Consider the following 72089-nt stretch of genomic DNA (forward strand, 5'->3'; position numbering starts at 1 on the left):
AATATTAGACAACCATCCTCTTTTCCTATAAGTGTTCTTGCCAAGAGTGAATCTTTGAACTGGCCTTCTAGAGGCCTTTTTGCTTGCATCATGCTCATAATTAAGTCCTCCAAAACCTTTTTTTTAATGTCTCAAAACCTCCATTAGCAAGTCAGAGTTTACAGAAGATTCTTCTAGTAAGGAAGAGAGCAAAATAAGTTGATAATTACAGTGCAGTGTAATAAATTCCACTTCGTAGGTATACCCCGTGTGCCATGAGGATGGAGCAAAACTGTTGAAAGCAGACTGGGACCAGCTTACCACAAGAGAAATTAAAGGTAGGAGAATTTTTGTGAAGATTTTATGAACAAGTTTTCATTCAATGTGTTTATTTTGTTTAATTATTAGTTTTAAGACAGCTACCATTTCCTATCTGTTTTTGCTAAAAGTACATTGCTTTATCCACATTACAGCTCAAACAAGTTTTATTGGAATAGCTGGGAATTTAACCACCATGGTAATATCATTACTAGGGGAAAATAGGTTACAAATTCTAACCAAAAAAATCCCAAATTGACATATGATACACAACCAATTGGTAAATCAAGATTTCTTGATCATCTATATGGGTGAATACAAAAAGATGAAATAATTCTTAGGTAAGTTCAGCTTGACTTAGCTCTCTGCAAGATCATTCTCAGAAAGCTCTTTTCTGATTATTGAGTTGGAGTCCCAGATATCTTGATAATAGGAAGAAAAATTTCAGCTGGTGGATATGATGATAACATTAGTCACAGCAGTTAAATCTTCTGTTACAAATCAATCCCTTGGCCTTCTGGGGTATGAATTAGTCTTTTGTTAGAAAAGTGTACATCAATGCTAAAGTTGAGTCCATGTAAATATACACATGGTAACAGAATCAATCCAACTGCTCTAACTATATATTGACTCTGTCCTTGGTGCTGGCTGGTTAATATTTATATGCTTCATTGTTTATTGTTAATGACTTGGATAAAGTTATACCCCCAAAATTTCCAGATGACACTGTTGACAAAATCAAAACTAAAAAATATCTCCATGTACTAAGATGAACCAAAAATACACCAATAAGAAATTAACTAAGGATGACTGTAAGAAACAATTGCACAAATATAGGAAGATGTGACTTGGCAGCAGGTATAATAATAAATTTTTTAAAATCAGAAGGGCTTTTTATTGACAGTAAGCTTAGTGTGGGTTAAAAGTGGTCCAAAAAACTAATATGAACACAACCTATTTTCAAATGCAATTAACATTCAGTCAGTTCTTATTTTTCACTATGTTTGGGTCGGCCATATCATCATTAAAGATTTATAATGAGAGAGGGGATCAATAAGGTTTATTCTGTGAAGGATGGACCCCATCTGGAGAACAGTGCTGTTTAGAACAAAAGGGAACAGTTTTGTATGTTGGAGTTGCATGTTTGGGCTTGCAAGTTTTTAGTGAAATAAATTTTCCACAGAAAATTTTTAACAGAGTATATATTATAGAAAGTTTTTAATAGAGAATTTCATATTTACCATTTGTTTTGAATTCTAAAATGTGAAATTGTAATATAAAGGGAAGAACTCATATGGAACATTGTTCAATTTTTACCGTCTGAAGAGTGCTCTTGAAAAGTATCTCTTAATCTCGGTCACTTCAGCCTGGCAGTCTAATGACTGGATCAACAATCTCTGATATTAGCTAATAACTAATTCTTGTCTGCATCATATCTCTGTGAAAAAACATTCACTTCATCCCATAGAGACATCATCTTAAAGTAAAACAGAATGAGAATCACCTAATTAAATCAATGTGCAAAATGCAGTCTTGGGCAAAACCAATCTCAGCACAGCAGTGAAAGTTTTTCCATCAGAGAGAAGGACTTTCATTCTACCGTGAATTTAGGACAAACTCTACAGTGCATGGAATTCCATGAACTATTAATTTAACAGATAAGAACTAACTCCCAGATGTTTCATGCTGTTTAAAGTGAAAGATTCATTTGCCTCTGAGCTACACTCAGAAAACTTCAGATAGTAAAAGGCTCCTCAACCAAAATGAGCTAAGAAAATTACGTGAAAGTCAATTTGCTTTCCTACTTGGAAACTTCTGATTTCTGAGATAAAGAAAATGAGTATAATTTTCTATAAATTTATGGATTCAACTCTATGAATGCAAGCACCAATAATACATCTTAATGGAAACATGGGAAGTTATTGCTGGCATCCTCCACTTCCCCATTAGAAAACCAAAAGTCTCCTCCTGCTATCCCATATTTCATGAAGCAGACTACTTGGTCTCTGTGGCCTATATTTAAAACAAGAGTAATACATGCAATCTGGGATGGGTTGAACAATTTAAAGGAGACATTGGGATTTTGATCCTATCTTTGGACTCAGGCAAAGAGTTGTTTTATTTCCCTTTCTTAGGAAGGACCTGCAGGATGCAGCAGAGACCACTGGCAAAACTAAATTTCCAAAAGTGAAGTAAGTTATTAGCTGACAGTTGAACCCATGGGCTAGGGAGTCAGACCTCTGTTCAAAGAGTGTGTCTGCCACTTACTAGCAGGTACTAAATCTCCCTAAGTCTTAGTTTCTCCATCTGTGAAATGGGATAAAAAATATTACCTATAGCATAATAAATAATATATATGCAAATATAATATTTATTTCTAGAAACTAAATGGTACCATGTCTAGTTTCACTCACCGCCTATCAAAATGCCTTTAATATAGCAAATGCTCAAGAAATAGCAGTGATTATCAATATCATTATTATAATTATTGGCAAGAATTACCAACATTAGCCCAGCAGTTAAAAGTACAGTCTACATGGGACTTCCCTGGTGCAGCAGTGGTTAAGAATCCGCCTGCCAGTGCGGGGGACACAGGTTCAATCCCTGGTCCAGGAAGATCCCACATGCTGTGGAGCAACTAAACCCATGCGCCACAACTACTGAAGCCCGCGCACCTAGAGCCCGTGTTCCACAACGAGACAAGCCACCGCAATGAGAAGCCCACGCACTGCAATGAAGAGTAGCCCCCGCTCACTGCAACTAGAGAAAGCCCACCTGCAGCAACGAAGACCCACGGCAGCCATAAAAAAAAAAAATACAATCTTCAAGGCTAGACTTTCAGGGTTTAAATATAACTTCTGGGACTTCCCTGAAGGTCCAGCGGTTAAGACTCTGCACTCCCAATGCAGGGGGACCAGGTTCAATCCCTGGTCAGGGAACTAGATACCCCATGCCACAACTGAGAGCCCACGTGCCGCAACGAAGATCCTGCACGTGTTAACGAAGATCCCGCGTGCTGCAACTAAGACGTGGCGCAGCCAAGTGAATAAATAAATAAAATTTTTTTAATAAATAAATAAGTATATATATAAATAAATAAATATAAATTCTACCCTTTCCTAGTGATCTGGGATATTACTAAGCCTCTCTGCTGTCAATTTTCACCATTCAACAAATGGTGCTGGAACAACTGGATACTGTATCCACATGCCAAAAAAAAAAGTTAAGTTAGACACAGACCTCACACTCTGCACAAAAATTAACTCAAAATGGATCACAGGGCTTCCCTGGTGGCGCAGTGGTTGAGAGCCTGCCAATGCAGGGGACACGGGTTCGTGCCCCGGTCCGGGAAGATCCCACATGCCGCGGAACAGCTGGGCCCGTGAGCCATGGCCTCTGAGCCTGTGCATCCGGAGCTCACAGACTTAAATGCAAAACACAAAACTATGAAACTCCTGGAAGATAACATAGAAGAAAATTAAATGACCTTAGGTTTGGTGGTGACTTTTTAAAGATTTATTTATTGTTTTATTTAGTTAGTTAGTTTTTAAATTTTGGGCTGCGTCGGGTCTTAGTTGTGGCACACCAGATCTTCGTTGAGGCATGTGGGATCTTTCTTTGCAGTGCACAGGCTTCTCTCTAGTTGTGGCATGTGGGTTTTCTCTTCTCTATCTGTGGCGCGCAGGTGCCAGGGCGCATGGGCTCTGTAGTTGTGGCGCTCGGGTTCCAGAGCGCGTGGGCTCTGTAGTTTGTGGCACGTGGGTTCTAGTTGAGGCGCACGAGCTCAATAGTTGTGGCGCGTGGGCTTAGTTGCCCCGTGGCATGTGGGATCTTAGTTCCCCAACCAGGGATCAAACCTGTGTCCCCTGCATTCTAAGGCAGATTCTTCACCACTGGACCACCAGGGGAGTCCTGGTGATGACTTTTTAGATAAAGCAACAAAGCACAATCCATGAAAGAAATAATCGATCAGCTGGACTTCATTAAAATTAAAGATTTCTGCTCTGCAAAAGATATTATTAAGAAAATTAAAAAGACTAGGAGAAAATGCTTGCAAAATACATGTCTGATAAAGGGCTTTTATCCAAAATATACAAAGAACTTTAAACTCAACAATAAGAAGACTACTCAATTAGAAAATGAGCCAAAGACCTTAACAGATACTTCACCAAAGAAGATATATAGATGGCAAATAAGCATATGAAAAAATGCTCCACGTCATATGTCATCAGGAAAATGCAAATTAAAACACCAGTGAGACACCACTACATGCCTATTAGAATGGCCAAAATCTACAACATTGACCTCACCAAATGCTGGTGAGGATGTGGAGCAACAGGAACTTTCATTGCTGATAGGAATGCAAAATGGTACACCCACTTTGGAAGACAGTTTGGCGACTTCTTACAAAACTAAACACATTCTACCATATGATCCAGAAATCCTACTCCCCTGGTATTTACTCAAAAGAGTTAAAAACTTTTGTCTACACAAAAACTTATACACATGTTAAACTAATGATTATTACCAATAATTATTTAACTGGAGTTGCAAATCGTACTAAAATTGCCTCTAAGATTTAATTTTAAATTCTTTAGGTCTCCGTTCACTGAGTCCTTTTGTTCCCAGATCCGTAGGTGGAGCTGTTTCTTCCAGATTTCAAGCTCAGATCAGTTTTTTAAGTTGTTTCACTCTTCTGATTCTAAGTCAGTGGTCATCAATCTGGAGACGTTTTGGGTTGTAACATAAGGAGGAGGAGGAAGATGTTACTAGTAGACAGAGGCCAGAGATGCTGCTAAATATCCTGGATACCGGACAGCTGCCACAAATGGCACAATGATAATTATGCCAAGTTTGAGAAACCATGCTCTAACACCTTCTGTCTCTTAGACGTCTTTTGTGTAGTTTTCTCCTCAGCCCACCTTCCATGTGTTCCTCTAAATCCCTAGGGTAACACATGATTATAATGGCAGTGCAATGGTTTTTACAATAAGATCAGTTGTGTCTCAGACAAAAACCAGTATTCTTAGAATATGCAAATTACTTGTGAGGGTAAAGTATTTTGTCAAAGGAAGGTAAATGTAAGTTGCTATCTCCCACAGAAATGAGTTTATTTTGTTCACTTTTAGCCTTCCATTGAAAAGAAGTATTTGTCAAAGCCAGCCTACTCATTATTCTCCATCCTTAAGATGTGTTTCAGTGATGCATCTGACAACTTATACTCAGATTTTCTTTTGGATGTAATAGTTGTACTATAATAAAGATGAAGCCTATTGTAAGAATCTTCCAAAATGTAGAATTCAATCATGTAACTCATTAATTCTTCACACAAACATGTTGCATCAAAGACAGATATGTGTTTTTAAATTTTTTATGATGATAAAAATCTAAAAAATGTAAGGAAACAATGCCAAACTAGATATGACATCTTTAATAGCACAGAATATTATTTGAAAGCAGTAGCTTCAAATATATTAGTATTAATAGATCTAGTCTTTCATTTCAAGAAGCATGTATTAGTTTAAATTCTATTCAAGTCTTTGAATATCCTAGTTCAAAATATATACATGGGGCTTCCCTGGTGGCGCAGTGGTTGAGAGTCCGCCTGCCGATGCAGGGGACACGGGTTCGTGCCCCGGTCCGGGAAGATCCCACATGCCGCGGAGCAGCTGGGCCCATGAGCCATGGCCGCTGAGCCTGCGCGTCCGGAGCCTGTGCTCCGCAACGGGAGAGGCCACAACAGTGAGAGGCCCACGTACCGCAAAACAAACAAACCAAAATATATACATGGTCTATATAGCAAACCAAGCAATAAATTACTTAAGAAACCTCTTAAGAAATTTGTACTTTGGAATAAGTGTAATCTCTGATAGAGGGCTCATCCCCTAACTGACTCCACTTCAGCCAAGCAGATCTCCTTTCTGTTCCTTGAAACTTCCAGGGAACTTCTTGTCTCAGAGCCTTTGTACTTTCTGTTCCCTCTCGCAGACACTTCTTCCCTAGAGACTCACAGGGCTCATCAGATTTTCACTTAAATATCATTTTCTCAGGGAGACTTCCTTCACCCCCTCAATACTCTCTACTCCCATCCTGTACACTAATTTTCTCCATGGCAGTTGTCACCTTCTAATGTACTATATATTTTACTCATTTGTTGTAATAAGTACTCAGCAAATATGTGTTGTGTTCATTTAGTAAATAAAAGGAAGGAAAGGTGGGGATGCCAATAACATGGTTTTGGTGGAGTGGGTTTAGTAGGCATGGTCTGTCTCTGGAGCTCTAATGCTGGTGGAAGCTTCTAACACTGGTCCATAGCTAAGGTAGTGTGATTCTGGAACAAAGTGTACCAACAATGCCTTCCTGATTCCCCAGCTTCCTGACAGTTGCAGAGGTAGCCCTTTCTTTAGAAGGTGGCTCTCAGTTGATATTCTGGGAGTCTCTCCTGGAGACCCAGAGAGAGTCAGCTCTTCTTCACAATCCATCTCATCCATCTTAGTTGACCCAAATGTTTCCTATTATCTACAACTGAGCCCTGACTTTACCCCCATTTTACATCAAGAAAACTGACCATCAGGAACACTAAATGACAGCAGTAAGTCAAGCCTGAGTTTATATGATCCCACAAACTAAGTGAACAGTTCTAGATTCCTCTTCCAATGACTCAGAAACACCTACACATTTCTAGAAATTTCTCCTCCTAATCCCTCAGAAAGATAGATTTCTGGAACTGATGAAAAAAATATATTCTTTCCAGCCCAACCCTCTGCCTGGAATAGTTTGCACCTGGTACGGATGACTGTTAAGACTGCTCCCAAGAGGCAAGAAAATCTTGCATCTCAGTATTTGAGCATTTTGCATAATATATTCTGTATGATATTTTTGTGCAATTTTCAAGATGTGTTGTACCGGGAAACTCAAATTAAGTCACAAAAATCGGCTGTTTGGTTATAAACCATCCATTGTGGGCTTACAGTGCATATTATGGATTCAAATCTTCTTCCAACTAAAAATGGCTTGTTTTCCTTTTCTGATTACTCAGTTGATGACTTGTGTGATTTGGGACAGTCAGAGCCTGAGGACCTGGCTGTTGCTTCCTGTCTTTTGCACATTCTGTTGAAGCAGCTAAACTCTGTGTCTAGTTGGTTTTTTGGGGGGTTTTTTTTTGTACATCTGTGGAGTTTGTTTTTGAAACTGAAAACATTTTTCAAAGAGAAAACCATCTCAGAAAAACATCATAGAGGGAAAATCCTCTTCATTATTTGTATAATATTATATAGGCAAGCCAAGGACAGGCTACTCCTCTGAAAAGACAAACCTGGTAAGAGGAGATTCCATAATATAGAAAGCAGATGAAGCTGAAGGGATCAGAGGGTGAAAAGGACCAACATATTTTCAGGGGTATGAAAGTTAGTAATACAAAGCTATTAAATAACCTGTGAGTTAATTATATTGCACTTTTTTTTCCTTTATGTATTGCACTTTTAACACACTATGGTTTTTTTCCATTTATTTAAAGAGTTATTCCATGAGTTTTTAAGAATTGGTTCATTGGTTCCCAGGGAATTCCTGGGTGGTCCAGTGGTTAGGACTAGGTGCTTTCACTGCCAAGGGCCCAGGTTCAATCCCTGGTTGGGGAACTAAGAACCCACAAGCCACGTGGTGTGGCCAAAAAAAAAAAAAAAAAAGAATTGGGTCCCAAAACATACAGAAGGAACTGTCCCTTCCAAAGTTGTAAGTTTGATCATGAGAAATTGTCAATATTATTGAAAGTTATTTTTAAAAAGAGAGTTTCTCTCTTGGTTGTTGAAGTCAATACATTTCCCACTACTCAGATGGAAATCAGACCTTTACCACAAAGAGAATGCTCCTTAAAAATGGCGGTCTCGGGGCTTCCCTGGTGGCGCAGTGGTTGCGCGTCCGCCTGCCGATGCTACCACAAGGAGAATGCTCCTTAAAAATGGCGGTCTCATGGCATCTAACATAATAGCTTGTTAGGTTTAAAAGAGAGAAGAAGAGAGAAAGAGGGAAAGAGAGAATAAATACCTTGGCTACCATCAATAAAAATTATATCTTTAAAAAAGGTTTTATATTAGAGAGTTCTGTCACAAAACACCGTTAGATAAAATATTATCCTAAACATGTGATATTGTAAGTATAAATAAATGGGGTAACTCCCAGAATGTACCAGGTGGACTCAGGGCAGAGGAACTACGGCGAGTGTGCAGGGGTTGGAGAAAGATTCCCCTTTGTGCAGAGTCAGGCATGAGCATTATGGAAAAGGAAACCCTAGGAAGGAGAAGTCTCATATTTGAGCCTGTAGGATTTGCTAAAGGGCCCGGAATATACATTTTTTAAATTAATCATTAAATTCCACAGCCTGACACATTGCCACACACATGATGGTTCAATAAATATCTGTCAAGCAGTTTGATACCAATGATGTCTGTTGAGCACGTACGTAAGATGTCAACTCCTTTCTTGCTTCTTCTTGTCTTAAATGGTGAAATGATACCTAGAGCAACAGGCATCATGTTCCAACCATGAAGCCAGTATTCCAAGGATGATAGGGCAGGAAGATGTAAAAAATGTTGGTCTTTGAGGTTATCAAGGAGCTGTTTCCTCCAGATGTTTTATTATGTGAGTACTTAAATGTTTTATTCCCCTTTATTTTTTTCCTTTGGAGTGCAAATTTATATTTGGGGTTTTTTTCCTCTTTTTTATTGAAGTATAGTTGCTGTACAATATTACATGTTACAGGCGTACGATATAGTGATTCACAAATTTTAAGGGTTATACTTCCTTTATAGTTATTATAGTTTTATAATATATTATAAAATATTGACTCTATTCCCTATGTTGTACAATATATCCTTGTAGCTTATTTTATACCTAACAGTTTGTGCCCCTTAATTCCCTACCCCTATATTGCCCCTCCCCTCTTCCCTCTCCCCATTGGTAAGCACTAGTTTGTTCTCTATATTTGTGAGTCTGCTTCTTTTTTGTTATATTCACTATTTTGTTGTATTTTTTAGATTTCACATGTAAGTGATATCACACAGTATTTATCTTTCTCTGAGTTATTTCACTTAGCATAAAGTTCATCCATGTTGCTGCAAATGGCAAAATTACATTCTTTTTTATGGCTGAGTAGTATTCCAGTGTGTGTGTGTGTGTGTGTGTGTGTGTGTGTGTGTGTGTGTGAGACATCTTTTTTATCCATTCATCTGTTGATGGACACTTAGGTTGCTTCCATATCTTGGCAATTATAAATAGTGCTGCTATGAACATTGGGGTGCATGTATCTTTTTGAAATACTGTTTTTGTTTTTTTTGGATGTATACCCAGGAGTGGAATTGCTGGGTCATATGGTAGTTCTATTTTTAGTCTTTTAAGAAACCTCCATACTGTTTTTCACAGTGGCTGCACCAATTTACATTCCTACCAACATCATACAAGTTTTCCCTTTTCTCCACATTCTCACCAACATTTGTTATTTGTAGACTTTTTTATGATAGCCATTCTGACAGGGATGATTTGATATCTCATTGTGATTTTGATTTGCATTTCCCTGCTAATTAGCGATGCTGAGCACCTTTTCATGTGCCTGTTAGCCATCTACATTTCTTCTTTGGAAAAATATCTATTCAGTTCTTCTGCCCATTTTTTAATTGGGTTGTTTGTTTTTTTGATGTTGAGCTGTATGAGCTGTGGAGGTAAAAGACCTGTACTCAGAAAACTGTAAGACACTGATGAAAGAAATTGAAGATGATACAAATAGATGGAAAGATATACCATGCTCTTGCCCTGGAAGAATCAGTATTATTCAAATGACCATACTACCCAAGGCAATCTACAGATTCAGTGCAATCCCTATCAAAATACCAATGGCATTTTTCACAGAACTAGAACAAATAATTTTAAAATTTGTATGGAAACACAAAAGACCCCAAATAGCCAAAACAATCTTGAGAAAGCAGAACAGATCTGAAGCAATCACACTTCCTGGCTTCAGACTATACTACAAAACTACAGCAATCAAAACAGTATGGTACTGGAACAAAAACTAACACATAGATCAATGGAACAGGATAGAGAGCCCCCAAAAATAAACCCACACACTTATGGTCAATTAATCTATGACGAAGGAGGCAAGAATACACAATGGAGAAAAGACAGATTCTTCAACAAGTGATGCTGGGAAAATGGGACAGCTACATGTAAAAGAATGAAATTAGAACATTCTATACCACCATATACCAAAATAAATTCAAAATGGATTGAAGACCTAAATGTAAGACCAGATACTATAAAACTCCTAGAGGAAAACATAGGCAGAACACTCTTTGAGATAAATTGTAGCAATATTTTTTTGGATCCATCTCCTAAAGCAAAGGAAATAAAAACAAAAATAAACAAATGGGACCTAATTAAACTTAAAAGCTTTTATGCAACAAAAGAAACCATCAGCAAAATGAAAAGACAAACTACTGAATGGGAGAAAATATTTGCAAATGATATGACCCATAAGGGATTAATATCCAACATAAATGTTTTATTCTTTGTCCCTGAAACCACTATTATTTATTACTCGTAGGAAAAAAAAAAGGTTATTTATTACTTGCAGAAAAAAGCATTCTTCATTGATACACCCCTAATAGGAAAACTGTATCTTTTTTCCAGGTTCTGAAAAATAGGCCTGGTCTGATTTCACAGCAGCACCCCCAGATAAACAAACAAATAAACAAAATCATCTGTTTGCTGATGTCTGCAATTCTTCATGCAACAGAACACTTTATCTAGAACATGTGATATTGACTCATACTTAATTGTTTAGCACCTGCTTTTGGCATTATCTTTGGGTCTGCTCCAAGAGAGAATTTCCTGTTTTAGGAACTTCTGGGCTCACAAATTCAGATAACCCTCAACATATCTATTTTTCAGTTATTACAGGTTTCCTGGTTCAGCCTTGCTAAGGTTTTGTTCTCAAACTGATCACTCTGCTTCTTTGTATTACATAAATAACCACCTCTAAAACTTTTCCTCATACACCATAAACCTGGGTTCTTCCCTCAAATAGTCATAGATCACCATCTGTGCCAGTTATCAATTTATTGTCTCTGAGCTCCAAGTTCACCTTTGTTTTGCTTTGTGATACAGGAGCTAGACCATGCAAATATTTCCCCTTGTCAATGAGTGCAATGTTAGGCTTTGTCAGCAGGGGGCGTGGAACAGAAAGCAGCATATGGGACACCCAGTGGCACTCATGCACCAACAAGTTTAGCCAGCACCATGCAGAATCTCACTAGCAGCTCAGAAAGTGACTTCCCAGTGAGCTTCACCAGCATCGCAGAGGGCTGATTCCCAACTAGTTTTACTAGGGCCCCAACAGCTGGTTTCCAGCCAGACCTGGCTGGTGGCACTTCAGCAAATTCTCTGTTATTAAGTAGGCCACAGCCACACCCTCTCCAAAAGGGTCTGGATATCAGTGTTGGCCTCCTTCCATGGGTATTAGACTCAGCCGTAGAAGTAGTAGCTCCTCCCTACCTCTGTTATTCTTGAGTTCTGTTGAGTTCACTTTATTGCTAAGCTGTAATCTCCTGTTATTTAGTTAACTATTAATTATTTATCCCTTAGTAGTTACTCCCTGCTATTAGTTCATTATTAGATAATAATTCTTTATATTGAAATGTTCCACTCAATTTACTGAGCGATTTCTGTCTCCTGGCTAGACCCTGACTGACACATCTTCTAATTTACTGAGCGATTTCTGTCTCCTGGCTAGACCCTGACTGACACATCTTCTTTAGGTCATTCATAGGAATTCTTCATGGGCTATCTTTATTTTACAAAAATGTCAGGAGTCTACTGACTTCCAAAATAAATCAACCTGTCAGTTGTAATGTTAAACATGTAAGGCCAAGTTTCCAAGCCTGGTAATCCAGTACATTAAAATTAAATAATATATATTATTTTGCAAAGGTCCAGCAATCAGGAAAGATTCAAAGACATTGAATTTCTGTTGTGGTAGCCTTCCTTAAACATTAACATTTATTTTAATTGTGATTCAAGGTAATATTTCAAATAGTCTGAGAACAAAATTGCACATGTAAATACTTCAGTGTTTAGGGAAGTATTTGGGTATTAGAAATGGACTCTAGTATTGCCTACAATTCAAGGATTTGAAATTTTTTATCTCTACTAATAATGAGCCTATAGACAAACTAAATTTTTTAAAAGCTATACTTTCAACCCACACAATTGAATATCAGAACATTTGAGATTTTTAGGTTTTGTGCTATCCTTTGTCAAGAATGACCCAAGTAGAGAAAATATTTACAAATAATATACCTGATAAGAGTCGTGTCCATAATATATTAAGAATTCATACACTTCAACAACAAAAGGTAAACAACCCAATTAAAAGTGGACAAAGTATTTGAATAGACATTCTCCAAAGAGGAGACATAAATGGCCAACAGGCATATGAAAAAATGCTCAATGCCATTAAAGAAATACAAATCAAAATCACAATGAGATACCATTTCACACCCACTTGGATGGATAGAATTAAGAAATAATAATGACAGAAAATAACTAGTTGTGGTGAGGATCTAGAGAACTTGGAACCCTCATACATTGCTGGTAGGAATACAAAATAGCACAGACACTGGATAAAGAGTTTGGCTATTACTCAGTAATTACCATATGACTCAGTAATTGCACTCCTAGGTATAAACCCCAAAGAATTGAAAACAGGTGTTCAAACAAATACCTGTATGCAGATGTCATAGCAACACTATTCACAATAGCCAAAAGGTGGAAACAACCCAAATGTCCATCAACTGATGAACAGTTAATCAAAATGTGGTATATCCATACAATGGAATATTATATATCCAGAAAAAGGAATGAAGTACAGCTATACACTACAATGTGGATGAATCTAGAAAACATTATGCTAAGTTAAAGAATTAGGCACAAAAGGTCACATATTGTATAATTCCAGTTATATAAAATATCCAGAAGAGGAAAATCTAGAGATGAGTGGTGTCCAGGGGCTGGAGGGAGGATGGAATAGGGAGAGATAGCTGAATGGGTATAAGTTTTCCTTTTTGGGTGATAAGAATGTTTTAGAATTAGATAGTAGTGATAGTTGCACAACATTGTAAATATACTAAATGCCACTGAACTGTATACTTTAAAGTGGTTAAAATGGTGAATTCTGTATAATATATGTTTTACTGCAATGAAAAGATTATGGAAGGGAGGGAACTGGAGGTAGAAAACATGAACAATTCTTTAAAGAAATTTTGCTGTAAAGGGTAGTTGAGAAGTGGTGCCGTAGCTGGAAGTGGATGTAGAGTGAAAGGAAAGTTTTTAAAATGTTGAAAATAGTGTTATATAATAATTATCAAATAGGTCCTTGGTGAATGGTAATGTGGTGTATGGTTACCAGACCGACATAGAGGGTGGCAGCATTGGATTAATAGCCATTGATCTGTTATAACCTAAACAGAAGATACCATGACCCACCTTTGCCTCTGATACTCATGGTCTCACTGTGCGAAAGAAATGAATGATGATAGTCAGGAAGCAAGATAAAATATGGAGACCATAGAGACTAACCGATGTGTTGCTTAAAATATTAATTAGATTTCACCTCAGTTTGTCTTTCCAGGTGAGGTAGTGGATAAAGCTCACTGATTTTGTGCTACCAGTAAGATGTATGAATGAGAAATCCCATTTCCAATTGATTAATCATTGCCAAATAGAACAGATGAATAACTTGGAGAATTGGATGGTTACATATAAATATACTTCATAAATTCCAAATGTTCTAGAATAAATGCTGGTTAAAAAACGTTCTGTGAATCTTTGGAAATTTGCTTATTTAAGATTAAAATTATTCTTCATGTCTTGATTTCATTTAAAAATTTTTTTAAATGTTTTGTTTTGGAAAATTTCAAACATATGCAGAGGTAGAGAGAGTGATTTCCTCGTGTACCCTTCACCCACCTTCAACAGTTGTCAACTCACTGCTAATCCTGTTTCTATCCCCTCACCCACTCCTCTTTCCACTTCTTAAGGATTATTTATAATACATCCTAAACATCTTATGATTTAACCTGTGAATATTTTAGTATGAATCTCTAAAGGATAATGGCACTCTTTTAAAATATAACCACAATACCATTTCACACCTAAAATAAACAATTCCTTGGTATCATCTTTTTGAACCCTACCTTCCATTAGCTAGAGGATAAAGAGTTTGTCCAGTTGGAAAACGCTGCTCTTTTTAAGAAATCTAGGAATGCCCACATAACACTGAGCAAGACGTATTAACCTGGCCACACCTAGATGCATAGGAGGTTGGTAAATGTAATCTTTTAGCTGGGTGCCATATGCCAATCTAAAGAAAAAGGGAAAGATATTGGGAAGTAATACACAGTTTTTGTCATGGAACTCAATATAGAATAAAGATCAACAGTGAAGGAGAAAATCAGATCTCAGGAGAAATGCATGGTGAATGTGTTGAGGAAAATAAGTATGTCATTTAGATATCCAAATATCACTAATAGTAACTACAATAATATTAAAAGAATAACTACTACTTACTGAGCTCAAACAATGTGCCAAGCACCATTCTAGATACTCTAGATATGTCATCTCATGTAATGAACACCACAGCTGTGAAGGTGTAGATATAAGTAGCCTGATTTTACAGATGAAAAAAACTGAGCCTCATGAAGTTAAGCAACTTGCTCAAGGTCGCACAGCCACTAAATGGGAAGAGCCATGATGCAAACCCAGGTCTACCTGGTTCCAAAGTCTGTTCTCTAAAACTCCTTTCCGCTTGGTGTGGTCCACGTACCAACAGCTTCTGAATTACCTGGAAGCTTGCTAAAGGAAGGAAAAAAAAAAAGCAAAATCTTGGGCCCCATCCCAAGCAGCTGAATGCAAATCTGCAATTTAACAGAATACAGAGATGAGTTTTAAACCCATTAAAATTGGAAAATCACTCTCTTCCACCCTACTATGAATATACCAGGCCTCACTGATAATAAAACATCAACTCTAGTCTTAGGGAAAGAATTTTGATCTATTTTGTTACAGTGTGAGTTTCTATAATAATATTAATTCCTCACTTACAATTAGCAGATAGGGGAATGATTTCCAAATGACACGGAAGTTACATTAGTCCAGATGTGATTTCTTTTTTCCCTAACACATTAAATTTTTGCCCCCATCAAGTTAATGCAAAGCCCATTAACACAGGACTGTACGTGATGCCCATTTCCTTCCACTCGGCTCTTGGCTCCGTTGAGCCCCGCACTGTGTCTTTCAAGTGCTTTTACTGCAGGAGTTTCCCGTATCTCATAACCTAGCAGCTTCTACCTTTCTTTACACCTTTTCCATCAAGCTACTTTCACCTACTTTTTTTTTTTTTTTTTTTTTTGGCACGCGGGCCTCTCACCATTGTGGCCTCTCCCGTTGCGGAGCACAGGCTCCGGACGCGCAGGCTCAGCGGCCATGGCTCACGGGCCCAGCCGCTCCGCGGCATATGGGATCTTCCCGGACCGGGGCACGAACCCGTGTCCCTTGCATCGGCAGGCGGACTCTCAACCACTGCACCACCAGGGAAGCCCTCACCTACTTTTTAAATACTGTATCTGCTATATTACTTCCTTGATTAGTGGTAATTTAACATCTTTGAAGTTTGCAAGGATTTTTTATTAAGATGTTACAATTTTTGTTCTCTGCATTGGTTTTAAGAGCTCTACCCCAGCCCTGTTTTCCTGCAGTTTGCCCTACTATTTTTAGTAAGCAATTTGCAGGATGAAAAGAACAATGTATATTATGTTATAACAAAACACCTGCATTCTGGAATGACTGGAGGGGTTCAGAGGAAACACTATCCATCTGCTTTTGGGTAAGCACCCAATATTGTCAAAGATGCCTCATTATTACAGAAGAGATCATGGGCTTGAAAGTAGAGGAAATGCATCAAAATCGTCAATGACAAAAACGTCCAGCTAAAGAGTTAAAAGTGCTCCCAGCATGGAAATGTTGTTAGCATAATGAAATTTTCTGAGAAAAGTCAAAGTGATTATCATAGACCCTGACCCAGCGTCTGCCTCTGCAGCTTCCACTGGCCTCAACCTCAGTCGTTGACAAATTCACATTCCCATCAGGCCCAGAGAACTGCTGCATCCCTGAGGCCACTCCTGGCCTCTGGTGATTTTCCTTTGCTGACACCTACCTGTCTGAACAGACCGTAAGTGCAGCCTTGACAGGGATGTTTGCAGCCCCTCTCCAGAGCAGAATCCTGATTCAAAATGACATGCCTGAAGCTGAGCATGTGACTATGAATGAAATCTACCATTTCTATGATTTATAAAACCCTCTCTCACACATGCTGTTATCACTAACTTATTTAATATCTAGAATATTAAGAATTGAATACCAATGTTTTGTCCTTAATCCCGCCGCTTCTTAAATATAATGCATCTGATTATAACATTTTTGACTATGACTGTTGTCCTTAAAATGTGTTCCCTTTTTGATCAAAATATTACCATCCTTTTTAGGGATAAAAAAAATATTGTTGACAGTAGAAGAAAAGCAAGAATCTACAATTTTTTTCAGTCATTTTCTGTCCATTTTTCTCTATTTAGCTCAAAATCTGAAAGGGGCTAGTCACTCTTTCTGGACTTTTCTTTAATGAACTTTAGAAACCACACGCAACAAATATTTTATACTTTGATTTGTCTTTATTTAAATAATTTTTAAATTCTGGTGCAACATACTTAATACTCATCCATTATTAATATTGAAATATTCCTGAAAATCTATCTATTTGCCTTATTCCTCTCTTAATCTAACCCCTCCTACTTACAATATATTTTTTATGTCATAGAGCATTATGTTTTGAAAGTTTAGCAATTCAGAGAAACAAATCTATGAAATTGTGTTTAAATCTTAAACAACTCTGTTACTATGTGTTGATCATCTATTTCTGTAACAGTTTTTATCTCATGAAAAGTCTCAGTTGTGTGAATGTGTGTGAATGTTCCTGAAATAATAAGACATAGAAAGAACACAGCTGCTTTATAAACATGCTTAAGACAGAGGCAGCATCCAGTTCTTCAGACAGTGATTATCCCAAATCATACAAGTCATCAACTGAGGAAGCAATAAAGAAAAGCAGAGTATTCCAACTGGAGGAGGATTCGATCTGCAATTTAAATCTGTCCTGCCACGGTTTTAGTCAAACAAATTCACAATTATTAAAATTGCAGGGCTTCCCTGGTGGCGCAGTGGTTGAGAATCTGCCTGCCTCTGCAGGGAACACGGGTTGGTGCCCCGGTCCGGGAAGATCCCACATGCCGCGGAGCGGCTGGGCCCGTGAGCCATGGCTGCTGAGCCTGCACGTCCGGAGCCTGTGCTCTGCAACGGGAGAGGCCACAACGGTGAGAGGCCCAGGTACCGCCAAAAAAAAAAAAAAAATTGCAAATTTTCATTGCAAAATTGCACACTCACCAAATAAGTATTTCCTGGTAAAGGAGATATTAACTGCAGCTAACTTCTGTAGCAAGAAAAATTAACTAGCTCAACGTTGTGTATAAGGAAATGAATGAATGTGTTGATAGGATGGGACTTCAAGCCAGAACAGAACATATACCTTGTTCAAAAGAATCAAATCCACAGATTTAGGGAATTAGGGTTGTATGTGAAGAAAATATTAAAGAAATCCATGAAAGGGAAAGTGGGCTTCAGTGGAGAGCTACTGGGTAAGAATAAATGGTTCAAGAGAAAAGAAGTGATAGTACCTTGGGAGTTCAGTACTGGAGAGAGAGAGAGAGATTACAATTGTAATCAAATAAGGATTACAAAATGGGCATAGAGCAAAATATAGTTAAAAGAGGGGCATTTAGATTATGCAGGTATTTACTGATGTTCTTAAAAGCTGAATATTTGATAAATATTTGCCATACCTTGCCAGCTATTTCATTACTCATAAGCTAGAAGGTTCAAGAGTAATAGTCACAATTTATTGAGTAATTACTCAGTTTCAGCCACTATGCTAAGTATTTCATACATATGATCTTATTTAATTCTTTCATCAGTCATAAAGAGTATGGCCTCCATTTTTGTAGATAAAGAAATCAAAACCCAGAAAAGTATAATAAATTGCATATGGGAGGTAGAAGAGACAGATTTGAACACAAAGCCCATATTCATAACCATCCTTCAAAGATAGAGGGGAAAAAAGCCTTAGATAAAAAAGTAAGCTGTTGATTTAAATGTTAGATTTGTAATTAGAAATTAGTAAAACAATTGTTTTTTGTTTTGTTTTGTTTTGTTTTTTGCGGTACGCGGGCCTCTCACTGTTGTGGCCTCTCCCGTTGCCTAGCACAGGCTCCGGACGCGCTGGCTCAGCAGCCATGGCTCACGGGCCTAGTCGCTCCGCGGCATGTGGGATCTTCCGGGACCGGGGCACGAACCCGTGTAGGCGGACTTGCAACCACTGCGCCACCAGGGAAGCCCAAAACAATTGTTTTTATTCAAATTGAGGAAATGTATGTGGTCCCACTGACAAAAACTCTAAAAACTAATGTAATATAAGAAAGACAGGAAGTGGCAATGCATATTCATCTGACCATATTTTGAAATGGAGACAGATTTAAACTGAAATGTAATATTAACAATGAAGAAGGATTCACCATGTAATGTAGTCTTATCCATGTAATCCTTAACCTGGCTCAAGACTCTCCCCAGACGATTAGTTTTAGATCACTTTGTAGCTGATACGCTTAAATTATTAAGAAGTGTTGAATTAAATCATTCACTGGCAGAAATTGAATTTTTCTATTGTAAAGAGTTTGTTAATGAACGAGTGTGTGTTTTTGTTTGTTTGGTTGGTTGGGTTTTTGTTTTTGTTTTTTTGGAGATGATGACACAATTGCCAGAGTTGAGTTTATGAAAAGCCATACCAGCAGGAAGGATTTAAATGTTTTAAACATTTAATCTGTATTGGTTGAGGGAAATCACAATGAAAATCATAAAAGTGCTTGCACCCCTTCCCTACTTAGCTTGGGATTTCAACAACTTTCCTTAATGGCAGCCTCTTAAAGTCTCCGTTAAAAGAACAAAAGAACAAATAAACAAACAAAAAATTGCCCAACTAAAATAGGATAGTCACTTGATGAAGCTTTGAGTTCCAGCTGCCATGACCACTTGGCTAATGGACTCCAGCCTGTGAGTTGAACCCTGCCCAAGCAAAAATCAGGTGACCCAGAATAAGTGGAGCACAAGGCTGCCCACTTTCTTATCCACCTGTTGCTACAACATAAGAAGGTTAAAAGTGAGTTGTGTTGTATAGTGTTAAAACCCTCGAAGGGTCCAGGGCAGTTGAAAAAATAGCATACAATTGGACTGGATTAAAACTGCTAGGTGTGGGGCTTCCCTGGTGGCGCAGTGGTTTAGAGTCCACCTGCCAGTGCGGGGGACGTGGGTTCAGGCCCTGGGCCGGGAGGATCCCGCATCCCACATGACGCAGAGCACCTGGGCCTGTGCACCACAACTGCTAAGCCTGTACTCTAGAGCCCATGAGCCGCAGCTGCTGAGGCCTGGGTGCCCAGAGCCCGTGCTACACAATAGGAGAGGCCACCGCAGTGAGAGGCCTGCGTGCTGCAACCAAGCGTAGCCCCTGCTCACCACAGCCAGAGAAAGCCCGTGCACATCAACGAAGACCCAATGCAGCCAAAAATAAATAAATAAATAAAATAAATTTATTAAAAATAAATAAAATGTGAGCCAGCATAGAATGAGTCAGTGATTTAAGTACTTTAAAAAAAACAAACTGCTAGGTGTCCACGTCAAACAGTGGTAATCTTATCCTCTCCTCTGGCTAGGAGTATTTTGTCTAGCTCAGGGTGCCATTCTTTAGGGAAAAAACAAAATTTATAGGGGAGAATAATTGTGATAATGACAATGAAGATAGTAATAAAAATAACTTAGATTACTTGTAACATGCCATGCACCATTCCAAATGCTTCTACACGAAATAAAATGTGAGCCAGCATAGAATGAGTCAGTGATTTAAGTACTTTAAAAAAAACAAACTGCTAGGTGTCCACGTCAAACAGTGGTAATCTTATCCTCTCCTCTGGCTAGGAGTATTTTGTCTAGCTCAGGGTGCCATTCTTTAGGGAAAAAACAAAATTTATAGGGGAGAATAATTGTGATAATGACAATGAAGATAGTAATAAAAATAACTTAGATTACTTGTAACATGCCATGCACCATTCCAAATGCTTCTACACGTATTAATTCATGAATCCTCGCAACAATCCTCAGGTGAGAAACCGAAAGCACAGAGAGGCTGTTACTCATGGTCATACAGGAAGAAATTGGCAGGGCCGTTTTGTAAAGCCCTTAAGTTGGGGCGGGATGGGGACCTTTTTTTTTACATTAGTAGTGTTATCCTAAATATCAATAATACAGAGGATCAGGGAAGACTCTCTTGTGGAAGTGACTTTTGAGCTAAGAGTGTAAGATTAAGAATTAGACAAAAGGAGAAGGGATGGAAATGCAAGACTATTCGAAGCATAGAGAGTGGGTGCAAAACTCTTGAGCTCTCTTGGTGCGTTTGATGACTGGGGCGGCACAGTGAGGAAGACAGGGGCAGGAGAGGGAGCAGGAGACGGGCTGGATCATTGTATCATCTTAAGTACTTTGGGTAATAGCACATAGGCAGATACTGTCTCACTATATCGTCATCATATCCCAGACCCTAGCTATCATAGTATGTGGTTCAGAGAAGACCGTCTGTAAATATAGGTTGACTGAATGAATGAACCCCTACATTTTAGAGAACTTATTTAAGGGCTTTATGTTACATTCGTTGCTACAGAACCATTTAAATGAATTTTTATGTAAGGGGCACACAAAACTACACAAAGACAGGTTTTTTTCCTTTAAAACAAGCCCAAGAATAAAGTTACATCCAATCAGCGCTTCCTTGGCAAGCACTGCGCGCGCGCCGCTTGCCAGTTCCGCGACGCTAGAAGACCCTCTAGCAAGAGAATCACCTTTGCGCTTGCTCAGTTCAGCAGCTTGCTTTGGGCTGCTCAACCAGAGGGCGGGTTCCAAAGTAAAGGAAATGGTCGCTGCGCCTGCATCGCTTCTTCTGGGTTTTAGGCTGGCTGCGCAGGCGCACAGTTACCATTTTGACCGTAAACATCCTGCCGATTTGAACCGAGAATTTGGGCGGCAGGAAGAGCCGCGGCGTAACGGCAGCCATCTTGTTTGTTTGAGTGAATCGGGAAGGAGGCGGCGGCCCTGGCGGCGGCGGGAGCTGCTCCGAAGCTACAGCTCACAAGGGCTCCCCCCTTTCCCCGCCCCCTCCCCCGACCCTTTTCCCCTCCCCAGGCCACCCAGCCCGCCCAACTCCCGGCGGAGAACAAGGTAAGATAGTTGGCCGACCCCTTCTTTTCCTCCGGCTCTCTTCCCCCCACCCGTTCCCCGCCGTCTTGCCGTCGGGGAGCCGGACTCCGGGGTGGGGGGGGGCGGGAGGGCGAGGGAGACGTCGGCACTGCCTGCGCCCCGGGTCGGGGCAGTGCTGCCACCCTCCGAGCTCCCGAACCGCAGCGCCGCTCGCCCAGGCCCCTTACCCAGGTGCCTGCCCTCGGCCGGGACCCGCGTAGCCTGGGCCCGCATCATCGTCTATTGGGTAACAAATGGTTCAGGTCTATTCCAAGGCCAAAGAAGCAGTTACTCGGTCGTTCTCTCGGGGAGACGCGGCTCCCCGAGGAGGCAGAAGAAACCCCGGGCCGCGGAGGGCGAGGATGAGGTTTGAACGAGCCCGCTCTGGGCACCGTGCCGCCTACTCTTCGGGTGAAAATGGCTGTGTGGGAAGACGCGGGATTCGGGGCGGGAGACGGCGGCGGGCTGGCCGCCCGCGACGCCAGCTCCGAGGGGCCGCAGCCGTCCGCCGAGCGTGGGTGCGGGGGTAGGAGACACGCGGGCCCTGCCATCGCGGCCACGGTGGGGCCGGAGGACGGGGCGGGCCCCTCGCCAGGGACCGGTGTTTCTCTCCCTTCCCTTTTTTTTTTTTTTTTTTTTTTTAAAGGAAGATGGTTACGCTGGAGATATCAAATATTGGCTAGATCCATAGAAAACGAGACCAAGGGAAGTTGCCTCTGATTCTTAGGAAATTAGCATAATTGGTTTTCCTCCCTGGCTTTCCTAGCGATTGAGGATATTGAGTGTTGTATTGGGGGGGGGAGGGGGCGTTTCTGACAAATGCCTGGTGTCTCTTTCCTCGCTGAGAAAGGCTTTGAGAATGATCTACTGTGATAGTGTGGGGTGACACTGTCGAGCTGTGCTGCTGCCAGACTTAGCGGCCTTTGAAATTTGAAAGAGGGGAACGCTGGAGGGTTTGGCCACCTTACGATTTGTTAGGCTTTCAGTGTTCAAAAGCGCGCTTGAGTTTTTAAGGGTTTCTGGTAAAGGCTACTGTTCATCGGCTTCCCTTTGCAAACGAAAGTTAACATCTGCTCTCCGTATATTGTTTAGGATGATCATTGAATTCCAGAAACAAATTCCCATTTTCTTCCAACGAATGTAAATGCCAGGGAGCTGTGTGGTTGTGCGGAATGTTGAAGACAGGCTGGAGAAGCTTTCCTAAATTGTAGAGTCATTAAATTTCTTTGTTTCATGTTGGAAGCAACTAATCAATTACTTCTAAAAGGGCATTGATGAGGACGTATGCCATACCCAATGATTAAATTATTACCAGTTTGCAGATGAGGTGACAGCAGTGCATAACTCAGTGGACATAGTGGCTTTTTATATACAAGTCAGAATTACATTGATAGAGCATAGCTTTTACCTTTTTTGTGTTTATAGAGGCAACACATTAGTACAATCTAGGATTAACTTTTCTTAAGGATGAGAATTTCTTTCCTGGTGAGTTCCTATTTATTGGAACATAAAGATTCTGAGAAGTTTTATCTTTTATAGTTTGGTACAGATGGGAAATTTCTAATATCAGAAATGAAGATTTTGTGTTTTTTGTTTATATGCTGTGATGTCAGAATTCAGAATTGTTAGGCATGATCATGATAGCTGGTATGTGCTCTGTGGGAGATTTTTTTTTCCAAAGTAACTATTTGTGTCTATAGTGGCATTGTGTTGGGTATGATGTTCTGTTTAATTCTCATAATACTGTTCGGGAAACATCCCCGTTTTATAGATGAGAAGGCTAAGACTCAGATGTTAATTCACTTTTAACCCTTACAAAACAACTGTAGAGGGAGCTGAGTTTGAACCTAGGACTGTCTGATTGTAAAACTCTCCTTCAAAGAACATTAGTATCAAAAGGGGGGGAGCTCTAGGGTGCAGGGTTGGAAATACCTTCCGTCCCTGAGACACTCCCCAAGCACCCCCAAAGAGATGGTTCCATTCTTATCTGAGTTCGATGTTGATGTTTTCTAAGGTTAATAATCACTGAATTTCCACCTTCCAGTTTTTTATAGTTAGGAAAAGTGAACTACACAGATTAAGCAACTTAACATTCTAGTTACTGGCAAAGCACTCCCAAAATAATTGTTTTTATTTTGAATAGATGACGTTTGTGTATGCCATAAGTTAAAAAAAAAAGAAGAAGAAGAAAAGAAAAAAAGTCCAACAGTACAGAAGGGTAGTCCTCACGTTCTCACTGGACCCAGGTTCCAAAGGTGACCGGTGTCATCAGTTTTATTTGCACTCCATAGATATTTTTTTGCTCATGCAAGTGCATGTTTGTATACATGTATAGAGAGAGCTCTCTTTTATCATTGTTTAAGAGTGCATGGGAATTCTATTGTATGATTGTATTAATTTGCTAAAAGTCACTTATTAAGGGCTAGGTAGGTTATTTCTAATACTTTGCTATTAAAAGTCATGCTGGCAAGGCAACATAGTGTTTAGTTAGACTTGTGGGCTCTGAAGTTCAAGTTACACTTGCATTAAATACTGGTGAGCTTTGCCACATTCCTTATCCTCTCCTTTTCTCTTTTTCCTGGTCTGTAAAATGGGCCAGTATTTATCTTCTAAGACTATCACAAAGAGGATGGACACATAAAATACTTAGAGCTTAGTAAGTTTTTTTTTAATTGTTATTATTATACATCCTCAAGTATATTTTTGGTTTATTACTGGAAGTGCAGTTTCTTGCTGGAAAGTATGAGATGTTGCCACATTGCCCTTCAAAGAGGTCATACCAATTTATGCAACCAGTATCCTGCCCTGCTTTTTAACAGATGAGTGAAATATTATAATGATTTAACATCATTGTAGAAACATGAACTGTAATTCGACTTTGGTTTTTTAGAAACATCTTAAAGAAATTGTCATTTTTGCGTTCCTGAATATGTTCTAAATTATCAGTATGTCATCTCACATCAGATTTAAATTACTTTTTAGGATCAATTTTTTAAAGTTGTTTGCTGCTTTAGAAAAAAATTGAGCAATCATGAAATTAAGCTATGCTTTTTGACCAAATGCAGACTTTCTGCTAAGATTTTTTGTAAAGAGTTAGCAAAATTTAGAATCTTTAAAACTTTCAACCAATCTTCTTTAAAGATTGGTTAAAGATTTGGTATTACTAAGGGAAAAAAAATGGTTTAAAAGGCAACAATGATTACACTTTATTCTTATTTAGGTACAAGCCAATAGTTGATCCACTGCTGTACATCAGGCTTCCTTTAGTTATTAAGGTGATTTCCTCTTGCTAATTGTTTCCCAGATTAATTTTAGCACCACTCTGCTTTAGTTACTCCCCATCCAATGCCAAGAAAGCGTCCGTTTAGGAATCTCTGCCTGGGCATAGCTGGGATATTTTAGGCATGGTACTCTTGACTAGCAGCTGAAGTGCTGGCCATGAACTGCTGACACCTGTTGAGACGTGCCAGTTTCAATTTCTAAAATTTCCAGAATTTTTTACATGTATCAATTATGAGATCACTTGGTGTATTTCATTTCCTTATTCATTAAGCACTTATTTAGTAGTTGACACGCAGCAGGGAGTATTCTAGGAGCTAAATAGTAAGAGTTTTTTTTTACTTATTTTGGAACATGACTGTCTTCTATAGTGATACTTGGAGCTTATTGTGTATGACAGTGATTGTATTTCTGAGAACACACAGCTATATTGGATTTCTACAAAATCCTGTAGATTATATTTATAATGCTGTAGAGGCAGCTTAATTTTTATGCTAACAAACTTTAAGGCTTGAAGTAGAAGCACTGCAACACAGGAGTCTCGCTTTGATTATGGGAAGCAAATTTTGATCTGCTAAGTGGAATAGAAGGTGCACTTGAGGTGTTGTTATTTAATGCTTTTACCTTAGAGCATTTGATCCGAATTCTTCCTAGTTTAGTATTCCTTAGTTCTTTTCTTAACTCCACATTTGAGAGAAAAAGTTCACATCATTAGGCAGTTGATGAAGCCTATTTTATTTTTTTCTTTAGAGAAAATTTTCCTAGTGTGAATTAATGATCCCCTGGAAGCATCTGGTTCAGAGATTGAAAATTCCATTAAGTGATGGAAACTGGAGATGAGGCAAACCTGACTGAATTACTCTTGCACCCTCCCAAACATTTTTGACAGGCATAAAATCTCTTGCCTGAGATACAGCAACTAATATGTATGTATTTTCTGTACCTAATTGGAAAGAATGAGCATAGTTTTTAATTGAAAGTACAATAAGCAAACTTCTTGTTTAAAATTTACAGTCCCTTTGTAAAACCATGAAAATTCGAGTTAACTTACTCTGGATCTTTTTTCTTAAGTTAATTCAAAAGAAATTTTGCATTCCCAATAGCCCTGTGTGAGAAATGCAGCGTGTCTGTATCCCCACCAGCATTTGCTTCCTGTTGCCATTATTTTTTAGTTTAGCTCCTATAAGAGGTGTGCAGTGATATCTTATTGGGTCTTAATTTGCATTTTCCTAATGACTAGTGATGCTGAGCATCTTTCTTGTTTTTAATTTGCCATTGGTATATTCTCTTCCTTGAAATGTCCTTTTTTTTTTTTTTTTTGCCCATTTCTAGTTGGATTTTTTTTTTTTTAACTCTTTAGTTTTGAGAGTTCTTTATATATTCTGGATCCAGGTCCTTTTCAGATATGTGCTTTGCAAATATTTTTTCCCATCTTCTGTCTTGTCTTTGCATCCTCAATGGGTTCCTTCATGTTAGGTTCTTTTCCTTTATAGGACATGTTTTTGGTACAATGTCTAAAAATTCTTACCAAGCTTTTCAAAGGTATTCCCTTGTGGTTTTCTCCTTAAAATGTTATAGGTTTACATTTAAGTCTGTGATTTATTTTGACTTAATTTTTATATAATGTGTGAGGTTTGGGTTGAGGTCTGTTTTTTTTGTTTGTTTGTTTTTTTGCCTATGGGTGATGTCTAATCGCTCAAGCGCCATTTGTCAAAGACTAAGAGACTACCTTCCTCCTTTGAATTGCTTCTGCATCTTTGTGAAAAATCAGTTGGACTTAATTGTGTGGATCTATTTCTGGGTTCTCTGCTCTGTTCCATTGATCTGTGTGTCTTTCTCTTCACACAGTATTGACTGTTGTAGCTACATAGTAAGTCTTAAAATTGGGTAGACTGATTCTTCCCACTTTATTTTTCTTTTTCAAAATACTTTTAGCTCTTCTAGGTCTTTTGCCTTCCCTTATGAGTTTTAGAAAAATCTTGTCAGCTATTAAAAAACCTCATTAGAGTTTTGATAGGAGCAGTGTTAAGGTTTCTTTAAAAGCAAAAGGAACACTTATCATGCTGTCCAATAACACTGCAGAACATTTGCTTGGAAAAATGAAAAATTAACATTCACCAAAAGTCTGTATACACTGATATTTACAGCAGCTTTATTTGAAATAGCGAAAAACTGGAAATAACCCAATGTCCTTCAGTAGGTAAATGGCTAAGCAAATTGTGGTACTATAACCACCCCCATGGAATGCTACTCAGCAATGAAAGGGAACATACTGTTAAGACATGCAACAAACACCTGGATGAATTTGTAGCATGATACTGAATCCAAGAAGCTGTTCCAAAAAGTCACATACTGTATGATTCCATTTATATAACATTCTTAAAATGATAAAATTTGAATAAAGAACAGAGCGGTGGTTGCCAGGACTTAGGAATGGTAGGGAGCAAGGGATAGGTGTGACATAAGTTTTAAAATTTTAATTAGTTTTCATGTGTTTTGGGTGTGCTTGAGTTTCTTTCTGTAAAAGCATGACTTACCTTTTTTTAGTGTTACGGACATTTTAGAAAAAATTCCTTTGGCAAAATAGATTTTGTAAAGTTTTCTGTGGAAAGGGGAAAATACATGATATAAGGGAAATTATCTTTTTACACAGTTCACATGCTCTCCAAGCTGGAGTTTTTCAGGCTGCCTTTTTTTTTCTTAGGTATTAATACATTAGCTTACTAGAAGGAACATTAAAGAATAACATACTTGTGTTTCTACTAAGACTATTTCAGTCATGAGATAAATTGTATAGTGTATCATTGTCCTGAATTTAGTAATCAAGTGCTTTTCAGATTCCTGAGTTGAGAAAATTATACAATGCTTCATCTTTTTAAGGCTCAGCTTTTCTAAACTACTTACCTGTAAAATGGGGCCAACCCACTTACTTATCTGCTTGGTGAAATATGAAATGCTTGTTATGAGGTAGCAATTATTATATAATGCATTTGGCTAAGAGTCTCAGTTTTTAATGGGGTTCTAAACATGGAAATTTCCTCATTGATTAATATCTGTGCCTGAGTGTTTTTCTTCTTGGACATTCTTGTCATGAAGAATATATTTTCTGGCTTTTGGCCAGAAGCAGACTTATTTTTACAGTTAGTAATCAGGATAGGAATGGAATTAACACTTGATGGAACTTCAAAAAGAATAAGAGTTTTCTGACGACAGTTTTTACTTAAAGGAAAAAAAACAAACTAACACTTTTATTTTACGGTGACAGTAGGGCATGGAAGTGACTTGACTTGTCCCCTTTCCTTTCAGCTTAGTGTTTGGGGGGATCGTTTCTTATGCTCTCAAAATTAAACAATAGATTGTTTTTTATATGCATACTACACTTCACTCAAGCCTTTCATAGTTTTCATATTTAGAAGAATAAGAGACTTTTATTCTCAGATTTCTTGTATGTCTTGATAAATAATTCAGTTCTCATGTGTTGTTTGCATTAACTTTTTGTCCTCTTCAGGTTTCCTCCTGTTTCATAGTCAACCAGAACAATGTTCTACGCACATTTTGTCCTCAGTAAAAGAGGGCCTCTGGCCAAAATTTGGCTAGCGGCCCACTGGGATAAGAAGCTAACCAAAGCCCATGTGTTTGAGTGTAATTTAGAGAGCAGTGTGGAGAGTATCATCTCACCGAAGGTATGTTTGATGTTGATATTTTTATTCACTTTGTTGATTGTTCATTGATGTGTGAAATAGAATTCTATAAAAACAGCTTCTTAGATAGGCACCGATGTATATTGGAGGTAAAGAAAATCCATAGATTAGCCAGAGTTTCAATTTGATACTCTCTTCTCTTTAAAAATTCTGTTGAGTACACAGATATCTTCATTTGCCTCTTTTAATGGCAGATAAACGTGGTCGGGCAGTACCCAAATATTTTATATTTAACTTTGTAGATGTTTTTATATTAAATATGTGTATAGGTATTCCTGATTGAGGAATTTACAAACTTTTCAAAATAAGGACCCAGTAATTAGAAAATGTTGCAGGGGCCAGATCTAACTATTGAGACTTTATCCATGTAGCAAATAGTATCCGGAACACTTGCTCCACCTCAGCTTCTCAGGCCTACTTGCCGTTTCTTGAAGATACCAGAACTTTTTCCCATCGTAGAACTTTTGTACTTGGCCATGTGCTTTCCCTAAATATTTAATTACTGTGTTCCCCTAGAATGGAAGCCTCATGAATGTCCTTACCTTATCTGCCTTGCTTACTACTCTGTTTCTAGAGGAGATTTTATTGATATCCTCTGAAACTTCTGAAGCAGTGGTTTCCACCCTTGGATTTCACAAATAGTATGACTTAATATGTGTTTTTTTGTGTTGCCAAGGAAAGACCATTCAAACAAACAGACACAAGTATAGCTACTAACATCATGAGCATTTCATTGAGGAACAGACAGGTTGACTTTAAAAATGTATGAAGGGCTAATCTCAAAATAAAGGTGTAGTCCTTGAATATAATTGTTATATATTCACACACACACATACATATCACATCTGTGTTTTAAAGGTCCTTTCCTGGGCTTTGTATTTATGCGTATGCATACTCACATACATGTACCAATTTTCCTATTTTGAAAGCATTCCAGCTTGCAGCTCCCTGGATCAGCATCGGGATCTACTCTAGAATTAACAGTTTGGACAGTGCTGGTGTAGCGTGTTAAATAAGAGTAGTTCTTTACTGCTGAAAGAGCGAGGGGTTCCAGCAATAAAGCTGGGACGTAGCAGAGACTTGTTCAGAAAAGTTATCTGGGCAAACAAATGTTTTACAGGAGAGAAGTGAAAGTTTGTATTTGGAATTAGAGTAAATTATAAAATTTCTATCTGTATATGGAAACTCAACTGGTTTTAGAGTTATAGTGTAGAATTATTGGTGTTAAAGATGTTTCTATTATGTTATTTCTAAGACACTACTAATTAGAAAACTTTACAAACAGGGGAGAATAAGTGACCTGTAGTTCTCCCACCTAGAGAAACCTTAAGTATTTTGGTATGTCTTCTAGACTTTTATGGGTGCATGTGATATACATGTAATTTTTCTCCTTTTTTATGCATGTATAAAAAAACTGCACTGTAAGTTTTGTAACAGGACTGCATTCAGGAAAAGCTCTGTTCGTAACTCTGCCATCATTTTTAATGGTTGCATTGTACATTGTCATAGTCTCTTACCCACAGAACTTAAATACACAAAAAAACCCAGAAACACAACTTGACCAAAATTGAAGTGAGGTCATTTGTGTTTTCATAAATTCACTGTAGAAATACTAACGTGTATGGTCATGGGGAGCTGCTGCAGACACTCTTGGGAATGTCTTAATAAACGGCATGTGCACTGCATTACCTTTATAATATTCAAAAAGCTCTGAATTCCAAAACACATTTGGCCCCTAGGACTTCATATAAAGGATTATGGACCTGAAATTTATCATTTTGATTGTGTATGATTTATTTTACCAGCTGCTTTTGGGAGGGAGGGAAATAATCCATATTATTTCAAAATTTTTTGAATTTAATTCCTCTGGTCTGTATAATGCAACTATTAAAAATTACGGTAAAAAAAAAAAATTATGGTAGGGCTTGCCTGGTGGCGCAGTGGTTGAGAATCCGCCTGCCGATGCAAGGGACACGGGTTCGTGCCCCGGTCCGGGAAGACCCCACATGCCGCGGAGCAGCTGGGCCCGTGAGCCATGGCCGCTGAGCCTGCGCGTCCGGAGCCTGTGCTCCGCAACGGGAGAGGCCACAACAGTGAGAGGCCTGCTTACCACAAAAAAAAAAAAAAAATTATGATAATGCTATGAACATAGCTTCTCCTGGATGCAGGCTCATTACAAAACAATATAATAGAGTTTTTTGTGTACATATGCACACAAAAAGAAAAATTGTGTTTATGCATATATAAAAGCCTAGAAAGCATATTAAAATATTACTAAAGGTTTCTCTAGGTGGTAGGATTACAAGTTTTTGTTTTCCTCTTTTTAAAAAACAGCCATTTAGTAACTGTTACTTGTAAAATCTTTTGTTCTGTGTCTTTCCTTAATGTTGATGTTTAGGAATATAATTATTGGAGCAGGTGATATACTTATTTTAAGATTCCTGATGTGCATTAACGATTCGATCTGTGGGGAAATTGCACCATTGTGCACTGCTTGTCGATTTGTTTGAGGTGTTATTTTCTTTTTATAGGTGTGCTTACTGAGTTAGGTGAATGGAGAAAGGAGAAATTGAACTCTTTTCTTGAAATTGATATGTGTGGCTAATCTTTAACATCCATAGGCAAGTATTGAGGGTGATTTGGCTTAAAAGGATAACAAACTTTTTCATAATATGTGCAGAGTACTTTGTACCCCGTTAGGGGCACTACAACTTTAAAAACCATTTCTAAGTGTGTTTTTATTTGATTGATTGATTTTGTTTTATTGTGATAGAATATATCACAATAGATATCTCCACAGGGTGAACTGACCTGAAAATTTCTAATGTCTTCTCTTGTTGTGCAGTTCTTGTGGTGAAATGTTGGTTTAGTCGTTTAGAACAAGTGTCAGACAAATTGCTCCTTGCAGCTGCATGCGTTATCTCTCCCCCCTTCCCCTCTCCGTCTCTGGTTGGAACACCCCCTCTTAATCCCTGCAGAGTTTTCCTTGGATGTATAGCCTGTGTTCTTGATTATACCTCCACTCTTTTTTTTTTTTTTTTTTTTTCGTGTGGTATGCGGGCCTCCCTCTGTTGTGGCCTCTCCCGTTGTGGAGCACAGGCTCCGGACGCGCAGGCTCAGCAGCCATGGCTCACGGGCCCAGCCGCTCCGCGGCATGTGGGATCCTCCCAGACAGGGGCGCGAACCCGGTTCCCCTGCATCGGCAGGCGGACGCGCAACCACTGCGCCACCAGGGAAGCCCTACCTCCACTCTTAACATGAGCTAGCTCAACAGCAAAAATGCCACACCTCATTTTACCTATTCCTGGACTAAACTCTGAACCAAACTAATCCAGAAAGAAAGACTTTGCCCAAACACCACCTTTTTATTTAATGAGGTGACTACTTTATTATCTGCATTTTTAAGGAATTTAGAGGTAACGTTGATTTATAACATTATTATATAGGTTTTATATTTCTACTTCTGTATACCCCACAGTGTGCTCACCACCAAAAATTTAGTTTCCATCCATTACCATACAGTTGATCCCCTTTAGCCATTTTGCCTTTCTCCCATCCCCTTCTCCTAAGGTAACCACTACTCTCGTCTCTGTATCTCCATGTTTTTGTTTAAACACCACCTTTTAAAAGTTGCTAATTCTGGACAAGATAATGGCATGCCAAGATTGGGGGTTTTTTCCCTCCTTTTTTCTTAGGTGAAGGTGCAGTCAGTAGTAATTTTAAATTTCCTAAGACTACTCCATAAAGGGAGATTCTCATTTTCCATTAGGAGCAGTATTTTAATTGGGTATTATTTTTCATATCAGGGATTTATCATCAGATAAGTCCTAGATTTAGTTATAAATTTATTACAGTTTTAGATACTTAAGAATTTATAACACTAAACTTCATAATTTATGCTGTTATGTTACCATAAATATAGAACCTGAGAGTTATTGTAAATAGGAGTCTGGACTGCTGTAGAGAGTACCCATATTAAATAAAACAACACATTGTATTTGTAAGTTATAAGTAGCATAGTGTACTAAGCATAATTTAAACTATAGGCAAATATTTAACAGCTTGCTTTGCTACTTAAAAATTTGATGTTTTTATGGTATGATCTGGAAAACAATCTGGTAAAGTTGAGCTCATGTTTTCTTGTTCTTTAAAAAAAAAAAATTCTTATTATAACCAGAGGAATTTTGAATCATTCTATTTAGATTGGGTATTTACTTCTCTCATTCTTTTCCCAACTACTCTGTCTCATCCCACATACTGGATCCCCCATAAGCCCTGATCAAGATCTACCTTGATAAAATACAGGCTGAGGAATGTTGTCAAGAAAGATGGATGCCATTATCCTTTATCAGTTAGTATGCTTTCCAGTCAGGTAATAAAAACTCAGTGAAAAGTGGCTTAAACAATAAGGAAATTAACAGTCTTATTTAACTAGAAGTTTAGAAATAAGAAGATCTAGAATTGGCTCAGCAGTTCAAAGATGTCATCCAAGGACTCACCTTTCTTAGTTTATTGGCTTCTTGTCCTCATGCATACGGCCTCGCAGTTATGGGGGTACTGCAGGCAGCTACAAACCCCACCTACTCACAGTGCAGGAAGGGGAGAAGGAAGAGAGGGGTGTTGGTTGTTTTGTTTTGTTTTAATTGGGAAAATCTTTCTCAGAAATTCTCCGACCTACTTGACACTTCTCATTGGCTGAACTGGGTTACATGCCCACTCAAAAACAGGCACCAGCAGAGAAGAATGAGACAGTCATCCTTCAAGACTGGGGGCATTCCCTTCCCAAATAAAATCAGAGTTCAGTTAGCCAGCAAGGAGCAATGACTCTAGATTGGCAACCAAAAGCGCCACATACTTCTTAATGTGCTAATGACAGCAATTCGTGGATTGCCTTAATACTTGCTTCATAGCTACCTTCACATCTGTATTAATTCATGAATTTCTGCCAGTCTATTCTTTGGGTATACTCAGGAAATTTACAGGTAAAGGCAGTGAGAAATAAAATATACATGATTGTGAGGTCACTTCAAATAATTGGTTAAAAGTATGGAGAGATATAAATTGCCTATGAATTGCACAACATACAAGCTTTGAAGTAGTCTCTAAATCCAGAAAATTAACTTTATAAATTAGAGTAATTTTAATTCACAGGTGAAGATGGCACTCCGAACGTCAGGACATCTCTTACTGGGAGTAGTTCGAATCTATCACAGAAAAGCCAAATATCTCCTGGCAGATTGTAATGAAGCATTCATTAAGATAAAGATGGCTTTTCGGCCAGGTATTGTTGACTTTTTTGTTTTTAACTTTGGAGTTAATCCTGTTTAGTTTAAAAACTGCTAAGCACATATGCTAGTTGAGCATAGTTTGTTTTGTTTTAATTGCAGCACAAGGAACCCTTTAAAAACGGGGCAGAGCTTAGAGAGGTAGTGTTTCAAGGGAGAAAACGATTTTATTTTTGTTCTACATGTGGAATTATGACAGTTACACCTTTCTTGTTATTCCTTTGGAGCTGCCTTTTTCTTTTAACCCCTTTTTCAGCAATCATCAGAGGTTGAAGTGTGGAAAACTAATTGTTCTATGATTTTTAAAAATAAAGCTCAGGAAAGAAAATCTTAGAATTTTAATTTTTTCTTGAATAAATTTAGTGTAGTCTTAAAATCAAATTCACTTTTAGCTTAAGTTGTTGAGACTTTATTAAATGTTCTCTGTAGTTCTTCGTTGTTGTTTTGTTTTAGGTAATGGTTGATTCTGAAATTGGACTCTAGCAACCAAACTTGCATCTGCATAGATAATTACTATTGTATAATTTTTTAAAGCATTGACGAAATTTTATTCTGATTAAAATAATCTCAGTGTGTAGGAGAGATGCCTTATACCGTAATTTCTACTGTTGTTGTATTCTTATACTTCCATTTATTTTAATATATAAATAGTGAAATCTTTGAGATCTAAGATTTGGTTAAAAGTAAAATATTTAGGCGGGGGCCATGCCACTTTAGGCGGAGGCCGATGATTTCTTATATGAGGCTACTAAGTGTATTTTGCTTAAATAACATGTTTTGTTTCATCTTTTAAAGCAATGCATTTTTATTATAGACCACTTGAAAAATATAGGGGAAAATGTAAAGAAAATTGAAATAATTTAATCCCACTTTCCTAAAATAACCAGTTCCTCTTAACATTTGGGGTATTCTTTTGCAGTCATTCCTTTTCCTCATAAATTTCATGCTTATTTAGAAAACTGTTATTAATATTTATTTGTTGATATGTCCTTTTAAAGGCTTCTCAGTTTAATGCATAATTAGTGCTTTGATCTCTTGTAACACAAGTAGTGTGGCTAATGATTATTAAAAAAACAAAAGTACTTGAGCTTCAGTGATACTTTGCAAATATTATCAACCCTTCTGGAATATAACCTTAGGAAATTATACTGACTTTTTTTAACATCTTTATTGGAGTATAATTGCTTTACAATGGTGTGTTAGTTTCTGCTTTATAACAAAGTGAATTAGTTATACAATATGTCCCCATATCTCTTCCCTTTTGTGTCTCCCTCCCTCCCTATACTGACTTTTTACCTTCCTTGACCCCTTGATAATCTTTGGTGTAGCCAGGTCTTCAAGCTTACCGTTTCTTTTCCAGGTGTTGTTGACCTGCCTGAGGAGAATCGAGAAGCTGCTTACAATGCTATTACTTTACCTGAAGAATTTCATGATTTTGATCAGCCACTGCCTGACTTAGAGTATGTCTCTCTCTCTCTCTGTCTCTTCTTCTTCTTCTTTTTTATTTATTAATTTTTTTGACTTAGTGTACAAAAAAACATTATTGGCTTACAAATGCATGGTTTTCTTGGGGTGTTTTGACATTGCGTTAACATGTAGCTAGAATGCATGTACTTTCATTTAGGGTAGTATATGAAACACATAACCGAGAAGTGTTTCTTCTATAAGATCACGTAGAAGATGCCAGCTTTAACACAGCTAAGAGAATTCTGATTGCTTAGGCAGTTGTGTAAACTGAACAGCAGTCTAGCTGTTTGCTTTACATAATGATATCAGTAAACTTGAACTGTTGCTTCATGATTTTTTTCAGAGGTATATACTAAAGTCATCTACCAGTTTATCATCTTGGCCAAGCTATACTCAGCCACAATTTTTGTTCTTTTCTTTTTTTTTAATAAACATATGAGATAACTTTCTATAAAGAGCAAGAAAGGGTCATTGTCACACAACATTTAAGAAGAGAAAGTTGTACAGAGATGGCCATTACAGCAGAATACTGTGGTATGTTGTTTCCCTCTTCTCAAGTCTTCAGAATTCAGCTGTGATTACCATGACAGGGAATGTGACTGTCACTTTCCAAGTGATTGAGTAGCACAGTTATCCGAGAAACCCTCTACACCAATCCCCATTTATTTTTTGACAAATTTGTCTGCTTTTTAAAAAAATGATCTTTGACTTTTAATTACAGGAGTAAATTTATGATTTATTTTGAATTTATTGTGTTAATTAGTGCTAGGCACTATTTGGCTGCTTTACTTTTTCCTCCCTTTCTTTATACTTCTATTTTATTTTTTAAAAAATTTTATGGTGGAATCTTTTAACATAGCTAAACAGTAGATTAGTAAATATTATGAACCCCAGGTACTGATCATCCAGCTTCTTTCATTATCAATATATTGCCAGTTTTATTTCATGTGTACAATTGACCCTTAACACAGGTTTCACCTGGGAGGGTCTACTTATGTGCAGATTTTTTTTCACTAAATACATGGTACAGTACTACACAATCTGAGGTTGGTTAAATTAGTGGGTGCAGAACCACAGTTACAGAGGGCTGACAGTAAAGTTATATGTGGATTTTTGACTTCATGGGGAGGGGTGGGTAGGTGCCCCTAAATCGCACGTTGCTCAAGGTTTCAGCTGTGTTTCCCCAATTGACCTTCTAACTACAGATTATTTTAAAGCAAATAACAAATATTTTACTTCATCTGTAAATACCTCGGAATGTATCTCTTTAGAGGCAAGGAATTTTTAAAACAAAGCCATAACAATGTCACAGTTTTTTAAGAATTACAATAATTCCTTAATATAATATACAATCAGCAGTCAAATGTCCCCAGTTGACGCATAGGCTCCCCCCGCCCTGCTTTGTTTCAGCTACGGTGTATACAGAGTTTCCAGACTGCATTTGGTTGATATGTCTCATAATTCTCTCTTAAGAACCTGTAACAGAGCTACATGTTTTTTGTATGTTTGTCCTTGCCATTTATTTGCTGAACAAACCTGGTGATTTGTTTGGAAGTATTTACATTCTGAATTTGGTCGATGGTATTCCGCATTTGTACTAAACAGTCTCAGAAAAGCCAGTTAACTTCGGTGTTCACATAGCCATAGCCTGTAAGTTGCAGGGCCCTGATGAAAACCCACGCCTATCTAGCCCATGCATCTCTAAGTTTTTGCTCTGTATACCATGCTGCCTTATGTAGTGATTTCAGCATATTATATTTTGCTCGCTGGTCATTAACAGTTTTAAAATTTAAATACAAATTAACTTCCACATCATTTAGATTCTTGGATTGTATTTATTTAATATTAAATATTTAGGTTCCATAGGTTGTATGTATGTTTTTTTTTCTTGCTTATATAAAGAATTGAGATGTGTTTTCCCTTATAAATACATTACAATGAGACTTGAGACTACAATGTATTTGAAATTCTTTTAAAGTGACATCGATGTGGCCCAGCAGTTCAGCCTGAACCAGAGTAGAGTGGAAGAGATAACCATGAGAGAAGAAGTTGGAAACATCAGTATTCTACAAGAAAATGATTTTGGTAATAGAGAAGCAAATCATTAGCCACTAGCTATAATGTTAAAATTATGTTACTTAATATATTTAGGGTAACCTAAATTTGGATCTTATATTTGAATTTTCTCATTATGCCCCAGAATCAGTTTATGGAATATAATAGATGCTAAAGATTTAAAGTTTAAACTAGATGTTTTAATATTCAAAGATAAATAAGACTTCAGTAAGCAAATGTGATGTTATAATTAAAATAAATCATTAGCCATTTTCTTTTGATTCGGTGATGTTTCTAACTTTTTTCAACTAATGACCAACTAAAATTTGTTTAGGTGACTTTGGAATGGATGATCGTGAAATAATGAGAGAAGGTAGTGCTTTCGAGGATGATGACATGTTAGTGAGCACTGGTGCTTCTAACCTCCTATTAGAGCCTGAACAGAGCACCAGCAATCTGAATGAGAAAATTAACCATTTAGAATATGAAGACCAATATAAGGATGACAATTTTGGAGAAGGAAATGATGGTGGTATATTAGGTAAGTCACAAGGTGATTCTTTTAACATAATTTCTTTATTTAGTTGTGGGGTTTTAGAGCAGTTGCTAATTCTTAGTCTTGAGCATCTCTCTAGTATATGTGTGAATTGTCACCAGTTCAGTAAAAGTTTTCTGTAAACCTGTAGCCTAAAAATGTTTTAACAATACCTAATTTGGTTTAAAAACTGCTTGTCTTGGAGTTTTAAGTTTTACTAATTCTTGGAAGTGCTCTATTTGTGTTTAAGTAAATATATGTTTTAAAATTAAGAAGAGATTTTTTTCATATGTTAAGTGTTTTATACTTTTGTATACTACCTTGAAGAGAACAGATGCATATTGAATACAGATTTAAATTTTTAAATTTAATCCATTTAACATTATTTTTCCAGGGATTGGCTATTGTTCTTTTAGTATTTCTTTTTAAAATGGTAACTAAATTACATTCCCTATTTCAGATGACAAACTTATTAGTAACAATGACGGTGGTATCTTCGACGATCCGCCTGCCCTGTCTGAGGCGGGGGTGATGTTGCCAGAGCAGCCTGCACATGATGATATGGATGAGGATGACAACGTATCAAGTAAGCATTTCGTGTTCAGTGATCCTGGGCATGATGTATGGCATCCAAAAAGATATTTACCGTAGAAGACCAAAAACTAAACGTTTCCGCTTTTAATGAACTGTAAATCTCCTTAAAAACAGTGCTTATGATGGATTCTCTTTAACCCTGTGCTCCTCCCCCTTTTTTGGGCAATAGGTCAACTGGAGAGACCTCCTTATAACTAGAAAAGTGTTTTTTCTTTGGAACCAGTGGCTTTTCTTTCAGTTACTCAAAGGGATTTTTTTCCCTCATTTGCTGGATATATATTAAATACCCAAGCCTTTTGTGACCAAATTTCTGCTTTTATAGTGGGTGGGCCTGATAGTCCTGATTCAGTGGATCCTGTCGAACCGATGCCAACTATGACTGATCAAACAACACTTGTTCCAAATGAGGAAGAAGCGTTTGCTTTGGAACCTATTGATATCACTGGTGAGCAAACAAACTTTTTGACTTAGAACTTTTTCTGGTTCTGGCTCATGTCCACTAATCTGCTGCTCATTTTAAATGTAACTAAACTTCTTTTCTCCTTTGTTAGTCATCTATTATAGAAACTTTAATTCACTTATAATTCGAATATCTCACAGAATAGCTTGACAAGTTGCTGTGAGATAAAAGTATGGAACAAGCTTTCTGCTAATAAATATCTTAGTCTTTGGGGGTTACAAAAATGCCAACGGGTCACATGTGTAACAGAAAGCATTGCAAGGCATTGTTCAGTAAAGTACAAGATTGACTAATCACTTACCTTCCAAAATTCTAGATTCTGTGTATGGTTTGGGCTACAACCTGGGAAAATCTAAAAATACTTTTATTTTTAACTGGAAATATCAAAGGTTCTAAAATCAGTATTTTTCTTACACTGCTTATTAAGAAACACAGCAAAGCATATTTAATTGAGGGTGCTGCTTCTGAGTAAAAGAGGCAGTATGTAATTTGGATGTGAAACTTTAAAATTTCTAGATGGTGTATGGGTACAATGGGGTAGAATACTTTAAGTCATTTACAGAATAATTCAAGATACTTTATTATTTCTGAGTAAAACAAGATTAACTTTTTGGGTTTCCTACGTAGAAGCTGATCACCAAAAATTCTGATCTGGGCTTCTGGTTTAAAAAGAGTACTTACTGTGTAGCTATATTTAGGAACTAAAAATATAAAAATGAACAAGTCTTTATCCTCGTGGAGCTTAAATAATAGGGGAACATGGGTAATTAAGTAAATTATATATTATATTATTGACAGGTATTACAGAGATCTATAAACAAGGTAAGAGGGACATACACTGCAGTGTTTAAAATAGGGTAATTGAGCTTAGCCGGCTGTTGCAAAAACTTGAACTTTTTAATTTCAAGGAAGGGAACTCTAGCTGGAGGATAGGGCCTGGACAGAGGCTGTCACTGTATAACATCTTTTTGAATCTTGAATTTTGAACCACATGAATATTTTATCTATAAAAACCTATGGGGTATATAACATGCATGACAATGAAATCTTGAGGAATTTAATACCATGAGCTTTTCTGTATCTTAAGAAATTGAGATAATGTTACCTCTTTGTAAGAGTTTAGTAAGGATTAGAAATGAGGATACGAAAAGTGTGTGTAGGATGGAGTTCCGGGTTCATCTGACTGGATTTGGGCTTGTTTCACTTTATCAAGCTGCTTCTGCAGCTGCCATATATGAATTGTAACTTTTCCAATAAAAATCATAGTCGTTGCAACCATTTGGAGTCCTCAATCTATGTCAGACATCATACTAAATATTTTACAATCCCCTATAAGTGGTTGGCCATATTTCAAATGAGAAAATGAAGAGGTTAGCAAAATGAAGTTAACTTTTCTTAATGGTCACTCAGTAAGTGGCAGAACCTAGGACTTGAGCCCAACTCTGAATCAAGTGTGATGTGTTTACAGTATAAAGCTACATGGGCAAAAATGAATTGGCTTTTGCCATTATTTTGCTCATTTTGTGCTAAAAGTCAATATTCATTCGTTCAGCAGATTTTTATTGAACACCTGTTGTATGCTAGCCTCTATATGGTACTTGGGAAACATCACTTAAAACAGATTCTACCCTCATGAAAGCTTAACTTCTCTTCTAGGTGTTTAGAAAAGCAGGAATATAATGAGACCAAATCTGGTAGTTGTATGTTTCATACTGGCCTCAGAAAAAATGACCTTACTTTCTTTTATCATGCCAGTCAAAGAAACAAAAGCCAAGAGGAAGAGGAAGCTAATTGTTGACAGTGTCAAAGAGTTGGATAGCAAGACAATTAGAGCCCAGCTTAGTGATTACTCTGATATTGTTACTACTTTGGATCTGGCACCACCCACCAAGAAATTGATGATGTGGAAAGAGACCGGGGGAGTGGAAAAACTTTTCTCTTTACCTGCTCAGCCTTTGTGGAATAACAGACTACTGAAGGTAATGGAGTTTGCAGAATTTTAAATTTCATATAGATTTTGATCATTTTTAAAAATAAACTTTAAGGGCTTCCCCGGTGGCGCAGTGGTTGAGAGTCTGCCTGCCGACGCAGGGGACACAGGTTCGTGCCCCGGTCCGGGAAGATCCCCCTGGTCCGGGAAGATCCCACATGCCGCGGAGCCTGCGCTCCGCAACGGGAGGGAGAGGTCACAACAGTGAGAGGCCCGTGTACCGCAAAAAAAAAAAAAACTTTAAAAACTTCTGTTTGAACCATTTTTGATCAAGTATTTTTCAGTGATATAGCATCTTCTCTTTTTTTCCCTCCGTTAAACCACAGTATACTGAACATAAACCTTATCTGAAAGATCATGATAAGTGACACCTGCATTTCTAAAAGATGTAGAATTAATCTTCACTATTCTAAAAAGCCACTGATGTTTTTAATAATAGTTCTCTCTCCTCAACTTGCTATGATACATTACCAGTTCTGTTGCCTTAGTGTGTACTGCGGTTCCAGTCTGCAATCTTTAGATGTTGCTTTCTGGCTAAAACAAGGGGGTGGTTCTACTTTTCCCACAGTACAGAAATCTGGCTTTATGAGAATTTTTTTTTCACTTACAGGCCCTTTCTGCTCACCTTAGGTTCCAGACTATTCTAAAGCAAAGTTCTGAGGCATCATAGAACCAATTGATTTTTACTATAAAGTGTTTAAAAGCAGCAAGGCTTTGGTAAAACTGCTGTATATTGGAAGCACAATCGTAGAATCATTTGGAAGAAGGTCTTTAAGTGGTTTTTTTTTTTTTTTGACTCGGTCTCATTGTTAGGAATTTTTCTGAAGGAGGTAATTCAAAATATGTGGAAAAGGTCACTTCTATAAAGATGTTCATTAGTTATTATTTACAGTTAAATTTTTTAAAAGAAAGTTAAAATATTGAATCATTCAAGTGTGGCATATATATACATGCACATATATATTTACTTCCACTCAGTGGAATATTCAATCATTAAAAATACTAGAAACAATAGTTAATGAAATAACTGTACAATATTAAGTGAAAAAGGCACTGTGCAAAGCTGTTGGGTATGATTTCAGTTAGATTAAGTGTATGAATATGAAAATAAACTGCGGGTAAATAAATTTAGAACTTTAGTGTTATCTGCAAGTTATGAGACAATGGTTAAAAATTTCATTCTCAGCTTTTCTAAAATTGCTGCAGTGAAAATAATTTTTACATAGAGGATTTCAAATTATAAAGTAGAATGAAGCAGGAATATAACAAGTAGAAATCATGCTGAATTATATATACACTGATGATTGTTAAAACATACTTATGGAAAATAGTAATGCCATTGGTAGCTTTTCAGTTCATGTGATTTATAGTAGAGATTTTATAATATTTTATTTATTTTTTTTAATAGCTGTTTACACGCTGTCTTACACCACTAGTACCAGAAGATCTTAGAAAAAGGAGGAAAGGAGGAGAGGCTGATAATTTGGATGAATTCCTCAAAGAATTCGAAAATCCGGAGGTTCCCAGAGAGGACCAGCAGCAGCGACATCAGCAGCGTGACGTTATCGGTCTGTTCCATTGGCGTAGTCCCTGATAAAATCTAAATGAGCATTTGGCTTAGAATTTACCTATATATTGCCAGAGTAGAAGAGATCAGGAACAAAGACATACTCTCAAATTTTTGGACAGGGAAATACATGCCTTATAGTCTCTGATTCCTTTGTTAGATGGGAAGTTTTCTGTTTTCAGCAAGGTCTAAGGTTTAGGACTTGGCCGAGTGATAGGATTGTCCTGCCTTGGACTGGAGGTGGGATGTGTCCTTTTAAAAACCTCTTCCCACCTTTAAATGTATGATAAATTTAGTAACCTTTGTAGAGGTGAAATTTTATTCCGCCTTCTTCATTAGGGAAAGTCTTAGCATATGAGTATTAAATGGTTCTAAAATGTTGTTGAGGACTGTATGACCGTAGTCCCCTCTTCATATGCTCGATTGCAGATGAGCCCATTTTGGAGGAGCCAAGCCGCCTCCAAGAGTCAATGGAGGCCAGCAGAACGAACCTGGATGAGTCAGCCATGCCTCCACCACCACCTCAGGGAGTTAAGCGAAAAGTGGGACAGATGGACCCAGAACCCATGATCCCTGTAAGCACAGCTCTCCAAGATGTTTGGGGTGTGGGTGTGCGGGCAGTGTTTTAAGATCCCTAGTAATAGCAAGTGTTATTTAAGGAGACCTTTTGAAGTATCTCGGTTTGGGCAGAAAATAGTTAGGAATGGGTCCAGAAAGAATGACAGCTGAGGATCAAAACAATGTGCTGTAAGTGGGAGGTGTTCTTAGGAGTTTTTGGTTTTTCTGACTCTTGGATGAGTCTTGCTTCACAGTGGCCTAAAGTGAGCATCCTTGGCTCTGAACTTGGTTCTGGTTCGTTCTTCTCAAACATTAGCCCACGATGAATCTGACAGTTCTAGATAGAGTAAGTAAAGCAGCCTGTGGAACCTGTTAAGTACGTTGCGAGTAAAATGAAACAAACTTCCTGCTAATGAATTTGTCAGCAAGATGGAACATTTTTTCCTCCGGTTTTATTGAGATAATTGACGTATTCGTTTCGGGTGTACAATATATAATGATTTGATAGATGTATATATTGTGAAATGATTACCATGATGTTTAGTTAACATCCATCACCTCACAGAATTAGATTTTTTTCTTGTCACGAGAACTTTTAAGATCTACTCTTAGCACCTTTCGAGTACATCGTATATACTTGAACCTCCTTATCCATGGATGTATACTGAGGGCTGTCTCCAGTACATTGTTTTATGTAAGAGACTTGAACATCTGTAAATTTTAGTATTCAGAGGGGATCCTGAAACCAATCCCCTGCAGATACTGAGGGACAGCTGTATTGTTAATTAATTGTAATACTAGATCCCCAGAACTGACTTTGACCAACATCTACTCATTTCCCCCACCCCCAGTAACCACCATTCTACTCTCTGCTTCTGTGAGTGTGAACTTTTTAAGATACTTAAGATTCCACATGTAAGTGATATATCTATCATACAGGATTCAGCTTTTTCTGATTTATTTCACTTAGCATAACGCACTCAAGGTCCAGCCACGTTGTCACAAAAGGCAGAATTTCCTTCTTATGGTGAATAATATTTCATTGTGTGTGTATATCATATTTTCTTTATCCATTTATGTGTTGATGGATACTTCTTAGGTTGTTTCCATAGCTAGCTTAGCTATTATAAATAATGCTGCAGTGAACATGGAAGTGCAGATATCTTTTCCAGATAGTAATTTTACTTCCTTTGGATAAACTGGCTGCACCAACAGTGCAAGAGGGTTCCCCTTTTCTCCTCATTATTGGTTATCTCTTGTTTTTTGGGTGATGCTTTATTGTGGTTTTTATTTACATGCCCCTGATTAGAGATGTTGGCCATCAGTATTGCTGTCTTCGGGAAAATGTCTGTTCAGATCCTCTGCCCATTTTAATCATTTTGTTTTGCTCTTGAATTGTGTGGCGTTCTTTATATATTTCGGATATTAATCTCATAAATGATTGCAGATATTAGTTTGATGAAGTCCTACTTGGTGTCAGGACCAATGAGCTTACCACCAATGTTTTCTTCTAGTTTTATGGTTTCACGTCTTAGATTCAAGTCTTTAATCCATTTTAGTCTTTTGCATGTGTCTGTCCAGTTTTCCCAACAGCATTTATTGAAAAGATTGTCCTTTCCTCATCGTATGCTGCTTTGTGCTAAATTAGTTGACCATATATGCATAGGTTTATTCCTGTATATCTTTAATACTAAGCAGTTTTAGGCTCTCATTAAGAAATCAGAATATACTCGTCCAGTTGCTGAAAAAGGGTAAAGCAACGTCTTGCTACTTCATTTAGACTGGCTACCATTAAGTTCACTTAGTGTTCCTATCCCGAGTCTAAAGGAAAGAGGTGGTCTGGTTTAAGGCTTCCCAAGCTTAAGTCTATAGAATAAATTTATTCTGGGCAAAGGGAGGCTTTTTGGTACCTAGGCTCTTGGTTCAGCCTCCATCATCAAGACATTGGCAAAAGAACATTCTTTTTGCCAATTTTAACAACTAGTTTTCTATGCCCTCTGATGGTAAGGAGTTGTAAAAAGCATTTTTGAGTTCAGGAACAAGTAATTAGTGGGTTACTTTAGTACCAATCTCCAGGTAATTGTTCCCTTGTCACTCTTTTAATGTTCTCATGTGTTTGTTTGTTAGAGAAGAAAGAAGTTCAAGAAATGGACCCAGAAAAATAGTCTTCTCATTCCTAATAGTTGCTGCTGGAAGAGCACAAAGGCTCTTATTTAGAGCTCAAGCTGAGTTGCAGTAGCCTTATACAGCAGTGGTCGACAGTACCAGGCTAATTAATGTTAGAACCTTTTTGCATTGCCCAGGAGTCAGTGGGTTCTGTTTAGTCCTAAAATGCTAATACAGAAAGTGGTGAGGGTTTTTTTCCTTGTTTGCAAATTCCTCACATGGACTTAAACAAAACACTTTTGTTCTAGGATAATAAGATAATAATGAATGGATTGAATGGATTAATTTCCTTTGTAAAGTACTTTAATGTTGTGGCTTTACAGTAAAAGAACAAGATGTGTAATCAGGTTTTGATTATGAGGAAGTGTGAAGATAAAGTATTTCTTTCCATTTTGAAAACTGTAGCAACTACGTTTGCATAGTTAAGAGAAGCTACCCTTAAAATGTGCGTCTTAAATTGCCTTATCTTTATTGCTTTAAGCCTCAGCAGGTAGAGCAGATGGAAATACCTCCTGTAGAGCTGCCCCCAGAAGAGCCTCCAAATATTTGTCAATTAATTCCAGAGTTAGAACTTTTACCAGAAAAAGAAAAGGAGAAAGAGAAGGAGAAGGAAGATGATGAAGAGGAGGAGGTAAGGAAACGTTGTCAAAGAAGATCTGATGAATAAATTCCCATTATAGGTTTAGCGAAACTCTTCAACCAGCTCTTACTATTTTTCATCTTGGAGCTGAGTTCATTGTGGTTGAGCATCAGAGTGATGAAAAATGTTTGAATATAAGCAAAACTTAGTGATCTAGACCATCATTAAGAACTTCAGATGTTGTGCTGTGTTCGCTCTCATTTGGTCCCTTGGGGCCTTTTCAAGGACATGGGACTTGCCCTATCACTGATTTCTTGACTTCTGAATTGTTTATAAGCTGCTTTTGTTATCCTGTGGTCAGCTGTTAGCATCTGCCTCTAATATCATCTATTTGTGTGGATTTTGCTTTTCCATTAGACTGGAGTGGTTTGTGACTTGGCTAAAATTGGATTTTTATTTTTACTTCAGGAATGGGTTTTCATTTTCCTGGGGCATGCTTTGGCTGTTCAAGTTTTTTCTTTCCCTCTTTTCCTGGATCTTTAAGGTTGTATATTAGAATATGTATTCTTCTATTTGATGTTCTGTCAAATATTTTATTTAAAAGTTTCTTCCAATTTTCATTACCATCTGGTCCTGTTTGTAATTTATGCCAGCATAATTTCATAACCAGTCAGTGCTTAACATGAGCCTTACACTGTTTTAAAGTAGCCCCAAAGCTCTTCCAGCCTGTGTGCTAGAGTATCTCAGCCTTAGTGTTCAATTAGCATTTAAAATTATACTTTCTAAATATATGTTAAGTTATTAACTCCTGGTTCTTTGGATGTGGTGATAGTTGCAGCATAGCCTGGAAGCATCTCAGCTGTTGCCCCATGCCAACTTAAGACAGTCTTGTAGGTGGCAGGTGACTGGCAGCCAGGCCACTCCAGTTAAATATATATTATAAAACACTGTATGGAACAGTATTACTTACCCATCTTTGCTAGTCTGCAGGCTCTTTGGTAGTGGTCCACAGTGCGATTAGGAATTTTCTGGAATACCATCGTCCAGAAAATCATGCTACCAAAAAAATACGTAAATATACATTCATATACGTTCAGTTAAATTAAACAGTATGCTTGGTGACATAGTTGGTTTATTTCCTTGCTTAAGTTTCTTACCTTAGCAAGGGCCAGTAACACAGAGCTCGCCAACCAGCGATAGTCCATGGACCAGACTGTGTAGATCACACACTTATAGACCAGTACAGAGTCATATATTCAGCTAGATGCTAAGTCAAAATACACACAATTTAGAGCTTTCAGGAGATACGGAAATGCTTCATTTTGTAGCAGTTTTGTCAGTTTCCTGTTTTTGTGCGGGGGGGTCATTTTCACTCAGGATGAAGATGCCTCAGGGGGTGATCAGGATCAAGAGGAAAGAAGATGGAACAAAAGGACTCAGCAGATGCTTCATGGTCTTCAGGTAGGCCTGTAAAGTCTTCGAGAAAAAATGTCATCAAAGGCTTTTGGCAGTGTTTCCTTAAAAAAAAAAAAGTAACATGCTATAACCAGAAAGTCTACCTTTTGTGAAACTTTTTCCAAAACCGCACACCTTAAACTATTTTAAAACATAAGCTGTTGGGCTCAGAGTAAGCCTGGAAAGCATCCAGGTGAACACCTTCCGTGGTTACCCTGCAAAGCAGAACTCGTGTGTGTGTGTACATTTTCTTTCTTTTGGTTGAGCAAATTTAATGGGTTGAATCACTAAATTTGTCACATCATTGTACAGTGTCATTTATCCTTGGGCCTTAATGTGTCAGATACAGAGGAGATATCTTGAGTGTCTATGAAATACCAGGCAAGGTGCCCAGGTCTCGTAAAATGAATTCAAAGGAAAGTTGACAGTTTTCAGAACTGTAAGTGCTAGATTTTTACTGTTTTATCAATTCGTTGAAATTGAATTAATTGATAGATGAATTGATTAATTAGAAAAAATGAGTTGTCTATATTAGGTTGTCCCAACAAATGTTAACTTTGTCCCCTTGCCTTTTTTAGTGTGAGAAACACTCTCGTACTGTTCCAAAATCTACTCCTAGCCCCCAACAGAATATACAGTATACTTTTTTCAGTATCCAAAAGTAGTATCCTTTTAAAATTATTACCTTTTTGTGTAGATTATTTTCATTTAATTCTTTCTTTTATTTCAGCGAGCTCTTGCTAAAACTGGAGCTGAATCTATCAGTTTGCTTGAGTTGTGTCGAAACACGAACAGAAAGCAAGCTGCAGCAAAGTTCTACAGCTTCTTGGTTCTTAAAAAGCAGCAAGCTATTGAGCTGACACAGGAAGAACCATACAGTGATATCATTGCAACACCTGGACCAAGGTTCCACATTATTTGAGCAGCTAGAAGCATTATAGCTAGTGTTCATTTCACTAGTGTGTACAAATTGCCCCCATGTGTAGGGCACACAGAACCCTTCAAGAAAATTTAGATTTTTGTGTGTACAAAGTCCCTGCCTCTTTCTTCATGTTTTCCGGTATTTTAAATTTGTCAATTTCATCTTTAAGGGAAACTGCTTGTATGGTGTTTGTGTTCTGATGGAGAAAACAAGTACCCCAAGTTTATTTTCACAGTCCAGAACAGATTTGTGCAATAGTGGCGCATATGATAATGTTGAGTAGCAGTGGAAAGTCAGGGTTTTTATCTTAGTTCTCCATTACTGGATTGTAAAGGAGAACTTTTCAGGAAAAAATGCCTGACAGTTAATAACTACAGTGTGAATCGTCTTTTCCCATCAGCACCTGGCAGTCTTCTTCGTAACCATTGTGCTTTAGGGATGGTGCCCAAAGCAGAGATTGTCCTCTTAAGGTATAATTCCACACTTGATCATGGGGTTGTGTGAAATTGTACTGTAACTAATCCCTTTCAGCTACAGAAAAATAGGGCTTGGTTTAAAGTGCCCTATTTTGTAAATCATTCCGTTTGAAACTTTTTAATGACTCTTACTATCCTGAAATCTATTGTTTTAGTGAGGCTCTAAAATGAGCAGAAATAGACTTTTTAGAGTAGAATGAATATAAAAAGCATTTATAACTTTCCAGGAGCTATAAATCAAAGTTTTAAAAAGATGTTTGGATATATTTGAGTATTCAGATCATGAAAATAGAAATTGCTATGCCAACTGAAAGGACAGACTGATGGGAAATCGTACAACTGGTTGACTTTTAACCTTTAAGCAGACAGTGCTGTAAAAACTAATGGCTTCTCTGATATTTATTATGTTTTAGTACTGATCATTTTTTCCAGTGCTTGCACACTCCTGTGTTTGGAACTCTAATAGCTTTGCAACAGAAATCCAGTATCCGGTTTCCTATAATTTAAGTGAAGAAAAACACATCCGAATAAAGGCTTTAATATTAACAGATCGGATAGCACCAGAAATTATGTGACTGTTATGATTATCAATACATGTCTTAACATTTTAGGGCAAAATTACACACTGAAAGTTCTAGCTTTTAAGTGTTGGCACTTTTGTGGAAAACAAAAATCACTCAGACTTCAGTGTATACCCAATAATTTTAAATTATGTGAGATGTTTTAAATTTGTGAACTCGTAATTACTGTTTTGATGATTCTTGAGAATGGTAATTGTATAAAATTGCTGTTGCCGCTTTATTTTCAATATGATGTGCCTGTAAACCATGGTTTTTTTCTCCCTTTGTATAAAGACATTGTAGATAATTGAATGTTTGATTATAGAAAGGTCATTAGTTTCTTGTTACACATTTTGTTAGTCTGGTTTTTGTTGCTTATCAGGTTTAATATTGTTCTTGAAAATAGTTGATGCTATGTTATGTATAACTTTTCTAATAAAAGTTGTGTTATAAGCTGTAAATTTTTGGAGCATTGGTATTCAGTTGGTGGCACTCCCCAAGAAAACATTGCTTCATCTTTTTTGCCTTATCTTGAATAATTATCCACACAAATAGTAAGTGAACTTTTCAAGAGGTCTTAGAGTAAAAAATAAATCTTTACAATATATATTAGAATGTATTAAGATTAAAATGAGCCCAGTAAATGGCTGGTGCTGAGAAATCTTTGGGGCATAGATACAACCCTGTAACTGCTAAGTACATACAAATTATGACATGCCTATGGGTTCTTGGGGCCCTAAACAATTGTAGCCCATGAGCAATGTCCTGGAGATTTTCTGGGTCCATCTGAGAAGCCTACTTTAGCCAGGGCTTTCGGTAGGTCACTTGGAATATATCCACCTTTGCATTCAAGCATGTGACTTGTCCTGCCACCAGCTGTGAGCTTTAAGACAGACATTCAAGATTTTAGGGTTTAAGTAAGCCCTGCTGTATCTTCCGCATAAATAGTTTAATACTGTTTATAATAGAAAAACCAATGTTTACTAAACACCAATTAGCCTCAAACCCGAAGATGCTTTAATTTGGGGCTCACCACCTGTGGTAAAGACAGCCTAGTAAACAATTACAGTCTAATATGAAAGTAATGGGAGCCTAGACTACAGCATGCCAAAGTACCTGCAGGTAGTCCAACGAGAAAAAGCTTTTGCTAAGATTTGAAAGATAACTCAGTGTGGTAATGGTTTTATTTCAGGTATAGCAGAACCATGAGTATTCAACTTGGGACTAAAAAGCCTAGGTAGAGATGTGAGAGTGGAATCCTGCCCCTTGACTTCCTTCCTCAACTTAGAGCTAACAAAAGGGTGCAGTAGGGCTTTCCTGGTGGCACAGTGGTTCAGCTGCCGATGCAGGGGACACAGGTTCAAGCCCTGCTCTGGGAAGATCCCGCATGCCGCAGAGCTACTAAGCCCGTGCGCCACAACTACCGAACCTGTGCTCTAGAGCCCACGTGCCACAGCTACTGAAGCCCGCGCGACTAGAGCCCCTGCTCCGCAACAAGAGAAGCCACTGCAATGAGAAGCACACGCACCACAATGAAGAGTCGCCCCCGCTCGCCGCAACTAGAGGAAGCCCACACACAGCAACGAAGACCCAACACAGCCAAAAATTAATTAATTTTAAAAAAGGGGGGGGTGCATTAGAGCAATGGGCCAGGGGTGTAGAAACTCAGCTTCAAAATCTTAATTTGATTATGGAGCCTAAAGCTCAAGAAGCTTTATTCTCTGTCTGGGCCAGATCGTATACAAGCAGAGGTTCTCAACCTTGCTGCCCTTTGTGGGTCACCTGAGGAGCTTTAAAAAATACTGGATGTCTGGGTCCTATTTCCTGCAGAATGTTTTTCTGGATTGCTAATGCCCACTGAATACAAAATAACTGAATGGATGGAAGGAAATAAAGTAATAGATCTCCCACAACAATCTTGAGTAAACATTAGTGCTCCTGCAAGGCATATCTTATTTACTGTGTGGTTTGGAGTAATGCCTGACATGCTGCCACCAGTCCCAGAATTTGAGAAAAATCAGTCAAGTGAAAAGTAAACTGGTATTTACAGTTAAATAGCCTAGGGTTGCCTTGAGACTCCATTTACTCAACTCTCAATCTGGGTGGTTGGTACAGAACTTGCAGAGTGTTTGTGAAGGGTCCCTAAAAGTGGGTACTCAATAAATGGTGGCTATTGTAAAAATGTTTAAAGCAAGGGATTCATATTAGAAAATGGAGTTTTCAGGATATGAATCTGATAGAGTGGGATGCGAAATAGGATCATGAAGAGACTAAAGGTCTTTGTAAACACTAGGGAATCTGAGTAAGATGCCAGAAGGAACCTAGAAGATGGGCTCTCTCTGAACGTGCCCTCCCTTTCAGCACATTACCTTCCTTCTGCCTTCAGTGCCCTATGACACGAGCAATCCTGGCTGCAAAGATGGTGACATAGGAGGCTCCTGAACTCCCCTCCTCCCATGGACATACCAAATGTACAGCTGCACATGGAGCAATTTCCTTTGAAAGAAATCCAGAAACCCTAAGTGACTCCTATACATTGGGTAAAGCCAGAACATTACCCACATCAAAGTAGGTAGCAAAGGCTGAGACATGCTTGACATAAACCTCACCCCCAGCACAGCAATATATAATCAGAAGAGAACTCCAACTTCCAACTTCTCCCTGAAGAGTGGAGGACTTGGACCACACATTCACCACCACAACCTTTAAGACCCCACGCAAGGAACAGGCCCCCAAAATACCTAATTCTAAAAGCCAGTGGGGCTTGCATCCGGGAGACCCACAAGACTAGCAAACGTTTTTAACAGGTGTGCAAGCACTCGCCACAGCTATCCTCCCAGGGTTCAATGCAAAGGGAGCAAAGAAAGGCTCTTATTTGTGTACTTTAAAAGCTGATTCCTAAGGGTCAGGTTTCTAATTGAGCACACTTAACAGGGGCTGACTGCAATCCTCAGACTAGGGAAACCAGCAGACGCCACCCCTGCTCTCTCCCTCTAGCTTGCTTCAAGTCACCAGTATATCCCTGAAGGGAGCTTTTACAAGTGTCTTATGCCCCAGCTTTTACGGCCGCTGCCTGAGGGAAAGACCCCTGGATCACCTGACTCTGATAGCCAACAGGGTTCACAAGTTGACATTCACAAGTCCCATAGGACTGTAGCAAACAACAAAGGAGTTCTTAGACTCAGGAGCACGCACGCGTGCACACACCACCCCCCCCCCCACTGCCGTAGACCCAGGCCCAAATCAGAGGGAGCAGGCAAAACGCCCACCTGAAAGGTCTAAATACTTTACCAGCTGCTGCCTAAAGGTCCAGCTTCCAACCAGCCTGTATCTATGTGCTGATCGCAGTCCTCCCCTTTGGGACACTGTCGTATCTGGGTACACCCTCAACTACTGAGAGCCACTAAGAACAAAGAAAGCAGCTTGGACAATCACAAAGGCTTGAGAGACAACTAGGAGCATGGGCCAGGCTTATTGATGAGGTTCATCTCTTATACAAGACCGCTTTGTCAAGACTGGGAGAGGTGACTGTTTTGTCTAAGCACAGAAACCAACACAGTCAAAGAAAATGAAGAAACAAATATGTTGCAAACAAAAGAACAAGACATATCCAGAAACAGATCTTAATGAAACAGATATAAGTGATTACCCAATAGACATTTCAAAATAATATATAGATGTTCACTGAAGTCAGGAAAACATTGCATGAACAAAGTGAGAATTTCCATAAAGAGAAAAAATATTTTAAAGTACCAAATAGAAATCACAGAGTGTAAGAATACAATAACTGTACTGAAAAATTCAATAGAGGGGTTCAACAGCAGACTAGTCAAGCAGAAGGAAGAATCAGCAAACTCAAATCCAGGGAGTAGAATTTATCTGGGGTGGGGCTGGGGAACAGAAAGAGAAAGAGAGACAATAGTGTAAGGAACTTATGGGAAATCATTAAGAGGATCAATATACATATTATAGGGGTCCCAAAGAAAGAAGAGAGAGAGAGAGAGGCAGAAAGCTTGTTCAAAGAAGTCATGGCTGAAAACTTCCCTAACCTGGTCCCACTGGACTGTATACAATTGAATACTTTAAAAGCTGCTGCCTGAGTTTCTGGCTTCCAGTCAGCCTAAATCCAGATGCTGAATGAGATTCTCCTCTTTGGGACACTTACAGGTCTTGGCACACTCTCAACTACTGGAAGCCACTAAAAATAAATCTTCTTGGACAATCACAAAAGTTTGAAAGACAACAAAGAGCTAGACAGGGTTAAATGATAAGGTTCCTGTCCTACATGAGGCCACTCCTTCAAGACTAGGAGAAGTGACTCTTTTACCTAATGCACAGAAACCAACATAGAAAGTCAAGGAAAATGAAGAAAAAGAGAACTATGTTCCAAATGAAAGCACAAGATAAAATCTCAGGAAAATATCCTTAATGAGACGAAAATAAGTGATTTATCTGATAAAGAGTTTAAAGTAATGGTCATAAAGGTGCTCACTGAACTCAGGAGAAGAATGGATGAACCCAGTGAGAACTTCAAAAAAAAAAAAAAAAGACAAAATGCTGTATAAAAAAGTACCAGAGGGCTTCCCTGGTGGCGCAGTGGTTGAGAGTCTGCCTGCCGATGCAGGGGACACGGGTTCATGCCCCGGTCCAGGAAGATCCCACATGCCGTGGAGCGGCTAGGCCCGTGAGCCATGGCCGCTGAGCCTGTGCGTCCGGAGCCTGTGCTCCGCAACGGGAGAGGCCACAGCAGTGAGAGGCCCGTGTCCCGCAAAAAAAAAAAAAAAAAAAAAAAAAAGTACCAAACATAAGTCGTATTAATGAAGAATACAATAATTGAACTGGAAAAAATGTACTAGAGGGGTCTAAGAGCAGACTATATGAAGCACAAAAACTCACCCAATCAGAGCAGGAATTAAAAAGAAAAAAAATGAAGATAGTTTAAGGGACTTATGGAACAACATCAAGCAGACCAACGTTTGTATTATAGAGGTCTCAGAAGGGAAGAGAAAGAAAAAGTGGCAGAAAACGTATTTGGAGAAGTAATGGCTGAAAAATTTCCTAACCTAGTAGTGAAGGTTAAAAGACAAAAGTTTTAGTGAAAAACAATTATAACTACGATAATTAAGGAATACAAAAGATAAAAAGATGTAAAATGTGACATCAAAAATATAAAATTCAGAGGTGGGGGACAGAATAAAAATGTAGAGCTTTCAAATGCACTCAAACTTGTTACCAAATTAAAGTAGACTGCTGTAGATATAAGGCGTTATATGTAAGGCTCATGGTAACCACAAAGCAAAAGTTTATAGCAGATACACAAAAGATAAACGAATTGAAGCATACTACTAAAGAAAGTCAAACCACAAAGGAAGAGAACAAGAGAAAAAGAAAGGAACAGAGGAACTACAAAACAGCCAGAAAACAATTACTACACAATAAACACACACATATCAATAATTTCTTCAAATGTAAATGGACTAAATTCTCCAGTAAAAAGAAATAGGTCTCTTTTTTTTTTTTAATCCATTCAGCCACCCTATCTCTATAGTGCCTATAGGAGACTCCAGATATAAGGACACACACAGACTAAAAGTAAAGGGATGGTAAAAGATATTCCATGCAAATGGAAACCAGAAGAAAGCTGGGATAGCTATACTTATATCAGACAAAATAGACTTTAAAATAAACACTTCATTAAGAGACAAAAAGGACATTACATAATGATAGAGGTCAATCCAACAAGAAGACAAAACATTTGTAAATATTTATGCACCCAAGATAGGAGTACCTAAATATATAAGAGAAATTAATTGAACTAAAAGGAGAAATAGACAGCAAAACAATAAAGGTAGAGACTTTAATACCCCGCTTGCATAAATAAATGGAAAGATATTTCATGCTCATGGACTGGAATAATTAATACTGTTAAAATGTCCATACTACCAAAAGCAATCTACAGATTCAATGCAATCCCTATCAAAATTCTGCTGCCTTTTTTTTTTTAAACAGAAATAGAACAATCCTAAAATTTGCATGGAACCACAAAAACCCTGAATAGCCAAAGCAATCTTGATAAAGAATAAAGCTGGAGGCATCACACTCTATGATTTCAAACTATATTACAAAGCTATAGTAATCACAGCAGTATGGTATTGTCATAACAACAGACACATAGATCAATGGAACAGGATAGAGAGCCCAAAATTAAACCCATGCATATATGGCCAATTAACTTATGACAAAGGAGCCAAGAATATACAATTGGGAAAGGACAGTGTCTTCAAAAATGGTATTGGGAAAACTGGACAACCACATGCAAAAGAATGAAGCTGGAAATTACACAGTAATTAACTATAAATCAATTAAAGTTTGAGTGTAAGACCTGAAACCATAAAACTCCTGGAAGAAAACATAGGCGATAAGCTCCTTGACATCAGTCTTGGCTAAGATTTTTTAGATCTGACCTTAAAAGCAAAGGCAACAAGCAATACTAACAAGGAGGACTACATCAAATCAAAAGGCTTCTGCACAGTAAAGGAAACCATCAACAAAATGAAAACAAAAAGAATGGGAGAAAATATTTGCAAATTATATATCTGATAAGGGATTAATATCTGAAACATGAAGAAATCATATAACTCAATATCAAAACAAACAATCTAATTTAAAAATGGGCAGAGTGTCTGAATGGACATTTTTCCAAAAAAGAAATACAGATGGCCAACAGGTACATGAAAAGATGCTCATCATCACTAATGATCAGGGGAATGAACATCAAAACCACAATGAGGTACCACCTCACACCTGTCAGAATGGCAGGTTATTTCTTGTCAAAAAGACAAGAAATAACAAATGTTGGTGAAGATGTGGAGAAAAGGGAATACTTTGTACACTGTTAGTGAGAATGTGAATTGGTGCAGCCACTATGAAAAACAGTATGGAGGTTCCTAAGAAAATTAAAAATAGAGTTTCCATACGACCCAGCAAGTCTGCCTCTGGTTATTTATGTGAAGAAATCAAAAACATTAACTCAAGAAGATACAAACACGTCCAAATTCACTGCAGAATTATTTACAATAGCCAACATATGAAAACAACCTAAGTGTCTATGATGGATGAATAGATAAGATATGGTGTGTATGTGTATATTTTATACACAAACACACACAATGGAATATTATTCTGCCATAAAAAAGAAATGACATGAAATCTCACCATTTGAGAAAACACGGATGGAACTTGAGGACATTATGCTAAATGAAATAAGTCAGAGAAAATCAAATACCATGTGACATCACTTATATGTGGAATCTAAACAGATAAGCAAACAAAAACTCCCAAATTCACAGATATAGGGAACAGATTAGTGGTTGCCAGAGGTAGGTAGGGGGGAGGGGTTGGTAAAATGGGTGAAGGAGGTCAACATGTACAAACTTTTGAGTTATAAAATAAATAAGTCATGGGGATGTAACATACAGCACGGTGACTATAGTTGTTAATACTGTATCGCATAATTGAAAGTTGCTAAGAGAGTATATCTTAAAAGTTCTCATCACAAGAAAAAAATTTGTAACTGCATATGGTGACGGAGGTTAACTTGTGGTGATCATTTTGCAATATATACAAATACCAAATCATTATGTTGTACACCTGAAACTAATACAATGATATATGTCAATTATACTTCAATTTAAAATAAAGAAATAATAGCTGAGAACTTTCCAAACTTGGGGAGAGAATTATACATCCAAGTTCACAAAGCTAGTATAACCCTATTATCTCAGTGCAAATAAAACCTTATCCAAGACGCATTATAATGAACCTGTCAAAAATCAAAAATAAAGAGATAATCCTAACAACAGCCAAGGAAAAAAAGATAGTAACCTATAAAGTCTCATTAGGCCTGCTCTCAGCAGATTTCTCAGCTAAAACTCTAGGTCAGGAGAGCAGCAATGATATATTCAAAGTGTTGAAAGAAAAAAATTGCCAGCCCAAAATATTCCATCCAGCAAAGTTAACCTTCAGATATGAAGGAGACATAAAGATTTTCCTAGAGCAGAAAAAAAAAAAAATCTGAAGGAGTTCATCACCACTAGACCTGCTTTGCAAGACATGCTAAAAGGGGTTTTTCAAGCTGAAATTTAAGGGTGCCAATTAGTAACATGAAAGCATACAAAAGTATACAGCATATGGGTAAAAGTATTCAGTCAAACTTAAAAAACTAATTCTGTAGTAGGATGGTGTGTTAACCACTTAACTACAGTATAAACATCAAAAGAAAAGAGTATTAAAAATAATTATAGCTACTATAATTTGTTAATGAATACACAATATAAAAAGTAAATAATGCATCAAAATCTTAAAAGAGGGAAAGTAAAAGGGGGATGCTCTTGTAGAAAACTGAAGTTGCTATCAGCTTAAAATAGACCGTTTTATCTATCAGATGTCTTATGTAAGCATCATAATAACCACAAGGCAAAAACCTGTAGTAAAAGCACAAAAGATAAAGAAAGGGGAAACAGAATATACTATCATAAAAAATCACCAATTTACAAAGGTAGCCAGAAACAGAGGTTAAAAATAAACAACGGAAATATAAAACAAACAGAGAACTATTAATAAGATTGCATTAGTTAAGTCCTTACATATCAGTAATAACTCTAAATATGTGTGGGTTGAATTCACCAATGAAAAGACCCAGAATGGCTGGATGGATTAAAATCAAGACCCAACTATATGCTGCCTACAAGAGACTCACTTCAGGTTTAAGGACACACATAGGCTCAGAGTGAAGGGATGGAAAAATATATTCCTTGCCAGTGGAAACAAAAAGTATGGGGAGGTAGCTATACTTGTATCAAACACAATAGACTTTAAGCCAAAAACATTAATAAGAGACGAAGAAGGTCAATATGTAAGGATAAAGGGGCTCGATTCATCAAGAAGATATAGCAATCATAAATACACATATACCAACATTAAAGCACCCAAATATATATATATTGCTATATAGCAAATATAAACATCTCTGAAGGGAGAAAGAGACAGTAATAGTAGTGGAGCTTTAGTACCCCACATTCAACATTGGATAGATCATCTAGACCAAAATTCAAAAATGAAACATTGGACTTAAGCTATACATTAGACCAGATGGACTTAGACATTTACAGAACATTCCATCCAAAGGCAGCAGAATACACATTCTTCTCAAATACACATGGAACATTCTTCAAGGATAGCTATATATTAGGCCATTAAACAAGTCAATAAATTTAAGAAGACTGAAATTGTATCAACATCTTTTCTGACCACAGTGGTATGAAACTAGAAATCCATTACAAGAGGAAAACTACAATATGCACAAATACGTGGAGATAAAACAAAATGCCCCTAAGCAATCAATGGGTTGAAAAAGAAATTGAAAGAGAAATCAAAAATATCTTGGGGCAAATAAAAATTGGAAATACAACATACCAAAACTTATGGGATGCAGCAGAAGCAGTTATAAGAGGGAAGTTTACAACAGTAAACACTTACATAAAGAAAAAAGAAAGGGCTTCCCTGGTGGCGCAGTGGTTAAGAATCTGCCTGCCAATACAGGGGACACAGGTTCGATCCCTGGTCTGGGAAGATCCTCCATGCTGTGGAGCAACTAATCCTGTGCACCACAACTACTGAGCCTGCGCTCTAGAGCCTGTGAGCCACAACTACTGAGCCCATGTACCACAACTACTGAAGCCCACATGCCTAGAGCCCATGCTCTGCACCAAGAGAAGCCATGACAATGCGAAGTCCACGCACTGCAACGAAGAGTAACCCTCACTCGCTGCCAACTAGAGAAAGCCTGTGCACAGCAACAAGGACCCAACACAGCCAAAAATAAAAACAAATAAATTAATTAATTTTTTAGAAAAAGAAAAAAGAAAGATCTCAAATAGCCAACCTAACTTTACACATTAAGGAACTATAAAAAAGAAAAAACTAAGTCTAAGGTTAGTAGAAGGAAGGAAAGAACAAATTCAAGTGGAAATCAATGAAACAGAAACTAAAAAAGACATTAGGAAAAATCAGTGAACCTAAGAGCTGTTTTTTTGAAAAGATAAATAAAATAGATAAACCTTTAGGTAGGCTAACAAAAAAGAACTTATTAGAAATAATAGAAATAATATTAGAAATGAAAGGGGAGATATTACAATTGATAACACAGAAATACAAAGTACTATAAGAGAATATTATGAATAATAAATACATGCCAACTTAGAAGAGTGGATAAATTTCTACAACCTACCAAGACTGAATTATGAATAAATAGAAAATCTGAACAGAAAAATCATGAGTGGTGAGATTGAGTCAGTAATCAAAAACCATCCAATAACAAAAAAAGCCCAGGAGCAAATGGATTCACTGGTGAATTCCACCAAACATTTGAAGAGGAATTAAAACCAATCTTTCTCAACCTTTCCAAAAAAATAGAAGAGGAGGGAACACGTGCAAATTCATCTTCCAGGCCAGCATTACCCAGATACCAAAAATAGACAAGGATACTACAAGAAAACTATAGACCAATAACCCTGAGGAACATAAACACCAAAATCCTCAACAAAATATTAGCAAACTGATTATAACAGCATATTTAAAGGATCATATGCCATAATCAAGTGAGATTTACTCCAGGGATGTAAGGATGGATCCACATCTGAAAATCAATTAATGTGATACACTTCATTAACAAAAGGATAAAAATTGATACAGAGAAAGCATTTGACAAAATTCAACATCTTTCATTATAAAAACTCTCAACAAAATGGGTATGGAGGCAATGTACCTCAACATAATAAAGGCCATATATGACAAGCCCACAGCTAACATCATACTAAATGGTGAAAGGCTGAAAATGTTTTTCTCTAAGATCAGGAACAAGGCAAGAATGCCCTTACTTTAATTACTTACTTACTTAACTTACTTAACTTCCTTCCTTTGCTTACTTACTTACTTTTTTACTTACTTACTTTCCTTCCTTCCTTCCTTTACTTACTTCCCTTCCTTCCTTCCTTCCTGCCTTTTTCCTTTCTTCCTTCCTTCCTTCCTTCCTTCCTCCCTGCATTGGGTCTTCATTACCATGCACGGGCTTTCTCTAGTTGCGGTGAGCAGGGGCTACTCTTCGTTGCAGTGGCCAGGCTTCTCACTGCAGTGGCTTCTCTTGTTGCAGAACACGGGCTCTAGGCGCATGGGCTTCAGTAGTTATGGCATGTGGGCTTCACTAGTTGTGGCTCGTGGCTTCTAGAGTGCAGGCTCAGTAGTTGTGGCGCATGGGCTTAGTTGCTCCGCAGCATGTGGAATCTTCCCAGACCAGGTCTCGAACCCGTGCCCACTGCATTGGCAGGCGGATTCTTAACCACTGCGCCACCAGGGAAGCCCTCTTTTTTAAAAAAAAATTTTTTTTAATTTTAATTTTATTTTTGGCTGCATTGGGTCTCCGTTGCTGTGCACGGGCTTTCTCTAGTTGCGGCTAGTGGGAGCTACTCTTCACTGTGTGGGCTTCTCATTGCGGTGGCTTCTCCTGTTGCAGAGCACGGGCTCTAGGTGCACGGGCTTCAGTAGTTGCAGTGCGCAGGCTCAGTAGTTGTGGCTCAGGGGCTCTAGAGCGCAGGTTCAGTAGTTGTGGCGCATGGGCTTAGTTGCTCCACAGCATGTGGGATCTTCCCGGACCAGGGCTTGAACCCATGTCCCCCACATTGGCAGGCGGATTCTTAACCACTGTGCCACCAGGGAAGCCCAGGGAAGCCCTCTTTAAACTTTTATTAAAAATAGTACTAGAAGTCCTACCCAGGGCATTTAGGCAAGAAAAAGAAAGAAAAGGCATCCAAATCAGAAAATAAGAAGTTTTATCTATTTACAGGTGACATGATATTATATATAGAAAACCCTAAAGATTCTTCCCCCAAAATATTGTTAGAATAAACAAATTTAGTAAAGTTGCAGGATACAAAATCAGCTGTGTTTCAACACACTAACAATGAACTATTGGAATGAGAAATTAAGAAAACAATCTGATTTACAATTGCATCAAAAAGAATAAAATACCTAGGAATAAATTTTACCAAGGAGGTGAAAGACCTATACATTGAAAACTATACAATATTGATGAAAGAAATTGAAGAAGACATGAAAAATGGAAAGATACTCTGAGCTTATGAATTAGAAGAATTAATATTGTTAAATATCCATACTACCCAATGCAAAATACAGATTCAATGTAATCCTTATCAAAATTCCAACAGAAATAAAACAATCCTAAAATTTGTATGGAATGACAAAAGACCCTGAATAGCCAAAGCAGTTTTTAGAAAGAGCAAAGCTGGAGGCATCACACTTCCTGATTTCAAACTATATTACAGAGCTCTAGTAATTAAAACAGCACAGGGTTGGCATGAAAACAGACACACAGATCAATGAACTAGAATAGGGAGATCAGAGATAAACCCACTCATATACAGTCATTTGATTTACAACAAAGGCGCCAAGAATACTCAATAGGGAAAGGACAGTCTCAATAAATGGCATTGGGATAACTGGGTAGCACCTGCAAAAGAATGAAAATGGACCCCTATCTTATACCATACACAAAAATTAACTCAAAATGGATTAAAGACTTGAATGTAAGACCTCAAACTGTAAAACTCCTAGAAGAAAACAGAGTATAAACTCCTCGACATTGGTCTTTTTGATGATTTTTCCAATGATTTTTTGGATTTGACACCAAAAGCAAAGGCAACAAAAGCAAAAATAAGTAAGTGAGACTACATCAAAGAAAAAACCTTCTGCACAACGGAAACCATCAAAAAAAATGAAAAGGCAACCTACAGAATGGGAAAAAATATTTGTAAATCATCTATTTGATAAGAGGTTAATATTCAAATTATACAAAGCACTGATACAACTCAAGGGCAAAAAAAAAATTTTTTTAAAAAGGACAGAGCAACTGAATAGACATTTTTTTCAAAAAAGACATACAAATGGCCAAAGGTACATAAAAAGGTGTTCAGCATCTATAACTATCAGGGAAATGTAAATCAAAACCACGACAAGATATCACCTCACACCAGCTAGAATGGCTATCATCAAAGAATAAGCCAAGATATGAAAACAACTTAAGTGTTTGTCAACAAATAAATGGGTTAAGAAGATGTGGTAAATACACAACACACACAGTGGATTATTATTCAGTCATGAGGAGGAGGAAATCCTGCTGTTTGCCATAACATGGATGGACCTTGAGGGCATTATACTAAGTGAAATAAGTCAGAGAAAGACAAATACTGTATGATATCACTTACCTGTGGAATCTAAAAGAGCTGAACACTCACAGAAGCAGAGAGTAGACTGGTAGGACCAGGGGCTGAGAGGTGGGGGAAAAGGGGAGATGTTGGTCAGAGTACAAACTTTCAGTTATGAGATGAATCTGGGAATCTAATGTATACTATGGTGATTATTGTTAATAATATTTTATTATATTCTTGAAAGTTGCTGAGAGTGTAGATATTAAATGTTCTCCCCACAAAAAAGAAATGGTAATTATGTGAAGAGATGGAGGTGTTAGCTAACACTATGGTGGTAATAATTGTGTAACAGATAAGTGTATCAAATCAACGTGCTGTGCACTTTAAATTATACAATGTTATATGTCAATATTATCTCAATAAAGCTAGGGGAAGATAAAACTAAAAATGAATGAAGTGAAATGAATGAATGATTGTTATAGTTAATTGGCAAAACTTTCCCTCTTTCTTCTAAAGAAATTGCAGGCTTTAATATACATTCTTTTAAGGATCTTTCTCCAAAAAAAATAAACTATATAGTGCTAAATAATTGAAAAATAATCACAATTTTTTAGAAGTCAGAAGGGGTCACCTGTGATAGTCCTAACCCAAAGGCAGGTAAACATCCACACCATTTAGAAAAATGCCGTTAAATTTCTAAGGTGGCATGACCTACTACTGGTTAGTATATTACAATCCAGTAAGTACCATTATATATGTCTCCTGTCATAACATGTCTCTTGAAACCATGTAAAAAAATGAGAAAATTTCACATGAGCCCCCCGGTAGAAAAATTGCTAACTTCACAATCAGGCACAGTTGGATTTAAAGCCCAGCTCTGTCACTTACCACTAGTGTGACTTGGGCAAACCTCTTCCCTTCTCTGAACCTCAGTTTCCTCATCCATAAGGTTGGGTAGCAAGATCTACCTCATGGGGTTTGTGAGGATCAAATGAAATACTCTATATGAATGCAACAGGCATCAAGCCAGGCTGGTACCTGGAAAGTATCAGGAAGTATGTAGCTACATCCACCTAAGCATTTCTTTCTTTTGTCACTATATACACATTATCACAAAAACCAATTAATTTCTACAAGTCTCTAAGTTTCTCCTATAAAAGTAATTTAAGAATTTATCGCTTATAAAACCTGGAGGCTAAGGGCATACACAGACAAATAGCTCCGTTCCATAAAAATAGGAAGCAATCCCTGGACATGACCTCCCAGGTGGAGTTGGGGGCCCTGGGGCATTAGCAGGTATCTGGAGCCACTTATTTTGACTACCTTCTTTTTTTTATATTCTCTTTTAAAAAAATTTTATTGGCGTATAGTTGATTTACAATGTTGTGTTAGTTTCAGGTGTACAGCAAAGTGAATCAGTTACATATATACATATATCCACTCTTTTTTAGATTCTTTTCCCATATAGGCCATTACAGAGTATTGAGTTCCCTGTGCTCTACAGCAGGTTCTTATTAAAGTTATCTATTTTATATATAGTAGTGTGTATATGTCAATCCCAATCTCCCAATTTATCCCTCCCCTTCCCTTTCCCGCCTGGTAACTGTAAGTTTGTTTTCTACATCTGTGACTTTATTTGTTTTGTAGATAATAAGTTCATTTGTACCCTGTTTTTAGATTCCACATATAAGTGATATCACTCTGTTCCTGCCTTATAGTCTTGCTTTCATGCTGTTTCCTCTAAACATTCTTACGTTATTGTCAACTAGTAAATCAACATAGGAATTTTAAAAGGTGGGAGGACAGGGAGGCTCTTCTATCAAGAACACGCTTCCAGGAGCATCTGGTTCCTGTTCAGTATTCCTCCTGCTTCTCTCCCAGCTGTGCTTCTGTCAGGAGTGCAAATGCTTAGCCTCTGCAGGTACTGGAAATGAGTGAAGTGGCCGGTGTGCAGCAATAGAGGAAGGACAGTGGTGGATTGGATCAACAGAGGTGGGAGGGGTGGGCGGTGTCTGCTAAAATCTCACCAACTGCTGGTTCAGAAAAGACCCAGCATTGCCACATTTGGGGGTTTATCAAGAGAGGCCAGGAATCCAGATTCTTATGTGAATACTCCTGATTTTTAAATGCGATATATTACCCAAAATTGTTTTCAACCTCACGCAGACCCAGCCCATTACCCTCAGGCTTGTGGCTTCTGTTGAGCTGAGTGTGGAGGCTGTAAGGAAAGCAATTTCGAGCCACTAAAGCAAAGCTTCCAGGGCTCTTTTCTCTGTCACAGCTTCAAAGACCACAGGTTGGCTGCTTCTTCTTTAAAGTACACTGTCTTCATTTTTCCCAAGGCCTTTATTTGATTCTCTAGGCCCAGAGGGAGAATTCTTACTTGACTTTATGCTTCAGCTTATGGCCTGCTACTACCTGTGTGATAACCATTGTATAACCGTTACATGAGCATATAACCTAACGGAAACCTCTTCTTAGAAGCAGGGCTAGAAAAAAATTAAACCTAGGGACAAAAGTCTCATCCTGTCAAATTTCCCAAAGCCCAATGATGCAGTGATTCTCAGATGTCACGAATGAAGGAGTCACGTGGGAGACTGTGAATCTGCAGGCTTGAAACTGGCCCAGGTATCTGCATTTTTAACAAGCATTCCTGTGGTTCTGAGGCAGGCAATTCCCAGATGACATTTTTAGATACCACAATTTAGCCTTATCCTCAGAGTTGCCGTTTGGAACACTTGGCCAGCATCTGGAGCCCCAACTGGAGGGGGGAGGAGCCCTCTGTGATCAGTTATTATTTATGCTCTAGGACTATTTAGTTCTCAGTTGGCCAACAGCTGCTCAGTGGGAAATTCCCATACATTTCAAAGATGGAATGAAGCTCCCCAAGTTGAGCAAACTGATACGGTGTTATTTCCAGAGGGCATCTGGTCAAAGGGGTTCTCGAGTCCCACTCTAATTATCCCAGCTGCTGGCAATCTCCTACATGCTAGGTGAATGAGTAAGACAGCCAGTGGATGGATAATAATCATGTCAACGGCAATCATCAAAACATCGATCGGGATACTAAGTGAAGTCAGAGAAAGACAAATATCATATGATATCACTCATATGTGGAATCTAGTTTTTAAAAATGATACAAATGAATTTAATTACAAAACAGAAACAGACTGACAGGGTTCAAAAATAAACTTATGGTTACCAAAGGTGAAATGTAGTGGGGAGGAGGATAAATTAGGAGTTTGGGATTAACATATACACACTACTATACATAAAATAGATAATCAACAAGGACCTACTGTATAGCACAGAGAACTCTACTCAGTATTCTGTAATAGCCTATATGAAAAAAGAATCTGAAAAAGAATGAATAAATGTATAACTGAATCACTTTACTGTACATCTGAAATTAATACAACATTGTAAATCAACTATACACCAATAAATTTTTTTTTAATTGATAGATTCTCTTTATTGAGTTTGGCCTAGCTGAGGGCATGGGATTGGAATAAGCAGAAGGTGGGTTGAATAACAGCTCTGTCTCTAACTAGAAACCATGGGGACTGCCTTAACTTCTCTACATCTTGCTTCTCTACTGCAAAAGCTCATAAGGATCCCAGGAGGATTAAATAATATAATGCAAACAAAGCACTTATCATAGGGCTTGGCCTGTGGTCACTGCTCTTTATCTATTAGCTGTTGTTCAGGCTACAAATATTTGAGGGCTTTACTCTGAGCAAGGCATGATTCTAGTTGCCTGGTATACTGACATGAACAAGATAAACATGGTTCCTGGCCTCATAGAGCTACGTTTCTGGTAAGTTCAAAGGAATCAGGACAGCTTCTCCAAAGAAATAAATCCTTCTTTCATTCCCCCAAAGGAATTATTTCCCCTGTCTTCTCTGTTTCCACTATATTTTATTTATACCTTTTTTTTTTTTTTTTTCGTTGCACCAGGTCTTAGTTGCAGCAGGTGGGCTCTTAGTTTTGGCATGCATGTGGGATCTAGTTCCCTGACCAGGGATCAAACCCAGGCCCCCTGCACTGGGAGCACGGAGTCTTAACCACTGCGCCACCAGGGAAGTCCCTATACCTCTTTTATGAAACATCACAATATACTGTAATTTACCTGCTTACTTGTCCTTCTTCTGACTACCTGACATGAACTTCTGGAGGACCTGTGTGTAATCGCAGAACTCCCTAGCCCAGTGAGTGACTCGGAGTGGGGTGTGATCGTTTTTATTATATTCAGCATCACCAGTGGCAAAGGATGAAAATAAAGTAACTCGTCAAGCCAATTATCTGTAGATATTGGGCTTAAGAGTAGAATATGAATTCTTATGGTTTTTAAAGGCTCATAATCTTGCCTTAAAAAGTAAGGAAAGAAGAAAAACTAACAGGAAGGAAGAATAATTTATCTGCCAGCTTCCATCCCCCAGTGGGCAAAGGTTTGCTCCATGGGACATTAACTACCCATCCCTTCTGGAAAAAGCCCCAAGGCAGGAGGCTGAAGGCTCTGGTAGGGTTTGCGCCTGTAAGGTTGGTGCAAAGCCCACCTAGCAGAGATAGCTGAATCAGAACAAACAGCCAAAGGCCCAAGATTCAGGTAATACTTTTACCGGTTTAGAAGAGAGCCCTTCAGAGTTTAAATACGTGGTCAGATAGAGAAGAATACTTGACTTGGGATTCTAAATCCCCACAATAATTTTTTGTGGGGGACAAATGTGCTGAGTACACTGGATGGGAAAACAGAGCAATTCCGGTGCTCAGCCAGGAGAGGGGTGGCAAGATGAACAAGGAATCAGCCTTGCCCGCTTCCAGAACAATGTTTCCCAGGCCCCCTGCTGAGTAGACCAGACCTCTAATGCCTACACAGTCTTGCCAAGCCCAGAGAGAGGCTTTCTTCTTGACAAACATAGACTGCCAGCACCTTGGGCCATGCAGATGGGTGCCCAGAAGGTCAGCACACACAAGGACTTCTTGAAAAAGACTGACTCCATGTTTTACAAGTTGTTTTAGAGACATCAAAACAGTCCAAAAAGTGATTTATAATTTTTTTTGCATCATAAAATAAAGATGCTGTGTAATGAAAAAAACAAAAGAAGCTTTGCCTTCTAGGAAACAACAGTGTCACTTTCTTCATGCTGTTTGAAATACGATAGCAGGTTGTAAATCCTGAGTTTCTTACCCAAGCAATCCCAAATGTGTTTAGATTGACTCTGCTGAAATAACAGAGATGGCCATATTTGCTTGATTATAAAAGCTGCATATGAAATGTTATCCCCTACTTTACCAAGTTCCCTGATCATGATGGGTGCTAAATGAGGTTACCTATGTGCATAGACTTTGCCATCTGGAGAGCTCCACAAATGTAGTTGAAATAATAACACAGCTTCCTCAGGAAGAAGAGAGAGCATATTAGGTGAAGATAAGGTTAGGTCTTAATCTACAAGTCAATTTCACAGAAGGTAACAGGATACCACATAGTTAAGGTTGATTTCTTGGGCAACTATTGCAAGTTTTATAAACGGAGTAGTTTGGGGGAATTTCAGCACTTAATGCTTTTCCTGATGAGACTCTGGGGGAGAAACAACTTTCCACAAACTTTTTGAAACTTTGACACAGTCAGTGGCTTCCAAAAAACATACACTAAAAGATAAAATTAATGAAGAGGGAGATTTTCAACTTGACACACATTTATTGAACATTAGACACTGCTAATAGCATTTAAAAACATAATCCTTGCAATTACATCTTCAAAGATGTCAAGGAAGTAGTGAGTGGCATTTGAACCAGACCTTGAAGAATGAGCGTGATTTCATTTGGCAGGTAGAATACAGAGGCTAGAAGGGCAGGGTGTTCCAGGAAGAAAGAATAGCACAGGCAAAGGCATGGAGGTAAAAAGGAGCAGGGTTGATTTGGGAGCCAAATGTAAGGAAGCAAAGCCAAGGTAGCAGGCAGTGGACAGGATTAACTCTCAGGCTAAGCAGTCTTGCTGGACTTTCTAGAGAGTCTAGGCTGAAGGACCACCTGGCATTTTTCCTTCCTTTTCTGCATTCCTATATTTACCAACAAATAGGGCCTCTCAAGAGACCTTTCTGCTTTCTGCTTTTAATCAGGTCACGTAGGATCTTCATACCTTGACACACCAGATAGAGAATAGAAAGCTGAAAAACATTTCCAGACAAGAGCAAGTCTGCTTGTTGAGTATGACCTTTTTTTTTTTTTCTTTTGCGGTACGCGGGCCTCTCACTGTTGTGGCCTCTCCCGCTGCAGAGCACAGGTTCCGGACGCGCAGGCTCAGCGGCCACGGCTCACGGGCGCAGCCGCTCCGCCGCATGTGGGATCCTCCCGGACTGGGGCATGAACCCGTGTCCCCTGCATCGGCAGGCGGACTCTCAACCACTGCGCCACCAGGGAAGCCCCGAGTATGACCATTTTTATAAGTCCTTCTGTTTCCACTGTTTACATGGGAGCCTTACTGCCAGGAAAACTGAGCTGTCCCAGCATTCTCCGTGTCTCACACTCTTAGAGCTTGGATGTGTAGGAATCATTCTGGACCCTGGAAAATCATTTAGGAGGAGAAAGAGCTGAAAGCTTCCAATGTCTTCAGTCTTCCTCCAGGGTTGCTGACAGAGGCATTCGTGGCCAGGAGTATTGGCAAAAGGGGTAGGCCAGGGGTAGAGGGTAAAGAGAAGCCTCGTCAAATTCCAGTTTTCCTGGAATTTTTTTTTTTGTCAGTGGCCCTTGTCTTGATCCTGAGCCAAAGTTCAAGGCAGAATGACTTTGTAATGGCCCAAAGGTGACAAATGGTTAAGAGCTTCGGCAAAATCACTTTTGCTTTTAGGAGAATCATAAAATGATGATGATGATAATAATATAATAGAACAATTTGTTGCCCACTTAATAATAATAATAATAATAATACATTTATCATGGCTAGAATTTGTCCAACATTTGCTAGGAGTCAGGCTCTACATTAAGCGTGTCACCCGTATTACCTCATTGAATCCTCCTAACATCTCTGTGAGATAAATAATAGTATTATTATGATGAGATAAATAATAGTATCTCTATGATAATAATAATAGTATTATTATTAACCTTATCAACAGATGTAGAAACTGAGTGTGACCTAGACTACAGTGGTCAGTGAAGATTTCATTTGGTTCTCTACATTTCACGGCTCCGATGGTAGTTAGGTGAGGTCATGTAACTAGCTGTGATCAATGGGCTCTAAGCAGAAACAAGGCACAGTTCTTCAGAACTGAGGCAGTGAAAAGCCCATGTGAACTTTTCTCCCCTTTCCTCTCTGCCCCCAAGCTCAGGGATTAAGGAGGGTGGGAGTGCCACCCTAGCTCCTAGCTGGTAGAATCTCCATCAGCTCCAACAGGCTGGTCTCTGAGCAACTAAGGGGAGCAGAGCCTGTTCATAAACTTGGGATAAATGTATACCAGGAGCAAGAGATAAGCCTTTGTTGTGTTAAGCCCCTGAGACGTCAAAGTTAATTTCTTAACGGCTGCATAATCTAACCTATCCTGATAGTACACTGAGGCCCTAAGAAGTTTAGTAACTTACCTTAAATAATAGATCTAATTAAGTGATTGAGTTAGAACTGGAACCAAAATTTTCTGGCTTCCAGGCAGGTATTTCTCCTGCACAAATTCCAATCTGACTGAGATAAGGGCCATAGTTTCTATTGCACCATTCACCACGTGTGTGGCAATGAGTCCAAAAACCTATCCATGAAAGGCCCAGCCCATAAGGGACATCTCTCAAAGACAGCTAATAGAGTCGCTCTGACAGGGCAGGCTGGTTAGAGGCAGATGTGAGGACGGAATTCCCAGGCAGACCCTGCGCGTGACAAAGCTAAAAAGTCACTAAAAGCAGATACAAGAAGAGCGACTGCCAAATCACCTCACAAGGTCACGTGAATTTACTGTAGCCCGAGGCCTGGCCCTCAGTCTTACCCAACGTGGTCAGCAGACCCAAAGCAGATTCATTGCTCTGAGTCCTACTTGGAGTATCCCACTCACAGAAGACTTAAACCAGAAATCCGATTTGTCATTTTGTTCTCAGAAACATGATTATCACATGATCAATCATGATTTTGTTGTCCTAATTAGTGCATTCCCTCATTTGATCACTGGGTTCATCCTTGAAATACATTCTTGACCTGGCTTCTGGGATATTTCACATTTGCTCTCTCAGCTGTTTGTTTTTCCCACCTCACTACAAGCTCATTCTCAGATTTCTTTGTTGATTCCTCATCTTCCTATCCTTAACAATGGAATGTCCCAAGGCTCAGTCCTTGAAAGTTTTTTCGCTATGTGCACATTCCCTTGGTAATTTCTTCCAGTCTCACGGCATTAAATAGCATCCACATGCTGATAACTCAACTCTATACCTCCAGCTGACTTTAATCTTGAACTCTGGCTGCCCTCTTGATCTCTCCCCTGGGATATGTATTGAACATCTCAAATTTAACATGTCCAGAGCTGACCTCCTGATCTTCACCTACAAACAAGCTCCTCCTTTAACTTCACCATCGTAGTCAATGGAACTATCATTTCCTCAAACCCACAGCCTTGGAGTCCCTCCTTCACTCAATTTCTCTCACACACCCTACTTCACACCCTCCAACAAATCCTGCTGCTTTGTCTTCAAAATATAGCCAGAATTCAACCACTTTTTACTACCTTTACTGCTACCATCCAAGTTACCATCATCTCTTTCCCTGGATCACTGCCTCTCAACTGGTTTCCCTTTCACTTTAGCCAACTCCCTCCTTCAAACTCTCCCCAACGCAGAAGCCAGAGTGATCATGTTAAAACCTTTGTCAGATCACATGACTCCTCTATTCAATACCTTCCAAAGGCTTCCCATCTCACTCAGAGTAAACACCAGTCATTACAATGGCACTGGCCCTGGGGCAAATTCACTCTCCTCCACTACCTCTTTGATCACATTTCCTACTTCCTTTTACTTCCTTTCCCCTTGCTCATTGCACTCCAGTCACTGGCTTCCTTGCTATGCCTGGAACAAGCTAGGCCCATCATACTTCAGGATTATTATACTGGTAACTTCCTTGGTCTGGAATGGTCTTCCCTTAGATGTCCACATGGTTCGCTCCCTCAACCTTCCTCAGAAATTTGGGCTTGATTCAGTTAGGATGGCTCACTGCTACTCCATGTGGTGTCATCTTTGATCACTCATGTTTTTGCGGTGAGCTGGTGGTCCATGTCTAGTATTTGGTTGTCTGTTGGTAGGAATGATGGGTATAACGAGGCCATGTGCTATTCATAGTCTAGCTGGCTAACCCAGACTTAACAGGGTTCTCAAGAGCAGCAGGTGAGGGCATGCCCCAATGCCC

The 72089-nt window shown here is 38.3% G+C and overlaps 1 protein-coding gene across 3 annotated transcripts; it reads left to right on the forward strand.

The window, feature by feature from the left end:
* Positions 1-21531: 21531 nt before the first annotated feature.
* On the forward strand, positions 21532-49897 carry RAD21 (RAD21 cohesin complex component). 3 transcript variants are annotated; one of them, XM_028500372.2, is made up of 15 exons: positions 21532-21768; positions 23930-24041; positions 28574-28748; positions 33918-34047; positions 35412-35511; positions 37497-37603; positions 37908-38114; positions 38569-38694; positions 39025-39147; positions 40918-41141; positions 42561-42720; positions 43149-43294; positions 45925-46074; positions 47401-47484; positions 48209-49897. In XM_028500372.2, exons 3-15 carry the CDS (start codon positions 28605-28607, stop codon positions 48398-48400), a joined length of 1893 nt encoding a protein of 630 aa, XP_028356173.1. In that variant the 5' UTR covers positions 21532-21768; positions 23930-24041; positions 28574-28604; the 3' UTR covers positions 48401-49897. The 3 variants fall into 3 exon arrangements, with proteins under 3 accessions (XP_028356173.1, XP_023985165.1, XP_028356174.1); XM_024129397.3 differs by lacking the exon at positions 23930-24041 and having other exon boundaries at positions 21557-21768; XM_028500373.2 differs by lacking the exons at positions 21532-21768; positions 23930-24041 and adding an exon at positions 22130-22153.
* Positions 49898-72089: the final 22192 nt, after the last annotated feature.

Source organism: Physeter macrocephalus, chromosome 15 (genome assembly GCF_002837175.3).
Source record: "Physeter macrocephalus isolate SW-GA chromosome 15, ASM283717v5, whole genome shotgun sequence".
Taxonomy (NCBI): Eukaryota; Metazoa; Chordata; class Mammalia; order Artiodactyla; family Physeteridae; genus Physeter; species Physeter macrocephalus.

Coding starts and splice junctions, on each gene's coding strand:
- RAD21 (XM_028500372.2), top strand. CDS start 28,605: ATGTTCTACGCACATTTTGTCCTCAGTAAAAGAGGGCCTCTGGCCAAA. Junction 38,115..38,568: donor AAATGATGGTGGTATATTAG/GTAAGTCACAAG, acceptor TCCCTATTTCAG/ATGACAAACTTATTAGTAAC. Junction 42,721..43,148: donor TCAGCAGCGTGACGTTATCG/GTCTGTTCCATT, acceptor GCTCGATTGCAG/ATGAGCCCATTTTGGAGGAG.